General features: G+C 40.0%; 1 protein-coding gene across 13 annotated transcripts; it reads left to right on the forward strand.

Moving 5' to 3' along the window:
• Positions 1-3,875: 3,875 nt before the first annotated feature.
• Prrc2c (proline-rich coiled-coil 2C) lies at positions 3,876-60,330 on the forward strand. Of its 13 annotated transcripts, XM_013015697.1 has the most exons (35): positions 3,876-4,048; positions 4,600-4,777; positions 6,044-6,153; positions 7,851-7,976; positions 8,924-9,138; positions 11,297-11,379; positions 12,773-12,906; positions 12,983-13,070; positions 14,182-14,326; positions 15,805-15,858; positions 16,215-16,812; positions 19,625-19,794; positions 20,066-20,333; positions 21,923-22,133; positions 23,552-25,795; positions 28,327-28,535; positions 31,469-31,623; positions 32,756-33,551; positions 33,789-33,874; positions 37,393-37,578; positions 37,711-37,962; positions 39,896-39,988; positions 43,240-43,341; positions 45,200-45,401; positions 48,169-48,372; positions 50,100-50,212; positions 50,562-50,698; positions 53,419-53,650; positions 53,996-54,118; positions 55,375-55,593; positions 55,937-56,040; positions 56,152-56,296; positions 57,147-57,383; positions 59,035-59,087; positions 59,529-59,703. In XM_013015697.1, exons 1-35 carry the CDS (start codon positions 3,937-3,939, stop codon positions 59,599-59,601), a joined length of 8,457 nt encoding a protein of 2,818 aa, XP_012871151.1. In that variant the 5' UTR covers positions 3,876-3,936; the 3' UTR covers positions 59,602-59,703. The 13 variants fall into 13 exon arrangements, with proteins under 13 accessions (XP_012871151.1, XP_012871143.1, XP_012871147.1 ...); XM_013015689.1 differs by lacking the exon at positions 59,035-59,087 and having other exon boundaries at positions 59,529-60,330; XM_013015693.1 differs by lacking the exon at positions 59,035-59,087 and having other exon boundaries at positions 56,170-56,296; positions 59,529-60,330.
• The last annotated feature ends 11,759 nt before the right edge of the window (positions 60,331-72,089 follow it).

Consider the following 72,089-nt stretch of genomic DNA (forward strand, 5'->3'; position numbering starts at 1 on the left):
ACCCCTACAGTTAAGCAAATTAACCTCTTGTTAGCTACCATGATTGTGACCTGAAATTTACTCAGCAAATTTGAACAATACAGTACTTGGCTATTACCTGTAACCTTCACATGGTGCACTAGATCTCTGAGTCTGTTCATCTTACATAAGTGAGTGAAAAGTTGTCTGTTGCTTTACAGTTCTGCATGCAAGATTGTAGTATTTGTTATGTTCCCTTTGTACATCTGGTTTGTTTCACTTAGCATAATGTCCTATAGGTTCATCCTTGTTGTGCTAATGTTGTTTTCTTAAGGCTGGAAAATTGTGTGCGTGCACACATGCATATATGCATGTGTCATGGCCATATACACATCACAATTTCATTCATCCATGAATGGACAACTTAGATTGTTTCCATGCCCTGACTAATGTGAATAAAGCTACCATGAACATGGAAACATATGTCCATGAGGTAATCATTTACATCCTTTTGGGTCCCCAAAGAGGGATTTAGACAGTCATTTACCTGCTATACTGTTGTTATCTGTAATAGCCATACTAAATTACATTGGGACCAACAGTATACAAAGGTTGCCTTGTCTCCATGCTCTTGGCAGACTTTTTCTTTTATAACAACCTTAATTGCAAGTGTTTTTTGCTTTTTTCCTTTGTAGTTAATTTCATTTCCTTAGCAATTACCTTTTCACATTTATTGGCTATGATTGTATTTTTTGTCTATTCAAGTATCTTTATTTCTGGGCCCTTTGTTTTATTTCATTAGTCTATTTGGATTATACACTACTGGGTTTATAACGATGTTATAATTGGAAAAGAGAGTTTGCTGTCTTAGGCTTTTTCTTTCTTGAAATGAATTTTAGCCTGTCACAGTTGGCAGGCTTGGGTAGGAGACTTTTTTGTGCCCAGGAGTTAAAGCATAGCAACTGGATAACATGCAGATTGCATCATAAACAAAGATGATGACTTTATTTGTATCTTTAATTTCTTTCATCGGTGTTTAATAATGTTCAGTGTACAGATCTTTACAGATCTTTCGTTTCCTTTGTTAAATTTGTTCTTAAGTATTTTGTTAATTTTGCTGCTGTGGGAAATGGAATTGTTTCTTGATTTCAAATAGTACTGGTGAAAAGAAAAGCAGCTGATTTTTTTGGGTGCCTTACTGAATTTTTTTTTTTGAAATCTTTAGTGTTTTTGCATGTTAACTACAAATAGGTAATTTTACTTGCTTTCTTTTTCTTTTTTTTTGTCGGTCCTAGGGCTTGAACTCTGGGCTTGGGCGCTGTCCCTCAGCTTTTCGGCTCAAGGCGAGCACTCCACCACTTGAGCCACAGCACCATTTCTGGTTTTCTGGTGGTTTATTGGAGATGAGAGTCTCACGAACTTTCCTGCCCGGGCTGGCTTTGAACCGTGATCCTCAGATCTCAGCCTTCTAAGTAGCTAGGATTACAGGCGTGAGCCACCGGCGCCCAGCCAATTTTACTTATTTCTTTGGGGCTTGGATTACTCCCCTCTTTTTTATCTTTTATTGTTCTTGCTATAGTAATTACAGTTCTTCATTGAATAGAACTGGTGATACGACATCCTAATTTATGCCACATCTTAGTGGAATTGTTTCGGGTTTTCTATTTGACTCTAATGTTAGCTTTGGTAATTCTCATTCCGTTGACACTATTTTCTTGTGTATCTATTTTGTTGAGCTTTTTTTATTAAAATATGAGAGCTTTTTTTGCATTTACTGAGATGATCAATGTATTTAACTTTCTGATATATAACATTGACTGGTTTTGTTTCTCTGTGATAAATCATACTTCATCTTGGGTGGCATATAATCTAGATGTATTGTTGAATTCAGATTTCTTTTGTTGGAGATTTTTGCAAATGTGTTCATAATGGTCTGTAGGTGCCTTTGTCTGGCTTTGGTATCAAGAGGAAAATATCCTCATAAGTTTGGAAGTATACCTGTCCTTTCAATTTAGGGAAGAATTTAAAGGTTGGTATTAATTGGCTCACATTTAATAAGGGAAGTTAAGGTTCGTTTTATGATTCTCTCCATTCTATGACAGCTAGAGTTAAAGCAGATAATGTGTAATGCTGTTTAAATTGTGTGATGTTGCTAACCTCGTGTAAGGAAATGGACAAACCAAACGTGCTATCTTACTTTGAATTTTGTTAAGGTATGAAATTGACTTATAGTACATTTGCTCACTAGTTTTTGTGGTAAGTTATTTGAGATTTAATGTTTATGATTCTTGAGTGTCGGGCACTGGTAATATATTTACGGGTTTTTATGTTTCATCAACTGTTTACATTACCTGCCAGTGCTTTTAATACCATTTTCTTCTGCTAGTCAGACTTCATTCTTCAACCTTTGATATGAATAGATGTCCATGTTCTAGATAAAGTCAAAACTACTGGGATTGAAACTAGTACTGCTAACCACTGTAGCAGTAGGTGGATGAGAAAAAAGATAGGTATAGATTCAAGTGGTCTTATAGATTTGCTCCTAGGAAGTTGTATTGTGATATTGTTGTCTCTTGGGTAAGAGAGAAGGAAGGATATGCTGCTCAAGATAGTTGGCTTGAGTAGTGGTGTTCTAAGAGTCTGATATTGAATGGTGATTAGTTATGAACCGTCGAGTGAGGGTGAAAGAAAGTGCTCACGTTGACTTTTTCGTGATGCATTAGTTCTTTTTTTTTTCACCTAACAAAATATCTCTTTGAATTTTAGCATATAGTAAATATTTGCTGTCCCTTTTTGTCACTATAATTGTTCTTCCTTTTTCATGCTGTCGTGAGAGCTTTTCCAATGGGTTAGATTTCTAGGAGTTCATCTCTTCAAATCAAATTACCCCTGAAGATATATTTAATTGAACATGACAGTAAATGCACAATGTATTATTGTAGGATTTTGTTGCTGAACTGGAATTTTGAACTAAAGCATGTGCTCACATGTCCTGAGGCTTGAACTCAAGGCCTGGAGTGCTGTCCCTGAGCTTAGCTTTTTTCTTCCCCCAAGGCCACTTGACACAGCTCCACTTCTAGCTTTTTGGTGGTTAAGAGATAAGTCTCACAGACTTTCTTGCTTGGGCTGGCTTCAAACTGCAGTCCTCAGATCTCAGCCTCCTGAGTAGTTAGGGTCAGCACACTGATTTCAAGCCCTAGGACAGGCTTTAAAGGGGGAAAATATATATATCTACTCAACATTTAGCACTTGCCTAGATAGTATGCACAAGTGTCCCTAAGTTTTAGGGCATGAAAAAACCTTGTTCTCTGACATGTGTTTATACTTTATATGATTTTTTAAATGTATATGTGGAATTTACACTAACTTTAATTGTTCTGCTTCTATTGTCAGTGTCTTTCTTGGTAGTTTCTGTGGTTGAATTAGCCACTTAATTCAACTGTAACCTCCAGAACAAATGTTTAGGTTGTAGGAATAGTATAAGCTGTCTTTCTCCTACCTATTAATAGGCTAGTTTTAGGTTGGTATGCATCTCCAAAATTAGGGTACATTTTGGGGAATGATAAAAGTTTAATTATATGGATTCTATATATGTATGTAGGCTGGTGGTGCCAGTCATTTACAAGCCTCATAAGTTGTATTCATCTTTACTAAGTAGACAATCTCTACAAATTCTTTATATTTGAAACATGCAGTATTCTCTGTAATGCCATTAAGTGAATATAAACCATAGATAATACAATCAAGTGTCTATTTTGATTAACTTCAGCACATAGTAAAGAGGTTGGTGAAATATTGATGTTAAATTACTGCAAATAGATACCTTCATTTCTCATTTAAAGAATTCTGTTAACATATGAGTATACTGTTTTTAGTCAGCTAATTCTAAAATATTTCTTCTTTTTTTCATGTACATATTAAAGACTGATTTTAAGGGGTGTGACCAGGAGGTTTTGGACTCGATGAGTTTCCACCGAAATGTCGGAGAAGTCAGGCCAGAGCACAAAAGCAAAGGATGGGAAAAAGTATGCAACACTCAGTTTATTTAATACTTACAAAGGAAAATCATTAGAAACTCAGAAAACTACAGGTGAGTAAAATGAAGTGCCATTTAATGTTTTTCTGTGCTTTTGTTTTTTAAGTTTAATTCAACCTTACATTGGCCTTTTTATGAAGGCATACAGTTTTTAAGATACACGAATTAAATATGCTAAAATTGAAAATTCATACCTCTTAATTTTCCTTAAATGTTTTCGCTTTGAATTATATCACAGGTTTGTAAGCTGAGTCTACAAATCCTTTTCTTAGTATTAAGAATAATCAAGCGGGCACCAGTGGCTCATGCCTGTAATCCTTGCTACTCTGGAGGCTGAGATCTGAGGATCTCGGTTCAAAGCCAGCCCGGGCAAGAAAATCCGTGAGACTCTTTATCTCCAAAAAAACTGGAAGTGGTGCTGTGGCTCAAGCGGTAGAGCGCTCGCCTTGAGCTGAAGAGCACAAGGACAGCCCCCAAGCCCAGAGTTCAACCCCCTTGATGGACCAAAAAAAAAAAATTAAAAGAGTCTGTTAATTCTTATTGTTCTATATGATTGGAAGAATAAAATAGGTCTTCTAAGAAAGTTGATGTTACTGATCTTTTAGTTGCAGCTCGACATGGGTTACAGAGTCTTGGAAAAGTTGGAATTTCACGGCGTATGCCTCCACCAGCTAACCTCCCAAGCCTCAAAGCAGAAAACAAAGGCAATGATCCTAATGTAAACATTGTGCCTAAAGATGGCACCGGATGGGCATCAAAACAAGAGCAACATGAAGAAGAAAAGTAAGTCAGAATTACTAAGGAGTGAAACCCTACTCCTTTCTTTGTGGAGAACTTAGGCTTCCTACTGTGCGCTAAATGATACACTGCTTATCTTACATATTCAAAACCCTTTAAAGTCTTGATTGCATAGTAGCTTTTGGTTAATTTTCCCTTTGGTCTAGTAGTAATATCTATTTGTCATAGTAGAACAGATAATAGAGTTGCTAATGAACTTTGCTTATCATAGCCTATATCAGTCTCTCCTTTCTCATCAAATCAGATGATTTGATGCCTGGTTCTTTTTCTAATATGAAACAATTCTGTTACCCTAATTTCATTGATGCTAAAGATTTTGCCTGCTTAGTTCACTGTGTATCTTTAGCGTTGACATTGTACATGAAGCATTAAAATACTCTTTATTGAATAAAGAGCAAGAAAGCAGAAATCAGTTTTGTAGTGTCTCTCAATCATGATTCATTCAGATATTTGCTCTTTGTCAAGCATTGTGTAGGACTTTTAACTGACCCAGCTAAATAGCAGTAATATTACTTAAAAAGAAGTCAGCTGTTGAATACTTGATTGGGTTTGAGGGCTTATATCTATTATCAAATTCCTGCCCTACTTATATAGAGCTTGAAATAGTGAATTTGATCACTTGTTAGAAATTTGTAGACTATTGTGCTTTGAATTTTAGTTGTAATAAAATTACTTTATAGTAACAAGTCAATTGTAGGTCTAAGTGTACTAGAAATGTATTGACATTTGCATCTCTTAACTACTTTTTTACTTTTAAGCATTACCACAGCACAAGAATTGTGTAAAACAAGATTGTGTAGACCATTTTAAGTGTCTTTTTCTCATGGGAATGGATCAGGCAGGTTGCTGTTACCTGTTTGAATTACAATATAAGTGCAGTGGTGAACCTGTTGACTGCCAAGTGGAGAGCTTGCCTAGCCTTAGCCTGGCTCACTGTACAGATTGTATGTATTTACGTATATATTTAAATTTCTGCTTATCAGTGTTTACTTCAAAACATTGTGTTGCTGTGGCTATTTCTAATAATAATCCAGCATTGGGAAACGAAGCTGTCATTTTTACCATTGTTCAATGATAGAGATAAGTAAGAACAAAAATAGCTACGATTTTAAAGGGATGTTGCAGAGAGAAACCATCTGAGTAGATCTGTAACTCCGATACCTAGCACACAGATTTACCTTACATGTAATATTGATTTTATTTTACTTAAATATGTAATGTCTGAAATAATGGATTCACATTTTTTTAAAGAGCACCAGAAGTGTCACCAGCACAGCCAAAACCTGGGGTAACAGCTCCCCCAGAAGTAGCTCCTGCTCCCAAATCATGGGCCAGTAACAAGCAAGGTGGGCAAGGAGATGGTAAGTGGCCATTAGCTGGGGAATATGGTCAGGTCTGATAGTTACTGAACAGCCATGCAGAAGATTAGGTGTGAAAAGCATTGTCAACAGATCTATTCAGATCTTTTTTTTAAAAAAGTATCTTTAGTTGTATAAAGGGATTTCACTTTAACAATTCAGATTATTAAAATGGACCCTTTAATAACCTGAGGTAATTACATTTTTTATTAAGAGGCATGCATGATCCAGTGATACTGCTTAAAAAGGGAGTCTTTAGGGCTGGGAAGTTGGCTCAGTGGTAGAGCGCTTGCCTTGCATGCCTGAGGCCCTGGGTTCAATTCCTCAGCACCACATAAGCAAAAAGAAAAAAGCCGGAAGTGGCACTGTGGCTCAAGTGGTAGAGTGCTAGCCTTGAGCTGAAGAGCTGAGGGACAGCACTCAGGCCCAGAGTTCAGGCCCCACGACTGGACCCAAAAAAAAAAAAAAAGGGAGTCTTTAAAGGTCTTTCTTATCTTCATCCCTGCACAGCAGGAGAAAGTCTGTACATTGTACTGATACATTGTATATACATTGTACTGATTACTCAAAACTCATTTCTGTTTCAAATACTTTGTATTGAGAGGAAGAGCTAATAAGTGAACACACTTGGCCTCCAAGCAATGGTGGACTTGCAAAACAGAAACTCAGTAAAGTAGAATTTTGTGAAAGAGCAAATCTAAGCCCTAAGCTAGTAAAATTAGCAATATAAAGACGTATAAAAACCAGTACATAAGTGGGGGTGAATAGTTAATAGTGAAGTACAAGTAGTTACTCAGTGGTAGGTTAAAGACATTTCCAACTGCCAGTACAAGGCTATTTTCAGTAGTAACAATTTAATTGTTACTGTTTTCTATTTGTTTCCTTTTGTTGTTTTTTTTCTCAGTCCTGGGACCTATGAACTGTCCCTAGGCTCCTTTTGCTCAAGTCTAGCACTGCCATTTGAGCCATAGCACCACTCCAAGCTTTTTTTTTTTTTTTTTTTTTGGTCGACCGTGGGGCTTGAACTCTGGGCCTGGGCGCTGTCCCTCAGCCCTTCAGCTCAAGGCGAGCGCTCTACCACTTGAGCTACAGCGCCACTTCCAGTTTTCTGGTGGTTTATTGGAGATAGGAGTCTCACGGTCTCTCCTGCCCGGGGTGGCTTTGAACCACCATCCTCAGATCTCAGCCTCCTGAGTAGATAGGATTACAAGCGTGAGCCACCGGCGCCCGGCCACTCCAAGCTTTTCTGTGATTAATTGGAGTCTTAAGAGACTTTCTTGCCTAGGCTGGCTTTGAACAACAATTCTCAGATATTCAGATATCAAGCTCCTGAGTAGCTAGGATTGCAGGCATGAGCCACCGTTACTCAGTTGGTTCAATTTTAATAAAGGAATTGGTTTGGGCTTGTGCTGTATTGTCAGAGTCATAATAAAAGAGGAAAGGGGCAGAATTCTACTTACATGGCAGATCTTCATGAATGAGTCCTTTAGGATATACCTGGCAGGCTCTTTAGGTTTTTATCTCTTCATGGCTGTTCAATAACTTTGCAAAAGATTTGAGGAGATAAATTTTTTATGGATATGAACAGTATTGAAATAAGGAATAATTTATAAGAAAGATGAAAAAAACTATCCTGGGAGGGCTGTTTGAACTACTATTAGTATAAAAGTTATCTTTAATGTGTTTTTTAACAAATCTAGGTATCCAGGTGAATAGCCAGTTTCAGCAGGAATTTCCTAGCCTGCAAGCAGCTGGAGACCAAGAAAAAAAAGAAAAGGAAGCAAATGATGACAACTATGGACCTGGACCCAGTTTACGACCACCAAGTAAGTGTATGCTTTCTACCTACCTATTAAAACTGCACAATAAAATCGTACTGTTTTATCTTGGATGTACTTTCTAAATGTTCTTGGATTATGTGACCTGCCTAGTGTGAAAAGACAGACTACTACTGTACTATTGTTATTTTTTTTGCTGCATGAAACATTTTGTGATACATTTTTCCTATTGCATCTTGGGATTATGAATTCAAGAGCAATTTATGGGTTATGGCTAATGGATTCTTACAGGCCACATAGCTGGGAGCTAAAGCTGTCTTGGATTGGGGTGTACTTCCTGGATCCCTTGCACAGCTTTTGGCTGAGGCTGTTCACAACACAGCTTCCTTAAAATATGTGAAGAGAAACAGGCGTTCCGAACCCCAAAAGAACCCCCCGGGATACACACTGTTACTTCAGCTTGTAATTCTGCAGGTTTGCAGACCGACCCTGGTCTACTGTGAGGAGGCCACACAGAGCGAGTGTGAGGTAGAGGCCGGTTAAGCCATCGAGGAGGAGGCTGGCCACCATATGGGGTCTCTTGGTATAATACCACATAGTGATTGTACTTGGTTAAGCCAGAGGTTACTAAATTTGGGCACCTGGTGAGTAGCAGAACTGAATGAAGTAGCTGAGAGCACTGCCACTACTGGTGGGTGAGAAACCCTCGCCTCTTCCTTTAGAAAGCTCAGGCGACCCCGCAACACAGGCTAGGTGAGAACCGTGATTTTATGATGCCCGGTCAGAGGGAGTGCGGGGTGCACTGAGTTTTAGTCTCTGTTTTGGAAGACACTACTCTAGACTACCTAAATATTAGCATTAGTAGAGTTCATTAAATAGCTAGCCCTCCTCCTTCACTGTACTGCTTTGCTTATTTTCTTGAAATGTGCTTAAGTTGCTTTCAGTGTTCATGTTCAAATATTTCCTTAGTCCTTTTTTTTTTTTTTCCACACCAGATGTTGCTTGTTGGAGAGATGGTGGTAAGTCTGCCGGCCCATCTGACCAGGATGAAAAGCTTCTTAACCAGGATGAAAACCCAGCTATATCATCAGAACAAAATGACATCCTCAAGGTTGTGGAGAAGAGAATAGCTTGCGGTCCTCCCCAGGCCAAACTCAATGGGCAGCAGCCTGCCCTTGCTTCCCAGTACAGAGCTATGATGCCTCCTTATGTAAGTCTGTTAGTCTATGGTATTAGGAGAGAATTGGAATGAGGGCAGGTTTAAGGCTATCTAACTGAAAATTAACATTTAAAAAAATAGTAAGCACAGTAAAAAATTACACGTGTATATCAATTGAAATCACAGGTTGTTTCACTTCATATTACATTGAACACTTCTTCAAAACGTAATTGATCCCACATAGACTATTTTAGGACTTAATAAAAGCAGCATGTAGCACAAATATTTTTGAAAAGTTTTATGGTTAGTAGAGTTTTAGTACAATTATTTTTGAATTACATATTTTAGATAATGAATGAAACATTTCTCTGAGAAGGACTAACATTGCCAAAGGGATGTTTTATGGCACAAAAAAGAGCCAAGAGTATTTGCTTTAATTTGAATGTTGGGTTTTGTTTTGTCGATGTGCATGTGTTTGTTTTCAGTGTATTGCTATATAGCCCAGGGTAGCTAGCCTTGAATTTAGAACCCTTATACCTCAGCTTCCTGAATGCTGTGTGTGTGTGCTGCTATAAATTTTTAAGATCATCGTTAGTTGTACAAAAGGGTTTCAATTCAGCATGCCAGTTTATAAGTACAGTGTGTCTTGATCAATGTCAATCCTTTTAATTGCTTCCCCACCCCTCATACTAGACAAAGTTTAAACAGCTACAAAAAGAGTGAATTTTCCTTCCATCATTTTAGACTACTAAAAAAAAAAAGATGTGTTATTTCATCTGCTAGTAGTTTGCATTGTATTTTTAAAGGTTTTTCAGGACAAATACATAATATTAACACATCTATAAAGAAAATAATTCCTCACCATCAGATTTGAAACTTTTTGTACTGCAAGAGGAAAGACATTAGAACTTACAGGCAAGAACTTGAATAGAGTCCCAGAGGCACACAGATAGGAGAGAGACACAACAGGTTGGATACATTAAAATAAACTGTTCCTGCACAGCTAAGGATGTAGTTCCCAACCAGTTGGGAAAGGATTTTTATCAGCAATGCATCAGACAAAGGCCTAATATCTAATATATACAAGGCGCTCAAGAAATTAACCCCTCCCAGACTTAATAAACCAATCATAAATGGACAAGAGAGCTAAATAGAGACTGCTCAGCAGAAGGTGTAAGAATGGCAAAGAAACACCTGAGCAAATGCTCATCCCTGGCCATAAAGGAAATGCAAATCAGAACAACCCTGAGATACTGTCTCATCCAAGTAAGATTGGACAACATTGTGAATTCAGACAAATGCTGGCAGGGATGTGGGGGGAAGGGAAACCAGGGAACCCTGCTGCTGGTGAGAATGTAAGCTAGTACAACCGCTCTACCCTGAGCATCACGAGCCAGTATATGATAAGGACACCTGCACATCCATGTTAACTGCTGTACTATTCATAACATCCGAGATATGGAAACAGCTCAGCTGCCCCACAAGAGAGTGAATCAGAAAAATGCAGTGCTTGTACATAATGGAATTTTATACAGCCATTAGAAAGAATAATGTCATTTGCAGGGAAATGGATAGAACTAGAACAAATCATGTTTGATGAGGTAAGCCAATACCAAAGAGATACAGCACATAATCTTTTTATGTTTATGTAAAATAATATGTATACTGAAACAGACTCATGGAAACAAAAGATTTTGTTTTTTCTTTTTCTGATGGTTCTGTATTCTTTACCTTATATATGGTGTATTTACATCTATATCTATGGGAGCAGGTGGGGATTAGCATAGAACTCAAAAAAGGGTGAAAAAAGTAGCAATGGAAAGTACTGGACATTGATGAAAGTGAACTATACAGCTCAAGGGAGGAGAAGGGAGAGAATAGGGGAACCGATGACACTGCAAAGGAAATGTACTTTCTACTTGACCCATTCAACCCCTCTGTACATCACCTCTACAATAACAGTAAGTTTTTAAAAGAAAATATGTAAGGACAGATACAATGGCTCAAGCCTAAAACCCTAGTACTTAGGAGGGCCGTGGTCCTGTAAATGGCTTGGTTTGGGGTGGGAGGTTGTCTATACCTAGTAAATAAAATGAAATACGGAATTAGTGATAAAAATAGTATTAATGTTATGATTTTACACCTAGTCAAATTGAAAATATTTTGCAAGTAAGTGATAAAATGTATTTTTTTTCTTTTCTTCATTCAGATGTTTCAGCAATACCCAAGAATGGCATATCCTCCTCTCCATGGTCCCATGCGTTTCCCACCCTCTTTATCTGAAACAAACAAGTAAGACTATTAAAAGTCTAGGCTACCGATACTGCTCAGTGGTAAAGTGCTTGACTTACAAGGGCAGGATCCCACTGAAACAATAACAAAACAGCAGATGTCTAGAAGAGTCACATGTGCTCATTAGACTTTCTGAATGCTGTATGGATTGAGGATTTATTTTGTGTTCTCATGAGTATAGTTGCTGTTCATACCTTACAGTGATAAAGCCTCATTGTTTAAGAAGTGGAATTGTTAAAGAACTTTGTTGTCAGGCACTAGTCGTGGCTTGAGCTTGTAATCCCCAGGTGCTTGAGAGGCTGAGGTTGTTTAGACCAAGTTCCAGACCTCCATAGGCCAGGAGAAGAAAAGCTCATTGGACACCTTCTCAAGGAAGAGCTGCAGTGCAAGAGCCTGCTGTCTTAGCTGCCAAGCCTATCATAGGTGGATTGTGTCCAGAACAGGAAGAGAGGCCCTACTTCAGAAATCACAATTAAAAACTCAGGACATGATAAGAATGCATGTCTAGCAAGTACAAGGACCAGAGTGCAAAACCCCAAGTATTGTAAAAAATAATAATTCTGTCTAAAATTGACAACACATTTTTTTTCTCCCTTTTACTTTCCATGATATCCCTGTTCCCTCTCCCTCTTCCTTCCCTCCCTCCTTCCCTTTCTCCTGAGCTTATTTTGGTGGTGTGGAGGTAGTATTTAACAGGATGTGATTTGAGCTCAGCTGTCACTCATTTGAACCACGCTTCCATCCCTGGTTGTGTCTGGTTATTTTTAGGGATAATAGTCCTACCTAGGCTGGCTTTGAACTTTGATTATCCAGATCTCAGTCTCTTAGAATTACAGGCATGAGCACCAATACCCTCCTTGAACATTTTTTTCTTTTCCTTTTTTTTTTCTCTTGTGCTAGGCCTGGAGCTTTAATTCCGGGCCAGGGCACTGTTCCTGAGCTATTATTCTTTTTGTTCTTGTTTTTGCTTAAGGCTGTGTTGCTCTACCACTTAAGCCACAGTCAGTCCCATTTCTGGCTTTTTGGTGATAAGTTGGAAACAAGATGCCTAGGCTGGCTTTGAACCTCAGTCCTTAGATCTCTCAGTGCTTAGAGTAGATAGGATTACAATTAATTGTGAGCCACCGGTGCCCTGTGTTGAAAATTTCCTTAATATGGTAGTTTTCTTTATTACGGTTTTGTATTTTGAAATTTAGTTTAATGTTAGCCTTTACCATATTTCATATTTGAGTCTATAAGAGTTTTTAAAACTTTCCAGCTATTATAACAATTGTGCATTATTACATTTGTGTGCCAATACTAACTAAACACTAATTTCCTATCTTACACGTGCACCTAATTTTGTATCATTAAAACTTCACCTTTTCCTACCATGCCCTCTCTCGTTCATTAGAGGACCTCGAGGAAGGGGCCCTCCCCCTTCGTGGGCCTCGGAGCCTGAGCGCCCGTCCATCCTCAGTGCGTCAGAACTGAAGGAACTTGATAAGTTTGATAACCTAGATGCTGAAGCTGATGAAGGTTGGGCAGGTAAGGGGCAAAGTTAGTTCAGTGTCTGAGGTTGTGTACTTCGCGCAGTCTGTCTGAGTGTGCCTTGATTTGACAGGTGCCCAGATGGAAGTCGATTACACAGAGCAGCTGAATTTCAGTGATGATGAGGAACAAGGAAGTAGCAGTCCTAAAGAGATCAGCAGGTAACTTGTTGTGATATTTTCCACTAGTACCAATTTGAAGTTCACAGAACAACAACTTCTGAGTTGTTTTTCAAGGAGTTTTTACTGCACTTAGGAAAGTAATAACTCATACTGTGCACTAATGAAATAATAGAGGTGGAATTTTCATAGGAAGGGACAGTTTATGAAGGATATTTGGGTGCTTGACATTTGACTAGAGATGTTTTGATATAAGGTATCAGGGACCATTTTAGATTTTTACTTGGATGACCCCGTATTTGAAAAACTGGAAAAAAATTCCTTGGGTTTACATAGCTGCTTCAAACTTCTTGTTATTTAAACATTCAAACGGACTTTACTGGATAGACACATAACATTGTTACAAAACAATTACAGAGCATAATAGTGCTCTGTAAAAGTCTCTCCTTGATTTTATTAAACTTAGCATTAGGGTGTTAGAGGAACTTTGTATTTTCTGCCTTTTTAAAAAAAATAAAAAGAATAAAATATATGGGTTATGTATCATAAAGGTTGGGAGTTAGATTTTTTGTTTTTTTGTGTTTTGTTTTTATTACCAACCCTGGAGCTTGAATTCTGGGCCTGGGTATTGCCCCCAAGCTTCTTTTTGCTCAAGGCTAATGCTCTACCACTAGAGCTATAGCACTACTTACGGCTTGTTCAGAGTAGTTTATTAGGGATAAGAGTTTCGTGGACTTTACTGCTTGGGGCTGACTTCAAACAGCAATCCTCAGATGTCAGCCTCCTGAATTGCTAGAACTAACAGGAGTGAGCCACTGGCACCCAGCAAGTTGAGCTTTTAAAATATTCAAGGTGTTTATACTGGTATAGTTACTCAGATAACGGCATTGTGATTTGTTAGATTTACAAATACTATAATTTTGTTTATGTTTTCTCATTAGATCAATAAATTGAAATGCAGTTAATATTACTTAAATGATGGGCTTATATTCTTTTGTAGCAGGTGTGAATAATGTCACTAAGCCATACTCATCTCATTCTTTGATATATTTTTGCCCCCAGAGCCATACAGAAACTGTTTTGTTTTTCCTAGAAAAATCATATTTGCTTGTATCATCCTTCACTTTATTTCTTACGTTTTTTCATTTTTCAGTGAAGATCAAACTTCAAAAGTCTCTGAAAATACTGAAAACCAGAAAGAAGCAGAAGAAGTTCGAAATACTAAATCACCTTCCCAGACACCTGCTCAGCCACCAGTGACAAAAGGACCCTATGCGAAAGGACCTGCGTTTAGTCAGGTCTGCTGAGCTCATACAAATCTTTCATCATTACTGATAATGTGGGTGAATTAGTTTTGGGATGGGGACTTAAAAATGGGAACTTCATCTTTTTTGTAAGTGTCCTGGATCTCTGATTTATTACACTAAATAGTGGCTAAAATGACCAAGCAAAAGCTAAAGTTTACCTTTTTTTTTTTTCCCCCTTCTTCTTAGGTATGTCTAAATGGAAGGATAATACTGTTTTTCTAAAGTAAAAGTAAACATTTATCAATTACTGAATATATTTTATTATCTAATTGGGTCTATGTATGAGGTGGTATGCTGTCTTTGTAGATAAATAACACCTACTGACAATGCTTGTCAAAGAAAGAAGTCTGGATCATTGTTGGGGAAGTATGGGGAACAAGTATATTTGATTCTATTTATGTTATTGTAAATGTTAATGGGAGCTAGAAATGAAGGGTACCTTCAAGAGTTCACTTAACTCTCCTTAAAGAATCACAACATAGTTGGTATATATTTGTTGAATTTGTGCAGAACAAGTATCTCTCTTTTTGGGAAGCTAAAAGAAAGTAGCTGACAGTATCAAAGGATAAAGAAAAGCTAATAAGCATGAGTATATTTAATGCACTATGATATATAGTAAGGCTGAGTTCACAGTGTGATGTCTTAAAGATTATAAGTTCAGGCAAAGGCTTTGCAAAGACTTAATACTTGAGCCAGTTCTTAAAACAGTAATTGCCCATTAAACAAAAGTAAGAGTGTGGTTTCAAGTTCTTGGAAAAATAAAGAGGTAAGGAAGTCAAGTTTAAGAAATACTGAGCCGGGCGCCGGTGGCTCACGCCTGTCATCCTAGCTACTCAGGAGGCTGAGATCTGAGGATCACAGTTCAAAGCCAGCCCGGGCAGAAAAGTCTGTGAGACTCTTATCTCCAATAACCCACTAGAAAACCAGAAGTGGCACTGTGGTTCAAGCAGTAGAGCGCTCAAGGTACCTTGAGCTGAATTGCTGAGGGACAGCGCCCAGGCCCAGAGTTCAAGCCCTACGACCAAAAAAAAGAAAAAAAAAAATACTGAGTAGTAAGCTATATAAGAACCATTTGTTGGAGCTGAATTATGTAAATAAATGGTATTCAAAGGCATTAAGTTTGGTTAGTATGTGCAAGGGTCTGAGTTCACTCCCAGCAATGTCAAAGAACAAGAGGATGCTGTAAAAAGAGTTTAGATTTTATTCCAAAGGCATTGGTGATCATTGAAGAACGAACTAAGGAATCCTATCAAAGGAGGATTTTTCACATACTACTAAAGTTTTTGTCTTATATAACATTTAATATAATCAGGAATGAGAGTTTCTTCATGGAAGAATGGAGAACTGCATCTTGAACTTTTTGCAAGTTTAATCAAGTAAATATTCCATATATTATGTCTAGGTCTCATAAAGAGAAAAGGATAGATGTTTTTTACTGTGTTGTCATTGAAATTCTGTCTTTATAATAGGAACGAGGACCATCTTCACACCTACCACCACCTCCAAAATTGCTTGCACAGCAGGTAAGTTTTTTAGAAGTCTCGTTATGTTATTTATATTATGTTTTAGATAATAGTTTTAAATATACTTTTCTTGATATTTCCATCTAAACATAGACCTGTCTCCACCCATGTTGATTTCTTCTTGGTGTTAATAACCCTTCTTTCTCCATCTTTTTAATTTATCTGATTCCTCCGCACTGTTGCATGCTGACCTTCCTAGGCACATGTGCTGCTATCCTGAATATTTTGCACCTACTAAAGTGCTCACACTCCTAAATATCCTCGATCTGTCCATTTTTTCTTCATACTTTTCCATACCTGTGATGCCCAGTAATGGTCTGAATTCCTCATTCTCATGTAAAATCTGAATGTTCTAGCATCCACCTCCAGATCGGCAGCCAGTGTCTGGAAGATCAGGCTCTTTTCCTCCCAAGCAGCAAGTACCTGATGAAGATGAGATATGGAAGCAAAGGCGAAAACAACAGTCGGAAGTTTCTGCAGCAGTGGAGCGTGCTCGTAAACGGCGTGAAGAAGAAGAGCGCAGAATGGAGGAGCAGAGAAAGGCGGCTTGCGCAGAGAAGCTGAAGCGCTTAGATGAGAAGCGTGCCATTGTGCAGAAGCAACCTTCTCCAGAGGAAATGCAGAGGGAAAAAGAACGAGAGCGTGAGAAAGAACTTGAAAAAGAACAAGAACAGGAGCGGGAGCGGGAAAAGGAGAGACAGCAGGAAAAGGAGAAAGAGCTAGAGAAAGAGCAGGAAAAACAGAGAGAAATGGAGAAGGAAAGAAAGCAAGAAAAAGAGAAGGAATTAGAACAACAGAGGGAAAAGGAGAAAGAACTACAAAAGATTAAAGAACAGGAAAAGGAGAGTGAATTGAAGACAGAAAGGGAGACGCTGGAGGAAAAAATTGAACCCAAGGAATCTCCTTTAGAGCCTGTGGCAGAAAAACAAGAAAGTGAAAACAGCTGTAATAAAGGTACTGTTGCTAATTCATTGTTTTTGATTTGTTTGCTAGAATTGAAAAAGGCCTTGTGCAAGCTAGACAGATGCTTTACCATTGATTTGTATCCGCCCTATCTTGTTCATTCTTACATAACCCTTATAAATGTATAATTAGTTCAATCATGGGTATTTGTATCTTGTTAATATAAACAGGTGACAGTTTTGAGGTACCATTTGTAGTACTAAAAATAAAGGACTATAGCCATCTCTTCTAATTTTATATATAAACACCGTGTTTCTTGAAATTATGAAATGAGCTTCAGTTTTATTTTGTCTGCAGATATAATTGGTTTCATAGTCTAATGTGTTTTTTTTTTCTCAGACATTTACCTTACAAAATTTTATTTACTGACTTTGATTCATACCTTTAAAACTGAACTGGAATAGCCCTTCATAAAAATGCTCTCTTCTCAGCTGGACGCCTGTCATCCTAGCGACTCAGGAGGCTGAGATCTGAGGATCACAGTTCAAAACCAATCCGGGCAGGAAAGTCTGTGAGACTCTTTATCTCCAATAAACCACTAGAAAACCAGAAGTGGTGCTGTGGCTCAAGCAGTAGAGCGCTCGCCTTGAGCCAGAGAGATAAGAGACAGTACCCAGGCTCAGAGTTCAAACTCCACGACTGACAAAATGTTGCATTCTCATAATTAAGTGACTATACCAATTTCCTACATTAAATTCACCAGCTTCCAAGCTGTAGCTTATAATGCTATGAAGACTGTAATTTTTAACTTTTGAAAAAATTATTCTTGTTAAAAGTCTTAAGAAAATGAAAATGTAGTAGAAAACCATTACTAATTTGTAATGGAGCTAATTTCTAGTGAGTGGCTTGAGATAGAATAAAAATAAAATTTTATTTCCGTTACTTGATTGCATTTGTATTTGGAGGGAGCAGTACTGGGGTTTGGACTTATGGCTTCAGACTTGCTAAGCATTTACTCTGCCACTAAACTAGAGTCTTGAATTTCCCCTTCATCTCCCTCTCTCCTCATCCTCCAGCCTGGTTTGGATTGAAATCCTATTTCCTACCATAAATACAATGATACCCAGCTTTTTTTGTTTTGTTTTTGAATAATATTGACTCAGACTGGCCTCAAACTATAATCTTCCATTCTCTACTTCCCAAGTATCTGGGATTATAAGCATGGCTGCTAGTGCCCACCCCATAATATTTTTGGAAATACTTGGATATTAATATTAGCGTATATATCATTTATATGATTAAGCCTATAAATGCACAAGAAAATTGTTCACAACATCAAAAAAAGCAAAATGTAATGTAGCACAACAGAAATTAGTAACATTGTTACACTTGAATGTTCATAAATTCTATAATCATCCTTTAGGAATCTGATTTAATAGTGAGAAGACTGAATTAAAAACTAGGAAAGTAATTGTAAAGCTGCCACTGAATACATGTATTAACATTGATGAATTTGACTTTTGAATGGTAACAATATCTAAAATCATTTTAATTGTCTCTTTAATAATCTTTATTCATTAGCATTGTACTATCACTTATCTCTGTACTAGGATTTGAGCATAGCATTTTGGGGGGGGGGTGGGAATGGGTCCGTTGTGGGGCTTGAACTCTGTCTGGGCTTGGGTGCTGTCCCTGAACTCTTCAGCTCAAGGAGAACACTACCACTTGAGCCACAGCACCACTTTGGTTTTCTGGTGGTTTATTGGAGATAAGAGTCTCCCAGACTTTCCTGCCCGGGCTGGCTTTGAACTGTGATCCTCAGATCTCAGCTTCCTGGGTAGTTGGGATTACAGGCAAGGTGCCCAGCTAAGATTAGCACTTTTTAGGCAGTTACACTGTCACTTTAGCTTTGCCTCCAGTGTCTCATTTGCATTTTATGTGTTCTCTCATTGCAGTTTAATTTTAGCTAGCTTTCCATTGAGGGGCACCTATTTAATTTTTAATTATAGCACCTATATTACTATATATTTTATCATTCATGATAGTAAATATAATACAAAAAAGATAAATGTATTTGATTCTTGACAACATTTTCACATTGGCAAAAAAAATTTCCTTTTAACATTCATCACTAGTCATCTGAGAAAATAATTTGTAACATATTTCTGTAATTGTTGATACATGACATTCTCTAGAATTACCACTAATTTTCATTACCATAAAAACCTGTAATGTGGAAGTGGCGCTGTAGCTCAAATGGTAGAGGGCTCACCTTGAGCTGAAATGCTGAAGGACGGTGCTCAGGCCCAGAGTTGAAGCCCCACGACAGACCAAAACAAAAACAAAAACCTGTAATGTGTGTGCATATGCATGTGTCTGTGATTCTTTTGGTACACAGTAATTGACTGAGTGAATACTAATTATGAATAATTCTTTTGTTGGAAAGTAGCTAGCTGGCACTGTTGCCTTCATATTTAAACTCAGTAAGGTGTTTGTTTTTTTTAATAGATAATAGTTATTTAATCCAGTAAGTATGTTAATGAATCAATGTGCTCAATTCTTAAGTATTTATAAGCCAGTTTTCATACAGGTCCTACTAAGATTGGCATTAAATATTTCCTTGATATTTATGGAAATTAATGGAAAATAGAAACAATATTTGTGCAACAAAGTATTTTGCACCATGGTCTCTCACAATCCAGTTTTGGGGAAATCTAAGGTTTTAATAACACTATCTTAGGACTTCCAATTTAGAACATAAAGAGATGTTTTGAAGTGTTGTAGATGTTTCTTATTACATTTCATTGTACTTCAGTCTGGTCATTAATACATTTGACAGTTCTTTTACCTTTTCCTCATACAGAAGGCGAGCCAGTTTTCACTAGACAAGACAGCAATCGCAGTGAAAAGGAGACCACTCAAGTAGCACACGAATCAGAACCAGAATCGGGGTCTCAACCCCGTCCTGCTGTGTTATCTGGTTATTTCAAACAGTTTCAGAAGTCATTACCACCAAGATTCCAAAGGCAGCAGGTAATGATGCAAAAAGGTTTTTAACATGAATATGTGAGATTGTTTCATGGTCTCTGTCTAATTTATAGATACTGTCTTTTGACTTTTCAGAATGATTCTATAGTGTAAGATCAAATTTTGTTACTTGTTCTTTTGGTCTTTCACCTGGCCAACTTTCATCATTGTCTTTTCCCTCGTGGATTCAAAAAAGGCCATTATTTGTGATGTAGTTGATTTTATTGATTCATGACGTGTGACTAGAATCCTAACACGTGAGGTCTTGTTCATTCAGGAACAGATGAAGCAGCAGCAATGGCAGCAGCAGCAGCAGCAGCAGCAACAGCAGCAGCAGGGTGTACTACCACAAACCGTCCCTTCACAGCCGTCGGGTGGTGCTGGTCCTCCGCCACCACACAGACCTCTTTACCAGCCCTTGCAACCTCACCCGCAACATTTGGCCTCCATGGGTTTTGATCCGAGGTGGCTGATGATGCAGTCCTACATGGATCCTCGGATGATGTCTGGAAGACCTGCTATGGACATACCACCCATTCATCCTGGTCAGTCAAAATGGACTGCCAAACCTGCCTTGCGGTTTGCTTCCCTCCCCCCTCATTTAGTCTCGATTTTAGAGTTGTAATCTAATAAGAGTTTAAATAGGAACTCTAGGTTTTCATAATATAAGTCTCAGCCCAGAAAAAAAAAAACACACACACAAACAATCCAGGTACTTACATCAACTGTGTGGCAAAACCAAAATATTTCCTTTTGTTTTATGAATATTATTTATTTTTTTTTTTTTGGTCCAGTCGTGGGGCCTGAACTTTGGGCCTGGGCGTTGTCCCTCAGCTCTTCAGCTCAAGGCTAGCGCTCTACCACTGGGCCACAGCCCCACTTCCAGCTTTTTTCTTATGTGGTGCTGAGGAATTGAACCCAGGGCCTCAGGCATGCAAGGCAAGCGCTCTACCACTGAGCCACCTTCCCAGCCCATTATTTAAATTTTTAAATGACAGTTATTCCATGTCTTCTAAATGCCTGCCATTGTTAAAATGGTTTTATTTTAAATCTCTTTCTTTCTCTCAGTGGTGCTGAGATTTGAGCTCTGAGACATTTCTTTAGTAATTCATTATTTAAATGTTACCTATTTTTACAGAGGAGAGCCATCAGTTCCCAGCTTTATACCATCTTTTTTAATCCTTGTATTGTTTACCATTCTAACACTGAATTTATTCGTGTTAGTCAAAATACTTAGTGCCTTTATGAAATCCATTAGAATAAATCCAAATCATCTATTATCAAAATGATACTGAGGAAAACAAAGTGTCATAACAAGCTGATCAGTAATCACAACTTGAACCAGCACAAGATGACTCACATGTAATCCTAGCACTCTGGGAGATGAAGCAGGAGTTTGTGGCCAGACTAGGTTACATAGCAAGACACTGTTTTTGCTCCCATCCCCACCACAGTCCTCCTAAAAAAGAATTTGCTATAGCAAATAGTTTTCTCTGGAAAATTATCCTGTTGCTATAATTCTGATGTTTTGTATTAACATGCTTAGAATTACAGTGTGTGGATTGTATCTGTTTTTTTGTTTTTGTGGTACGGAGGAATTGAACCCAGGGCTTCATGCATGCTAGGCCAACACTCTACCACTAAGCACATTCCCAGCCCATTAGTATCTGTTTTTATGCCTATTTCCCCCCCTTGGAAGTAGACTGTTATTTTGGTTTCAGTATTTTCAGAGCAATAGCAAAATCAAATTCCCATAACAGTTTGTTGTTTTGTTTTTGGTGTAAGTCCTGGGGCTTGACCTCAGAGTCTAGGCTCTGTCCCTGCGCCTTTTTGCTCAAGACTACCACTTAAGCCACAGCTCCACTTCAAGCTTTTTGCTGGTTGAGACAAGAGTCTCAGGGACTATCCTGCACAAGCTTGCTTTGAACTGTGATCCTCACATCTTGGCCTCCTGAGTCACTCTAGAATTATAGGCATGAGTTTCTGATTCCTAGCCCAGAACAGCTTTTATATAATTTCTCAACAACCTTCAGTATTACTCAAAATAACAACAGCAACAAAAAAATTCCAAGTAATTAATGATGCATGTTTTGTCTTCAATTCTGATTTATCTCTCTGTAAACCTGTGTTACAGGAATGATTCCTACGAAGCCATTAATGAGAAGAGACCAGATAGAAGGATCACCAAACAGTTCTGAGTCATTTGAACATATAGCTCGATCTGCAAGAGATCATGCAATTTCCCTTTCTGAGCCTCGTATGATGTGGGGGTCAGAACCCTATCCTCACACTGAGCCTCAGCCTGCAACTACTCCAAAGGCTCCTGAAGAACCTGAAGAGCCAAGGTTACAAATTATTGAGATTATTAAAGAAAATCATATTAGTGGACTAAATGGAATATTGTGGCTAAAAGGAAACCTGTGCTGTCCTTAAAGATTATTCTGAGCCGTACCATTTAGTTTCTTCATTTTGTCTTTGGGCATATTTTCTTCCTTCCTTCCTCTGTCCTTTTTAAAATTTCAGATTAAACCTTTTTTTATTAATTAGATTGGGAAATTTAGCATTAAATGTTCAGACCAAACTGAAACGTATTGTAGATTATGTATAGAGAAGTTTATTTGTATCTACCATGCTTATTCTACCTGGCTAAAGTGTTGATACAGTTCTTCTGGTAGAAAGAAATGGTAGAAATTTAATGGTCAGTATCTTAAGAAAAATTACTGAAACCACAAGTTAAGAAGATGTACTAGTTTATGAAGTTGTTTTGTACTTGCAGAAACAATTGATGGTAACCTATAGTAAGCTATAACAATATAATTGTTCTTTTGTGGAGTTTTTTTTTAAGTATAATATTTTATAATGAGTTGTAATTAATTGGGAGAGTTAAATTCTAGGTGGAAACTAGTCTTTTTTGGTAAGGTTTACATTTTATCTTTAAATAGTTCCATAAAGGGGTTGTCATTCAGCATGTCAGTTTATGAGTATAATGCATTGTGATTGATAAGTTTTTAAAGACCCACATAATTTTAGGTCTAACTTGTGAGTTTCCAATATAGTATTACAAGTATAAGGCCAGTGTTCTATAACAGAGCTTTATAACATTATCTTTCATTATAACATTGGAATAAAATAAGAAATAGCATCATCACCATTTTCACCTATCTTCAGCCCCTGGTGTATTTTTTTTTCACCTCCTGTGCTATAATTGAATATTCCCTATTATAGCGGGGTCATCTGGTAGTTGTCTTTAGTAGTATATGACAGGGATGTTCTGAGGGCTTGAACTCAAGGCCTGGGTGCCATCTCTGAGCTTTTTAGCTCAAAGCTAACACTCTACCACTTGAGTCATATTTTTGGTTGTTTAATTGGAGACAAGACTCTCAAGGACTTTCCAGTCCTAGCTTACTTCAATCCTTGATCCTCAGATCTCAGCCTCCTGAACAGCTAGGATTATAGGAGTGAACCACCGGCACCCAGCTTGACAGTCATTCCTTTTTATATCCTTGAGTAAATTAACACTCCCATTTTATGTATATACCACATTTTTCTTACTCTTTAATCTGTAGCTAGATGTTTGGACCATATCCACTTGGCTACTGTGAATAATGATGCTCTATTTTTTCCTATCAAAATGCCAAAGATAACTCATCATGATTAAGGTTCATAGTTTTGTATTTTAATTTTAGACTGGTTATTTTTCTATATATTTGCATATGTGAAAGATTGTTATGTCAGTTAAGCTTTTGAATTGCTTCCATCATAGGCCTGAAACTGCATTGGAGCAGGAGCACATTTCTGCTGCTTACCCCGTGGAACACGGTCAGCTGGAAGCACATCCAAAAACAGACTGCGTCAGACCACCAGATGACACGGAAGTGCCTAAGTTTTTAAGCAGATCTGTGGAAGACATCAGACCTCACCATACTGATACAAATAATCAGTCTGGTGGCTTTGAAGTACCTGATCAAAAGACCTTATCTACTCCAGCAGATGAGAGGATCTCCACACTAGAAAGTCAACCTGCTCGGAAAAGAAGTGTTTCCCATGGATCTAGCCATACCCAAAAGTCAGAGGAGCAAAGAAATGAGTCGCCATCTGTAAGCATTCCTAAAGTAACAAGCAGATGTCTTGATTCAAAAGAGGCGTCAGAAAGACCAGAGGAGAAGCCGAGGAAGGAAGGCTTTATAAGATCCTCTGAAGGACCAAAACCAGAAAAAGTATATAAATCTAAATCAGAAACTCGCTGGGGCCCAAGGCCATCCTCCAATAGAAGGGAAGAAGGTAATGATAGACCTGTGAGAAGATCAGGTCCCATTAAAAAACCCGTTCTTAGGGATATGAAGGAGGAGCGCGAACAAAGGAAAGAGAAAGAAGGGGAAAAGCTTGAGAAGTTTCCTGAAAAGGTGGCTAAACCCGAAAAGATCGAAAAAAAAGATCTCCCTTCTCCCCCACCACCTCCCGCGCCAATTCCACCACAGCCAGTTCCACCAGTACAGCCAGAACCAGAAAAAGAGAAAGTACCTTCAACAGAAACGTCAGCTTTGGCTCAAAAGCCTTCTCAAGATACTGAGAAGCCTTTGGAACCTGCGACTAGTGTTCAGGTAGAGCCTACAGTTAAAACTGCAAACCAACAAACTGTTGTAGCACCAACCTCCAAGGAAGAGAAACAGCCTGAGAAAATCATCAGCAAAGATATTGCTACAGATAGACCTCGACAGGACTCAAGACCAGTAGTTTCCAATAGGCCCCCTAGGACCTATTGGAAAGAAGCTAGAGACAGAGATTGGTTTCCAGATCAAGGGTATAGAGGCCGAGGACGAGGTGAATATTATTCAAGAGGGCGAAGCTACAGAGGCTCTTACGGAGGACGTGGCCGGGGTGGTAGAGGGCATGCGCGAGACTATCCTCAATATAGAGACAGTAAGCCCCGAACAGAACATGTGCCCTCAGGCCCTCACAGACAGCGAGAAGAAAGCGAAACGCGAAGTGAAAGTTCTGATTTTGAAGTTGTCCCCAAAAGGAGGAGGCAGCGGGGTTCAGAGACTGACACAGACAGCGAGGTTCATGAAAGTGCAAGTGACAAAGACAGTTCAAGCAAAGGCAAACTGCCCAAAAGAGAGGAGCGATCTGAGAACAAAAAACCCATAAAGCCCCAGTCCTCTTTCAAACCTGAAAGTCACGTCCGAGTAGATAACAGGCCACTAGAAAAGCCTTATTTAAGGGACGATGATAAATCTAAACCAGGCTTCCTACCTAAAGGAGAGCCAACCAGGCGCGGCAGGGGGGGCACCTTCAGACGTGGTGGGAGGGACCCAGGAAGCCGTCCTTCACGCCCTTCTACCCTAAGGAGACCTGCTTATAGGGATAATCAGTGGAATCCAAGGCAAGCAGAGGCTCCTAAAACAGAGGATGGAGAGACACCAAGAAGACATGAGCAGTTTATTCCTGTACCAGCAGATAAACGGCCTCCGAAGTTTGAGCGAAAATTTGACCCAGCTAGAGAAAGGCCTCGAAGGCAACGCCCTACCCGACCACCAAGGCAGGACAAGCCGCCTCGGTTCAGACGGCTTCGAGAGCGGGAGGCAGCCTCAAAGCCAGATGAGGTCCCAGTGCCCACAAGCAGCACCATGAGTAGTGGCGTTCAAGAGCCAGTTAGTGCTTCTGGGGATATTTCTGGGAATAAGACACCAGATTTATCTAATCAGAACTCTTCCGATCAGGCAAATGAAGAATGGGAGACAGCCTCTGAAAGCAGCGATTTCAATGAGAGGCGAGAGAGGGGTGAGAAAAAAAATGCTGATTTGAGTACACAGGCAGTTGTAAAGACTGGGGAGAATGTTGTTCCACCAAAGAGAGACATAGCAAAGAGAAGCTTTTCTAGTCAAAGACCTGGAATCGATCGCCAGAATCGACGTGGAAACACCGGGCCACCCAAATCAGGAAGGAATTTTTCAGGTCCTAGGAATGAAAGAAGAAATGGCCCACCATCAAAAAGTGGGAAGAGAGGGTGAGTATTTTGGATATAAAAATTGTGTACTACTAAATAAGCCAAGAGTAGAACTCTTAGTTGAATTAGGCAAGGAGCCAATGAAGATGAGATATCCTCAAGTGTTTTTCTATTCTCAAAATGTAAGGGTGCTTAACAAAGAGGTTAAATGGGGAATCTTCAGTCTGCAAAGTAAACGCCCTTGAGAGGAGTCCTCATGGGAATTTGTAACTTTGAAAAAGTGCATATGGGGGGAGGGGAGATGCGGTATCTTCATTTTGGTAGGCTGTCTTATTCCTTATGAGCTCCCTTATAAACCTCTGGTGTTGTACCAAGTGTCCTTTGAGACTTAACGTGAAATTATGCTCCATTACTATGTGCTGTTTGTCTCGAGTCAAAATTGAACCTTAAAGATACATTATATTCCCTTCTGGAAATCCAACATGATAAGCCCAAGAAACAAATCCCACCCAACCACCATGACCACCGGTGTCTGTGGTGGTTTTTAATTTTCTTTTTTTGGGGGGGGGGAGGGGGGGTCCAGTCGTGGGGCCTGAACTCTGGGCCTGGGCGCTGTCCCTCAGCTCTTCAGCTCAAGGCCAGTGCTCTACCACTTGAGCCACAGCACCACTTCCAGCTTTTTTTTTTCTTTTTGCTTATGTGGTGCTGAGGAATCAAACCCAGGGCCTCAGGCATGCAAGGCAAGCGCTCTACCACTGAGCCACCTTCCCAGCCCTGTGGTGGTCTTTAAATTGCTAAACTTCAGTATTGGAAAAGGAGAAGGCATTGCAAACTTGACACCTGAGGTTCCTAACGGCTCTGTGACATCTGGACTCGACTACTTGGTAGTTGGTTCCTCATGAGTAAAACAGGGAGAAAATAATAGCGCTCATAAGGATTCGTGAAGAACATCAAGTGATTATTCTTGGTACACCTGTAGTAATACCTGGTATATAGTAAGCAAGTATTATGGTAGGTCCTGTTTTTAGACCAAATTCCTAGATTTACGACCAGAACTGAGGTTTGTTTATGAAATACATTAGTTCAGTTCCTAGTTACACATACTGGTAGTGGAAAGTATTTTTACTTTTCAGAGAATTCAAGAAAGTTCAAAGACATAACAATGGCCAGTTGCATTTCCTGAGTACCTTCTTACCTTAAGAATATGCACATCCCTTTAATAAGTCTGATAGCAGCATAATACCTGTACTGAGCCAAGCACCAATGGCTCACATCTCTTAGCCTACCTACTTGGGAAGCTACAATCTGAAAGTTTGCAGTTTGAGACTACCAGCCCAGACAGAAAAGTTTAGAAGATCCATCTCTAAAATAACCAGCCAAAAGCTAGTCTGGCTGCATAGCTCAAGTAACAGAGCACCACCCTAGTAAGCACAAGATCCTGACTTGAGACCCTAACACCACACACAAAAACAATACTGAGTAAACTGGGTGGGTAGGGCACATTTTTAATCCCTGCAACGTAAAGAATAGATGGAGGAGGCCAGTCTAAGCAAGATAAACCATCTCTACCAACAAGCTGGGTGTAGTGGTACATGCTATATCTAGCTTTGAACCTGCGCAAAACAGTGGCTGATTGTAGTAAAGACAAATCCTATTTACATGATGATGCTAATTCATTTTCAGATCTTTGAAAATGTATATCATCTTTTACTGTAGTGTAATATAAGCTAACATGAAAATTAATAGTAAACCACTCTGTCATTTATTTTTGTCTGGAATTGTTTTTAAAGTATTCCTGAGAAATACTAGTTAAAGAACGAGAACTAGAAATATATTAGGTTTGTGACGTGAAATATTTCTGTAGCTAAAGTATGGAAGGTAGCACTAGGCATTCAACCCCAAGTCTGGAGCATGCTGGGTAAGGCTTCTTCCACTTGAACCATATTCCCATTTATTTTGTTCCTGTGGCGTTTTGATGTAGTGTTTCCCTAATTTTGTTGTACCAGCCTTCATGATCCTACATCTGCTTCCCAAGCAGCATGGGCACAACAGGCTTGTACCACACACCTGACAGTGTTTTTCAGTATGTATATGCACATGTTATGTAAACAGATGCTGGCTGGTTCGGTTCGGTTAGGTTTGGTTTGATTTTTTTTAAGCTTTATTTTCTTACATTGCCCACCTTTAGGGGGAAGGATCCAGTTCTAAATACTTGAAACTTGATAAGATTGCAGAAACTTTCTGCTATGAACAGTGCTAAATGGTTGTTTTATAATGATTTTAAAAATGAATGTAATGAAAAATCTTCTGAAGTAATTTAGAATTCTGGAACTTAGTTGCTGAAAACAACTAAAAAAAAGTAGTGGAGCTGTAGCTCAAGTGGTCTAGCGCGCTCACCTTGAGCTGAAGAGCTGAGGGACAGCGCTCAGGCCCAGAGTTCAAGCCCCATGATGGACAAAAAAGAATTTTAAAAAGTTGCTCTGACTTGTTAATATTAGATTTGGAATCTATTATGGCAGTGCTGTTTTCATCTTGAGGAATCATCAAGAGTGTTTTTGTTTTGTTAGGATTAATGTCTCATTTCTTTGTAGGCCATTTGATGACCCGTCTGCAGGCACTACTGGTAGTGATTCTGTCAATGGCAGTTCTTCACACCACCAGGAAGGAACACCTAATGGTACAGGCCAAAAGAATCTCAAAGATGCCACTGGGAAGAAAAGAGAAGACACCAAACCTGCTCCTAAAAAACCCAAAGAGAAAGTAGATGCTTTATCACAGTTTGATCTCAATAATTATGCAAGTATGTCATAGGTTCCCTTGGTTTGTTTCATTTAGGGGGATACTATAAGAAGTCAGTCATCCAACAAGACGATGCTAGAAGCTGATTAGGAAACACTGTTTTAACACAAGCTAAAATGATATCAGCTCTTAGTGTAGCCTTGAATGCTTAATAATCCCACAAGGTTTTACTGGTTTTTGTTTTTGTTTTTTGATGAAAAATTTTACCCATCCTACCTCGTTAAGAAAAAGCATGAAAAACGTAATTACCTGTATTGTTTTATTCTTGAAAATAGGAAAAAAATGTTAGGCACTGTGGCTCATGTCTGTAGTCCTAGCTACTTGGAAGGTAGAATATCTGCTTGGTATGGTACATGTTTATCCTCCCATCTTGAAAGAAGTTGTAAATAGAATTACAGGCATCCATGCAAAACTGTTTGAAAAATGAAACAAAAATGGGCTGTGGCTTAAGTGGTAGATTGCTTGCTTCATTGTAGGCACACCCAAGGCTCTGAATTCCCAGTACCACTACCTAAAAGGGTAGAAATATAACACAAAAAATTGTGTGCTTGGTAAAATTAATTTCTAAGATAGCCATAGAGAATAAGTGATAGAATGGGAGACAGTGTTACTATTGATAAATAATTTAGGAAAATCATGAAATCAACTGTCAAATTTGAAGAATAACAAGAATATTGGATGAGAAATATCCATGAATAATAGACATTTATACAGTTAAAATGTACAATCTGCCATTATTACAGATGAAATGGAAACTGAAAATACTTTAAAATTGACTTACTGATTTGCTTAAAGTTAAGTCCATATCATAGTAATGGGAAAGTTAAGAGTTAGCATAGTTATTTTGATATTCGTGCTATAGATGGATTTTTCTTCTACTTAGTAATTGTAAATATTAAAAGTAATTTAGTCAGTTCTTTGGACACTATTTCTGGACCACTTTCTCAAAGTGTGATCCTCAGTGTCATCTGGGTCATTTCTACTCCAAACTTTTGAGAATGGATGCTAGGTTATAGGAATAACACTCAACTTGAGTAACTTGTTTTCTTAGGGAGCATATAGTCTCTGAAAGTTTTGGGTTTTTTGTTTTTTTGTTGTTGTTGGGGGGCCTGAACTCTGGGCCTGGGCGTTGTCCCTCAGCTCTTCAGTTCAAGGGTAGTGCTCTACCACTTGAACTACAGCACCACTTCCAGTTTTCTGATGGTTTATTGGAGAAATGAGACTTACGGACTTTACTGCCCTGGCTGACTTTGAACTGGAATCGTCAGATCTCAGCCTCCTGAGCAGCTAAGATTACAGGCATGAGCCACTGGCTCCCAGCTTGTGAAACATTTTCAGTTCTCAGAAGCTGGGGTAAAGTGCTATTGGTATCTTAGGTAGGCTAACAGTTCTGTTAAATGTCCCATGATAGTGATCTTTAAGATGTTAGACGTGTAACATTTACATTGGAATGAGTATGTGTCATAGTTAATTTCTTTAAAGGATTTAAAAGCAGAAGTATATTTTAGACATTAATAATCAGTTGGCTGCTTTTTCTTTTTAAGTCAAGCTTTACTAGAGAAACAGTATGACAGTAATTTTAAAAGGATGGAAACCATTTTCATGCTCCTTTAGTCTACCTGAATGTGAGTGTTCAGTATGTTTACCAAAAAAGCATGGAAATTCTTGAGAAATCATTGCCAGTGGCTTATTGATGTAATCCTAGATACTCAGGAGGCTGAGGTCTGAACTTCCGCAGTTCAAAGCCAGCTCCGGCAGGAAAAACCTGTTGGACTCTTCAGTTAACCATGGCTTAAAGTGATAGAGCACTAGCCTTGAGCTAAAAAAGCTCAGGGACAGTGCCCAGGCCCTGAATCCAAGCCTAAGAGCAGCATAAAACAAAACAAAATAAAAAAAAGGCAAATCTCTTGGATTATATAATTAAATCTATAGTCACAAATCATATCTGTTAGGCTGTGGCTCACACCTGTAATCCTATAATCCTAGCTACTCAGGAGGCTGAGATCTGAGGATCTCGGTTCAAAGCCAAGCCCAGGCAGGAAAGTCCTTGAGACTATTAACCTCCAATAAACCACTAGGAAAGGGGAAGTGGAGCTGTGGCTCCAGCGGTAGAGCGCTGGTCTTGAGCTGAGGGATCGCGCCCAGGCCCAGAGTTCAAGCCCCACAACCAGGAAAAAAAAAAAAAAAATCTGTTAAACTAAGCTGATTTTATTTGAAATACTATTTATCCGGATTCAAATTTTTTTGGTTTTATGTGAAATGTGTGTGTGGGTTACTAAGAGATGAACTCGTCTTCTAGCCTGCTAAGCAGGCAAAGACTCAAACATTTGAGTCACCACCACCACCAATCAGTTTACGGCCATTAAGTTGATTTTAATTCTTGTACATCTGTGCCACTTTATAGTGACATTTTAACAACTACAAATTATATAGGGGTCCTTGTAAATACAAGCATTACGATTTATATGGGTAGCTACACTTAGTCACCTTACCTTTAGTAAATCAGCTTCTTAGAGCTTATTTATCCTTTGTAAAAAGGAATAAGCTACCTCTTAGAATGGTAAATGTAAATGTGGTAAAGCACTAAAAAAAATTTTAGATCTGATGTTTAAGAGTTAAGTCATGTAATAATTTGTGTTTGGGGTGTTTTGTTTAATTTATTTTCCTAGACATTAACTTTTATTGCTTAAGTAAGGAAAAACCAAAATATTATTGAAAGCATATAGTTTTAGGACTTAATGAATTTTTCATAATTCTGAAACTTTCTAAATCTTACTAATGAATTGCCACCCATCTTACAAGGTACAGGGTACATTATTATACCCCAGAATGATGAGAACTAGACCTCTAGCTTTTATTTTAGCTACTGGACAAACATTTCTACTTCATTTAACATGAGTAAAGTATTAATTAAATTGCTTTTCCTACTGGCAGGTGTTGTTATAATTGATGATCATCCTGAAGTCACAGTGGTTGAAGATCCCCAGTCAAATTTAAATGATGATGGTTTTACTGAAGTGGTATCTAAGAAACAACAAAAACGTTTACAGGATGAGGAACGCCGGAAGAAGGAAGAACAAGTCATACAGGTTTACAGCTTTATCAGTTGTTAGTTATGTAGATCATTGTTTAAAGAATAGTATACAAACGATTCCGGTTTTTGTGTTTATTACAAGTTTTGAGTGATTTCTATATTCATAGTTGAAACTCATAAACTAGGTGTATTTTATTTATTTGCTATATGATGAGATAATTTCTGATGATCTTGGAAATCTAAACACAAATGCCATGAGCTACTATTAAAACTATAGATTCTTAGTATATAAAAGTTCCCATTTAATCTAATTTAGCTTATTCAAATACACAGCTTAGCTGGATAGTATTGGCTCATGCCTATAATCCTAGCTAGTGAAGAGGCTGAGATTTGAAAATCAATCAGCCCAGGCATGAAAGTCTTGAGTCTCTTAAAGTGGCACAGTGGCTCAAGTGGTAGAGTGCTAGCCTTGAGCAAAAGGATCTCAGAGACCACTCCCAGGACCAGCAAAAATAATAATAATAAATGCATAGCTATTTAAGTACATATTTGAGTCAATTGAATTCCTAGCCCTTAGATTCAGATACTTTCAGAAGTGAGGGAATTTAAAGTTAAGAATAGTGCACGTACTCTGTAGTAAAACACCAGCCATACTCTGAAGTTTATGTTTTTGTGGCTAAAGTGAGTTGAAGATATTGTAAACTATTTCATCCCAAGTCAAGTTTTAATGCCAAATTTATTACAAACGTCCTTTATCTCAGAATTTAAACACTGAAATATATGGTGTATATTTGTGGATATTATCTTGAATTCTTATTAGCAACCTTAACAATGAGTATCTAATACAAGCTAGTAAAAAGATCTTTTAACTACTATATGCATGGCCAGGCGCTGGTGGCTCACGCCTGTAATCCTAGCTACTCAGGAGGCTGAGATATGAGGATCGCGGTTCAACCCCAGCCAGGGCAGGAGAGACCGTGAGACTCCTATCTCCAATAAACCACCAGAAAACCGAAAGTGGTGCTGTGGCTCAAGTGGTAGAGCGCTAGCCTTGAGCTGAAGAGCTGAGGGACAGCGCCCAGGCCCAGAGTTCAAGCCCCAAGACCAACAAAAAAAAAAATACTATATGCATGAACTGTTACTTTTAGCTATATAGTTGACCTAAATGATTCCCACCAATTTTACAGGTCTGGAACAAAAAGAGTACAAGTGACAAAGGAAGAAATCAGACTTCCAAGCTTCCTCCAAGATTTGCCAAAAAGCAGGCTACAGGGACCCAGCAAATCCAGTCTCCTGTCTCCGCTGCAACCACAGCTCCAGCCCCAATCTCGACTTCAGTTTCCATTGTGACTCCAACCTCAGCTCCTGCCCCAGCCTCAACCCTAGCTCCAGCTCTAGCATCTCCTTCAGTTCTGGTTCCAGCCTCAACCCCAGTTCCGGTTCTAAATTCAACCTCAGCTCCAGCTCCAGTAACCTCCACTTCAACTACATCCACAGCCTCTTCCTCACCTCCAGCTTCAGCCCCTGCCCCAACCCCTGTCCCTTCCCCAGTTCCTGTCCTTGCTTCAGCCCTAGCCCCAACGCCAGCTTCACCTCCAACCTCAGTGCCAACCCCATCTGTACCAACCTCCCCAGCTCCAGCCCCCACCACCTCAGTCCCACTTCCACCAGCCGCGGCCGCATCCCCTTCCCCAGCTCCAGCCCCAGCCCCAGCTCCAGCCCCAGCCCCAGCCCCAACTGCTCCAGCCCCAACTCAGGCACAGACCCACAAACCAATTCAGAGCCCACTACAAGCTTCAACACCATCTGCAAAACAACCACCACCTTCAATTCGGTTACCTTCAGCTCAAACATCCAATGGCACAGATTATGTAGCTCCAGGAAAATCCATTCAGACCCCACAATCACATAGCACTCTTACAGCTGAATTATGGGATAATAAAGTGGCCCCTCCAGCTGTGCTAAATGACATCTCTAAGAAATGTAAGTGCAACCCGGAATTGTGGGGTGGATAACAGCATGGAAGTGCTGAGCTTTTCAGTCCATATAATTAACTTGGCCAAGGAACTTACTTTTGCTTTTAAGAACAACTTTATGTGTGACAGTCTTTTTTTTTTTTAACTGCCTGACTACTATTACCAAAAAGAAGTGTCAAAAGGAATGGAGATTATTCACTTTTAAATTTTAAAGGCCACATTCTTTCTTTTTTTTTTTTTTCAGTAGGTCCAATTAGTCCACTGCAGCCACCTACAGTCAGTGCATGGAATAAACCCTTAACATCATTTGGATCAGCTACTTCATCAGAGGTAGGAATGGACATAATGGCATTTGGAAGAGGTGGGAAGCTATGCTAATTGGTGGCAAAGAAACAAAGTAGTACAGAAGGAATAATCAGTCTGGGAATGGGAATTTGTATAGAGTTGGATAAGACTACCAAAAAACAATGATTATGAAAGTAGTTCAGAAAGAGAATCAAAATGTCAGTGTTGGGGGTTTTCCACCTCAGGTATAGGAGACATAGAACCTCTGTGATTGGGTAAGTATCCTAAAAGCCACGTTTTCTCTTTAAAGAGAAAGATGAGTTTATCTAAGAAGGAATAGATGAAGTATGTCAAATGCTGCTGCTGATAGAAGTCATGTGATAAAGTCACTGGATTGAGTTGGCCATATGGAGTTCACTGGAGACTTAGTAGTACAATCATAAACTACGTAACATTCTGGTAAAGACATCAGTGATGGGCCATGGGTACCACAGTACCCACAGCCTCATGAGTCCCCATGAGACTATTACCTAGAAACATGGGACTTTCATAAACACTATGGTACTTATTTTTAAAAAATCAGTTATCGCCAGGCACCAGTGGCTCACCCCTATAATCCTAGCTACTCAGGAGGCTGAGATCTGAGGCTCACAGTTCAAAGCCAGCCCTGGCAGGAAAGTCCATGAGACTCTTACCTTCAATAAACCACACTAGCCTTGAGCTGTAGAGCTGAGGAACCATGCCCAGGCCCAGAGTTCAAGCCCAAGAACTGACCAAAAACAAAAGTCAGTTATCTTGAGTATGTCTTCTTAAGAACACATTGTCATTATAAGAGTAAAACAGGAGGGGCTGGGAAGATGACTCAATGGTAGAGTGCTTGCCTTGCACCACGTAAGCAAAATAGGCCTGAAGTGGCACTGTGGCTCTAGTGATAGAGCACTAGCCTTGAGCTGAAGAGCTGAGGGACAGCGCCCAGGCCCAGAGTTCAGGTCCCACAACCAACAAAATAAAAGAACGCAGAGCACAGCAGAATAGGCCAGTAGATGAAGGATGAAGAAAGATTTAAGATTTTGTTTCCTCTTTATAGCATTGTTGAGCGAAGTAAGCCAGACCCAGAGAAACATAGGTTACATGGTTTCCCTCATTTTTGATAGCCAGAATGTGCCTAGAAATCAGCAGACACACTGGATGGTTTAAAAACAAAAAACTGCAGCTTGATAAATTAACACACGTCTTGAGACATTCACATACAGTGAGGCTAGAGGAGGTTATTTTCAGGCACAATATCTATGTGTATTTGATCATATAAAATACCATCAAAATGAACTCAAGAAAATGATGAAAAGAGGTTTTTTTTTTTTTCCTCCGTTGCTGTTGTTTTCCTTTTGTCTTATCTGTCTTTGGGGAGTGGAAGGGGGAACAGAAACTGTGGAACACAGGGTGAACAAATGTCAGCAGTGATATTCACTAGACACTTGAAGACGAACTAAAACTTGGGTGGGAGGCATGGGAGGGAAAAACTGGGAGAAGGCGAGGGGAAGTGATTATGTTCAAAAAGAAATGTACTTTTTATCTGACCTGTGTAACAGGAGCTGCTCTGTCCATCACCTTTATAATAACAATAAAAAACGTTTTTCAAATGCATGGGAAAAAATCTTGATGCCACCTCACCTGCCGGTTTTCAGATATAGCTGGTCTAGAGTAGGCCTCTTTCGGTATTAAACTGTTTTAGAGAACTCTGCACAACCAGTATCAAATCACTGGATTCACTGTTGAGGAACTCTCATACGTTTGTTGTTACATTAATCCTAGAGACTGTCCCTTAAACACACCTTCAGCTCATCTGTGCCGTTGGAAGGATATATTGGAGTGTTGTTTTTCCACAGATGTTTCTTGTAGACATCTGCAGCATTAAGGTGCAGGATGTTTCTGCCCTGACCTTTAGTCCATATGGGACCTACATGTTTTGGAAGTTCCTCATTTTTTTCCTCCACACTTTTTTTGTTCATCTTTATGATCAGAAGATGATTTTTTTTTGTCTTTTGTTGTTAATAGAAAAAAGTTGTTGAATTTTCAAATCAGTTGACATTTCACAAGATAGAAAGCATTTTCAACAGTACTCTTAAATGACTAATGAAGTAGAGTCATTATTTGTGTTCTGTATTTTATAGGCATTTTTTATGTCAATGGTTATGGTGCTCTTAAAAATTTCCTTAGGGCTGGGAAGGTGGCTCAGTGGTAGAGCGCTTGCCTTGCATGCCTTAGGCCCTGGGTTCGATTCCCCAGCACCACATAAGCAAAAAGAAAAAAAGCCGGAAGTGGCGCTGTGGTTCAAGTGGTAGAGCGCTAGCCTTGAGCTGAAGAGCTGAGGGACAGCGCCCAGGCCCAGAGTTCAGGCCCCACATCCGGACCAAAAAAAATTGCTTAATCGTTGCTAAACCTTTTTGTGTTTATGAATGAGGTCTTAATTATTTTGTACAGAAGCTTTCACAGTCATGAATATACTATACAGTATGTTACTCCTTTTTTCTTTTTCTTTTTTTTTTTTTTTGCCAGTCCTGGGGCTTGAACTCAGGGCCCGGGCACTTTCCCTGAGATGCTTTTGCTCAAGGCTAGCACTCTACCACTTGAACCCAGGGTTTCATGCATGCTTAGGCAAGAACTCTACCACTAAGCCACATTCCCAGCCCAGCATGTTACTCTTAATACTAATAAGTTTACATTTATCTGATTGTAGGATTTCCACATTGACCAGAAGAAAAGGACATTTTTATTGAAACTTAGATCAACATTTGCCTATATTTGAAAGTGAATGTAAAGTGAAACTGCTAGACTGCAATGTAGCGTCTAATCACATTAAGTTCAAGAATACCAAAGTAGTCATAGGCCAAAACTGTAGTTGAACTTTGTGCCTGGTTTAATCTGTAATGGAGCCCCATGCCATCCATCTCTGCTACTAATGCTGCTGTACTGCATTCTCATGGCCCTTTTTGTATTAGTTTATGGTAGATGTGTTTTTTTTCTGAAACATTTCCTATGGATTTCATTCAGTATCAATATGTTCTCCTCAGGAACTAACAACACTCTTTAGAGATTTTTGTTTTGTCTCTTAATCACTTGAATCCAAATTACATTGCCTAGCACAAAGACTGTACTCAGTAACTTGTTGAATTGATTTTGTTTTCCAAGATCTAAGTGGCACTGGTATTCCTTGATTGCTTTTCTTCACAGTTTTGTCTGTTTCATAGTATCTTTGTGTACTTGTTGCTTTTACAGTTGTTTTTAAGGGATGAAACGATTTGAAGCTATGATTCACTCATGATCACCACACTTACAAGATCTAGGCCTTTACACATTAAATTTTTTTTCCTAGTTTTCATAATTTGTTTTCTATTACAAGCCAAGAGTGCTTCAGGAAACGTTCCCCTAAAATGCCAATTGATGTCAGTTAATATTCAAATTAAACTTCTGCTGTACTGTTTTATATGGTAGTATTACATAAACCATTTTCAATCAAATCTGAACATTGCTTTGGTAACAGATTTTAAATATTCTTACAATAGGGGACAAAGAATAATCAAGAGAGTAGCGTTGAAATTGGAATTGACACGATTCAGTTTGGTGCTCCAGCTTCAAATGGTGGTGAAAATGAAGTAGTCCCTGTGCTTCCTGAAAAATCTGAAAAGATACCTGAGCCTAAAGAGCAGCGGCAGAAACCGCCACGGGCAGGGCCTATCAAAGCCCAGAAGGTAAACATGATCTTAGGATCACTGCAGGAAAACCACTCCACTGCACTTACAGAAAGCAAACCATTTTAAACTCAAATTGGGTTTTTAATAAATGTTTCACATGGTGGTCCGTCTTACAAACATTGATTTTAGCTTCCAGATTTGAATCTCATAGAAAACAAAGAACATAAACCGGGTCCCATTGGAAAGGAAAGGTCACTCAAAAATAGAAAAGTAAAAGACGCCCAACAGGTGGAGCCAGAAGGGCAAGAGAAGCCCAGCTCTCCTACAGTCAGAAGCACAGATCCTGTTTCAACAAAGGAAACCAAAGCAGTCTCTGAGATGTCTACTGAAATCGGAACAATGATCTCTGTGTCATCTGCAGAATACAGTGCTAATGCAAAGGTAAGGTTCATGTGCGGATTACCAGTTCACTTGATGTACAGGCCAGGCTATGTCTAAAATAAACCAGAATAGCAGCAGTGTACTTTTTTTGCTGAGGCAGATAAGCATGGAGCCTCTGAGTTATTCTGCCAAGTAGATGTTCTTCCTTTGGGTGGGGAAGGGGGCTATCGTAGTAGTTACTCTTAAACTCAGGGCCTCGCGCTTTTGCTGGTAGTTAGACATGAGAGTCTGAGATATGTTTGCCTAAACTATCTTTGAACAAGGATCCTCATGTCTTAGCCTGCTGAATAGCATGAGCCACCAGCGCCTGGATACAAAACAGATTTCCATGGTGTCCATCTGTAATATATAATTGTTGGTAGTAAATTTTTGTAGAAATTCTTTTGTACTGAGTTGCTTCAACTGGAAAATGTCTACATGAAATGGGAATCTTTTTTGTTAGGTTTGTAGGCTTTGCTAGAATGGCTCTAAGCTACTTTTTATTTTGCTAAAAGTGAGGAAAATGGCCAGTTTATAGTAACTACCATACAGCCAGTTGTCTGTCTTCTCTCTTTTTTTCCCTTGGTTGTGGTGCTTGGACTCTGGACCAGTTGTCTTTCATGAGTGGAACCATTGCCTTTCTTTGGTTAAACACTAAATGTTGATTGGATTTAAGGGCCAAATTGAATAAAGATAGATGTCCTTCAATATATGGTCTGCCCTCATCTGTGAGCTCACCATCCATGAATTCAACCAGCTGCATATCACAATCACCCCCTCCCCACCCCTGCAAACAAAACTTGGATCTGTATTGAACAAGGACTCAACCACTGAGATAGATCCTCTGCCCTTAACTATGTCCTAAACGAAATAGTGCAACTAAGTGTATTCTGAGTGTGAGGGTGTGTATGTGTATCAGGCATCACCGGTAATCGGTAGAGATTTATTGAAGGTATACTTGAATGTGTGCATATGTTATATCCAAATCCTATCCAATTTTTTTTATTGTAAAGATACCGTACAGAGGGTTACAGTTACATGAGCAAGGTAATGAGTACACTTCCTATTGAACGTTGTTACCCCCCCTCCATTGTTTTCCCCCTACCATCCCTTCCCTCCCTACCTTCCCCGAGGTTCTTTTTTTGTGTGTGTGTGATTGATTACATAATTTCCCGAATTTCACAGTATTGTGGAATAATGATGCTCAGTTAAAGTCACAAGTTCATTCTAACTTTCCTGGAGCAAATTGTCTATCACAGTCTATAACATATAACAGTGTTCACATGTTATACACCGTACATGTGATCAGCAGCATAGGGATATTTAGTAGTGGTTCAACCAGATGAGCAGAAGTTCTTTGTTTCTTAAGTCCTATTAATTTTGTCCTATCACCTAACATTTTGCAAATCCTATCCAATTTTATATAAGCAACTTAAGCTTCCACAAATTTTGATGTCTAAGGGTCCTGAAACTAGTTTGCCATAGATACCAGCAGGACAACTATATTTATTGAGGCAAATTTCTGTTTGCCATCTTGTGTTCACTCCAGTACATACAGTCATGAGAAGGAATATAGATTTGATCTCATATCATTTGAACAATGTTCTCTGTCCTCCAACCTGAATTCATATAATTCAAAATGTATAACCTATAGATAAGTATGGGAAATGAATAAAATATTTAACATGAAAATAAATATTTGGTACTATTAATGACCTCCTAGTACTATGTAGTGCATTTTTTAAATATGAAAAGGCTCAGTAATAAAGTTATTCAGCATGTGAATATATCACCACTGCTATTTGAGAATTTAGTTTTAAACGAAGTCTTAACTATTTGCCCTCCACTGCTTTCTTCCAAAACAATTTTACTGTTAGGGCTATCACTAAAAATGTGTTTTATTTATTCACTTTGTAAAAAAGTTCTTTTTTTTTCTCTTATTCTTCTTCCACAGGAGTCTGTAACAGATTATACTACACCTTCTTCTTCTCTGCCTACTACTGTGGCTACTAATAGTACAAAGATGGAGGATACTTTGGTTAATAATGTAAGTAATCACTTGAGATTTTGACAAGTTTGGCTAGGAATCTTGAAGTTACCTCAGATCTTTTACTACTATTATGACCAATATTTGACTTACCAGGGAAATACTGATAGTAAATTTGTTTCTGTAAGCATTGTATTATAAGTCATAACAATAATCAAAAATAGGCCTTGTTTTGAAGCAGTATTGGTGATTGAACGTAAGGCCTGCTTATGAGAAAATTGCTATACCTCTTGAGCATGTCCCAGCAAAGTAAACTTTTACTTTTCCTTGAAATCGTCAGCTTTCCAAAGATGCTATTATTTCTTTTTCAGTTTATGTCTTTGCCAACATTGCTGCTATGAAAATTGAGCTATAATGTGTACAATTATATATGTGTACGTTATGTTGAGCTATAATGAAGTATCTAAAACCACTTTCAAACTCAAATACTCTCATATCAGGTGGTATTGAATCCCATTGTAAATTGAACCCCAGTCTCCCAGAGTAAACATGCTATAGTTGAAGTTTATGATAAAAGCTATACAGCCAGTCTCATACAGTTGGCTCATAGTAGTTATCCTAGCTACTCAGGAGGTTGGACCCTTACCTCCAATTAACCGCCAAAAAACCAGAAATGGAATTGGGTCTCAAGTGCTAGAGCACTAGCCTTGAGCAGAGAAGCTCAGGGACATTGCTCAGCCCCTTAGTTCAAGCCCCAGGACTAGTACCAAAAGAAGAATAGTTAAGATAATTTATCATTTTGTCCAGCTCACTGATAGAAACGTTGTAAACTGAAAAATGTTAATAACAGTATAACTTAAGAACAGCGCTTTAGAAGTAATTTACGTGCAGCTCTCCTTTAGAAGAAAAATGTTCAGTGATATTGTCAGCTGATCTTTGAAATACAAACCTCTATTCAAAAGCTATGAGACTAAACTTAAAATATTAATTTTCAAAAGTATCTTTTACATGTACATATTGTAAGGTTTTTCACAAAGAACTTTATCATTTTGAATATAATTATCTTAACTTTGGCCTTGCATTTTTCCCCATGCTGTTTCCTCTAATAGCAAGTATACGGAATTTTAGAAAAGTGACGTACATGTAATCCAATTTTGGAGCTCCAGTGGAAAGACTTAGTGGAATGGAGAAGAATGAGTGATACTTTCTCATAGTGTTAAGAGCAAAAGAGCTGTCACATTTCGTCCAGTTTTTGATACTAAATTTTGATGTGTCAAACTAGGCCTTGCAAACATATCTTTTTGTTAACTCCTTGTGTGGTAGGAAACCTAGGAAATAGAAGATGTCCCTTCATTTTAAATACTAATATCAATTCCTAGGTTAGCTAAATACTGAAACAGTAAAAATTAAGTATAATTTTCTCATTTTAAAAATATCAAATACTTAGCCGGGCGCCAGTGGCTCACGCCTATAATCCTAGCTACTCAGGAGGCTGAGATCTGAGGATCACGGTTCAAAACCAGCCCGGGCAGGAAAGACCGTGAGACTCCGATCTCCGATAAAAACCACAAGAAAACTGGAGGTGGCGCTGTAGCTCAAGTGGTAGAGCACTCGCCTTGAACTGAAGAGCTGAGGGACAGCGCCCAAGCCCAGAGTTCAAGCTCCATGACCGACCAAAAAAAAAAAATCAAATACTTGTAGCACATTCAGTTCGCAAAAAAAAAAAAGTATATGATGCTTCTTCTCTCAACCATCTGAAATAATATCTATTAAAATGTGGGGATAGCCAGGCACCAATGTCTCATGCCTATAATCCTAACTATTCTGAGGATCATGGTCTGAAGCCAGCCCCGGCAAGAAATTCCATGGGACTCTTCTCCAGTTTACCACAAAAGGCTCGAAGTAGGGTGATAGAGTGCTTGCTTTGAGCAGAAAAGCTCAGGGATGATGCGTAGGGCCTGAATTCAAGCCCCACAACCAATCCAAAAAAAAAAAATGTGAGTATAGAAGAAAAAAATTTCCAGAACCTTTAAAATTTTGTCTTGAGGATGAACACATGATCATTTTAATAGTTTGTGCATGTTCTGTAAATGCATGGCTTATACATTGAAAACAACCAGAGGAACAAGACCCAGTCTCATGTAAATAGTCTGCAGTTTAATTATTAGCAGCATACTTGGGATATGTTTGGCGATAGAACTGTTAAGTTTGGGTCATGGAACATCATAGAGTTATTTCAGTTTTGCTTTATGCCGTATGTTGCAGGGGTTGTGGACTTACTGTAGTAGTCAAAAGTCTCACATAGGAAAAATTTAAGTCCTTTTGAAGTTTTTTTCTTTTCAACTTTATACATAAATTTTTGTTTTCTTAACTAAGTTATACTTCAGTTTACTTCTGTTACTGATGCTTAATACAGTTTTTTTCGCACTGTCTTAATTGATACTGAATAGTATTACCCCTGTTTTTGTTTTCCTGAAGATTTAAAAGCAAGTGGCATTTTTTATTATAATAAAGCATAATTAAGATACTTAAAAGAACCTACATTAAGTAATCCAGGCTGTGAAAGCTCTCTATGAGCTAGTCCATAGTATCTCAGAATGATAATTTTAAAAAACTCAAGCATTTTTTTTTGAACAGCTGGGTAAACCGAAAACAGATAAACAGAAGCAATAAAATTCCAAGATAATAGAGGGAAAAGGGAGAAAACCTATGTATGGGCAGCGAGTGGGTTTCCCATAATTGTTGTTATTAATTAGTATCCTAGTAGAACAATACTTGTTGTAAAAACATAAGGATGATAATCTATACTCCAAGAATTACTTGTGTTCTTAAATATAGCTCTCAGAAGGTGGCATTTCAACAAAGAGATAAATATCATGTATTTCCAGTGTTAGATTAAGTACTCGTGGTGGAACCTATGAATTCCCCATATATGGTGAAATAGTATTCCTCAGAACCTTGCTGCACACTTGGCACTTGGACGTGCAATAGCATCATCGCCTGGGAGCTTGTTAGACCCACCTGGTTTCAAGTCTTACCCTGACAAGCATAATCAAAAATTTAACATTTTAGCAGCAGTCTTGGGTGAGTCACACACATGTTAAATGTGAGAAGCAACACCCCAGGTGTTTCTCTTTGTACCCTTACCCATTAATTATTAACTGTAGGTCACTCTGTCGTGCCACAGACGGTGTAAATTAGTATCCCTGTTGACTCTGCTGAAAACCACAACCTTGTGGTCGCCCGCTCCTTAGTGGGCGTCCGTGCATAGCACAGCTAGCGTGATACCTGCCTGTCGCCTGCCTTTTCAGGTCCCCTTGCCCAGCACTCTGCCCCTCCCCAAGAGGGAGGCTGCACAACAGAGCTCCAGCCTCACTTCCGTTCCTCCCACTACTTTCAGCCTCACCTTTAAGGTATGTACAACGTACATCTCGAAAGGTCCATTATTAATGATTGCATGCACCAGTACGTAAACTAGAGAGAATTTATACTTTAAAACCTTACTAACTCTTAACACCACTTAACAGTGGTTTGATACCCTCTTCTTTAAAGCAAGCCCTATTGTGCTGTCTTTAAAATACAGGACATTTCTTGTTTGTGATTTATTTTCCAATAAATAATAATGGTAAGAATGTTGGTTTGTTTTGTTTTGATTTTGTCTTTCCTGAGTCATGAATGAATTGGAATAATACAGGGTAGTGACAAATATTAGATGAAAGAGCAGTTAAAACAAGTTGTTTGCCTTGGGGTTAAGAGCTTAAGAAGAACAGGATATGAATTGTGGTGCTTGTTCGTGATCTGAGCAAATGTAACGTGACTTCTGTTACAGTTGGTCTTTCTGATGCATTGGTTGACAATGAATTTAGATAGCTTTCAAGAGAAGGAAAGAAAACCAAGTCTTTAGTCATGTGAACATTGTTGGTTTCTGGACTCTTCTGTTTGAGTCATAAGCCTCATAATAACTTTCAGACTTGGAGATGGGAAATTTTATATAGCTAACTTGTGCTTTGTGTCTTCCTGGTTATAGCCACCAGTCACTTAACAGTTTGCTACTAACTCCTGTTTGCTTTTACTGTTGTTTTTCCAGTTGAATGAATGTCTCAACCTGTGTTCTTTAGTCTTACAATGTATATGATTTTTATCATTAGAATAGAATGCCACATAAGCAGATGTATTATCTTCTGTAATGATTTTTAAACCAGCCAATTCTGTAAAATCCCTATTCAACTTTGCCTTTCACTCATGTGGAGTCATTCAGTTAAGTTGCATTACCTTAAAACTTCCTCTGGTTCCATTTATTTTTATTTTTTATGTCATCTCTCTGAGAAGTGAATAAATTACTAAAAGGTTTTGTTTGGATTTCATTGACTGTATATGCAATTAAATATTGTTAATTAGTTTGCTTGAAGCCAGAAATAGAACATTTTAGTTTGTTGTGAATGATTTAGTTTAATGTTTGGCATGTTAGGGTTGGAACTCTTACCTTGTGCTTGTAGCAAGCACTCTGCGACTTCCTACCCTAGGCTTCTCCTCAGAATGTGTGTAATTATGGCAGTCATTAAGAAAAGGTTAAGTAGTATGTGTATTTTTTTTACAGGAAATAGAATAAAATATGTACTATTTCTCAAATTTTTAAAGTAGGTTAAAACTTCAGAAATGTGTACCTCAAACACCCAGTTTCCTAACAGTGCTATTAAAGGTTGAATGTGCCAGATGGCAGTGCTTGGGCCTGTAATCCTAGCTGCTCAGGAGGCTGAGATCTGAGGATCACAGCTCAAAGTCAGTCTGGGCAGGAAAGTCCACAAGATGCTTAAACTCCAGTTAACCCATCAAAAAGCCCTAAGTGGAGCTGTGGCTCAAGTAGTGGAACACTAAAAGATCAAGAATAGCACTCAGGCCCTCAGCTCAAGCCCCAGAAATGGCAACAACAACAAAAATTGCTTATATAAACCGTTACAACTCAGTCTTAAAGAGATTATCTTCAACCCGATTTTTGCACTGCACTGGTTTTGCTAAAAATCTTCAAAATATGCACTTTTCTTATTAAATATGCTCATATTTGTGATAATTGTCTTGTATGCTCCAGTTGTGTCTCATTAGGTATGTGTAGCTATTGATCACGTGAACTATGTCTAATTTGAGGTATGCTATAAGAACAAAATACTAGAGGGCTGGTAGATTGTCTCAGTTTGAGTAAAGGAGCAAATGAAAAATGTAATCATAGGGTTATATTTTATGTTAACATTGTTATAAATATCTATGTTATTGCAGATGGAATCTGCACGCAAAGCGTGGGAGAATTCTCCGAGCATAAGGGAAAAGGGGTCTCCAGTAACCTCCACAGCTCCCCCACTGGCAGCTGGAGTCAGCAGTAGCACTAGTGGACCCGGCCCTGCTAACTACAGTTCATTCTCTAGTGCGTCTGTGCCTCCGATTCCTGTGGCTTCTGTCACTCCTACAACATCACTGTCTGGTAGAACTGCTTTTATACCCTTCCCTTAAATCTTTTTTTTTTTTTTTTCTTTTTTTGGGGGAGGAGAGGAGGGCCTTGAACTTAAGGGTTTGTAAGTTTTATTGCTCAAGGCTAGCTCTACCACTCTGAGCCCCAGCTCCACTTCCAGCATTTTGGAGATAGGGGTCTTGTGGGCTTTCCTGCCCAGACGTCACACCCCAATCCTCTGATCTTAGCCTCCTGAGTAGCTAGAATTGCAAGCATGAACCACTGGTACCCGTGCTTAAATATCTTTTTGTTGTACTGGAGATTGAACCTAAAGGTCATAAGCAGGGCTGGGAAGGTGGCTCAGTGGTAGAGCCCTTGCCTTGCAGGTATGAGGCCCTGGGTTCCATTCCTCAGCACCAGATAAGCAAAAAGAAAAAAGCAGAAGTGGTGCAGTGGCTCAAGTGGTAGAGCGCCAGCCTTGAGGGACAGTGAGAGTTCAAGCCCCACTACCGTACCCAAAAAAAAAAACTAAGGGTCTTAAGCATTCTAGGTAGGCACTCTACTATTGAGCAACATCCTCAGCTTAAATATCTTTGATTATTTAGAATTTCCTATAATCTTCATGTTTACTAAGGGTCTTAAGCATTCTAGGTAGGCACTCTACTACTGAGCAACATCCTCAGCTTAAATATCTTTGATTATTTAGAATTTCCTATAATCTTCATTAAACATGAAATAGTTATCGTTTCTTTTATAAACTACTCCTTTACCCTCTCAGAATTTGGATTAGTATGAAAAACATTTTATTGGTGGCTTACTAAAATAGATTTTGCTAGATCCTCATGCATACTCCGGATACTAGATCAGGAATTGATGAAAAGAAATAATATCTTCTAAATTTTTCTGTAAATTTACCTTTTAATTTGCATTTTCACATATACACAGCTACTTAGATCACAGAATGGCACGGTGTTTAAATAGTTTACAATCTATCAAATTTAAAGGTACCATTTGCCTAAGCCTGTGGGAGTAATTTATTTTTTCTAATGACGTTTTATATGTAAAGCCAGGTTCAGTGTACATGTACAAGGGAGTGGGAATGAAGACAGAAAGCATTGTTAGGGCCATCTCAAAAAGCTAGACAAACAGAAGTTTTCTGTAATTCCAGCCATGCACGAAGAGTTGATAGGAGGGTCATGGTCCCAAGCCAGCCCTGTGGAGCAAAGGGGTTAAAGAGTTAAGAGTTCCCACCTGAATAAAGGAAAGAAGTATTATAAATGTGGCTCAATTGATGGGGTACCTAGCTAGCTAGCAAGCTTGAGACCCTGCTTTCAAACCTCTAGTAACACTGAAAATAAGAAGTAACTTTTGGTTAGTTGTATTTTGTTTGTGTTTGAGGAGGTGTAGGCTGAAATGCATTATATTTTGGGTTGGTGTGGTTTGATTGGGTTGTTTACTCCAATTTTGAATTTGTTTTGGTTTGTTTACTTTGATTGTCTTATTAGTGCCTGAGGTTAGTGTTTTTCTTCCCTATTTTCTTAAATTTTCACTGATGTAGAATCTTTTCAAACTGTCCATTTGGACCCTCTCTGCCTCTAAAAGAAACAAATTTTCCTAAAATGCTTGACTCTAGAAAAATTGCACCCTTTACTTAATATATAATCATGGTTCTTATAAAATAGCTAAAATAGATATTTTGGCTGAGTACCAGTGATAGCAGTATTATTGTACCAACTAGAATTTTCAGTTTGTTCTGTTTATATTACTGTGATCACATAGCTCATTGATTAACACACTTAATTGCCTCTTTAGGGTCTAAATTCTACAATTTCACCTCATTACTCATCTTTATTTGTATCTTAAGATACATCAGTTTCACAGAAGAGAAAAATCTAATCTTAATGAATGACTTTCTTAGGAGTAATTATGATCTCTCAAGGCCCATTTGCATTTATAATTAGACCTACTATGCAGCACTTGTTCTGGTCATAAATGAGTGGAAATATAAATTATCCTGTTTTTTTTTTTTTTTTTTTTTTGGTCAGTTGTCGGGCTTGAACTCAGAGCCTGGGCCTCTTTTGTTCAAGAGTCACAGTTGCATTTCTTAACTACCCTTTTACTCAGTCTTTTTTTTTTTTTTTTTTTGTCCGTTGTGGGGCTTGAACTCTTAGCTCTTCATATCAAGGCGAGCACTCTACCACTTGAGCCACAGCCCCACTTCTGGCTTTTTCTGCTTATGTGGTGCTGCAGAATCCAACCCAGGGCCTCATGCATGCAAGGCAAGCGCTCTACCACTAAGCCACCAGCCTTTTTTTTTTTTTTTTTTAAACTGTCTTATATTTACTTCTGGCTTAAGGCAATTTGAGAATGGTTTCAGGTCCCATCCCTGATCATAACTGAAATCTGAATCCTCAAATCATTTCCATAAAATGCCATATTTGCATATGTCCTACATATACCCTCTAGTATACATTGAATTGCTTCTAGATTGCTTAAAATAACACAGAGCAGTGATACTAGATACTACATTAAAAATGAACTATACAGCTTGTGGGTGGGGATGGGAGGAACAACTGAGATAGAACAAGGGAAGGGGCGACATTGTCTAAAAAGAAATGGACTCTTTATCTGACTTTTTCTCAGAATTTTTCAGTACTACAGTACTTGAATACTCCAGTGTAGAGCCCATCCATATGAAGAGCATACTTTATATATTGGGTATAAACATTAATTTTCTCAGTTCCTGGTTGGTTTTTTTTAAATATGCTGTATTTTCCTCTTGTCCCTTCACCAAATACAGGAGCTGGTACATACACTACCTCTTCTTTGAGTACAAAATCTACGACCACATCAGACCCTCCTAATATTTGTAAAGTGAAACCGCAACAGTTACAGACAAGCAACCTGCCTTCTGCAAGTCATTTTTCACAGCTAAGCTGTATGCCTTCTCTTATTGCCCAGCAGCAACAGAGTCCACAGGTTTACGTTTCTCAGTCTGCAGCAGGTAATATTGTAAAGAGTGGCAAGAATGAAGATTTTTTAACATCCTTTTTTTTCTCTTTGCTAATGCTTTCCAGATTAGATATTTTTTTATATGCTTTATAAATATGTCCCTCTACAGAGTTTAATTCTATCCCTCCTTAACAAGAATTTTAGGACTCTCGGACACTGTGGATCTGTACCAATATTTCTCGTACATTTCTGACACATGACGATCTGATAGCTTGCAAACTAATATATAATATAAGTATGCCATATTTATATGCCATATTTTCATACAAATAAATAATGAAGGTTACAGACTGAGAGTAGAGTATCTGAAACTTTTGAATATGACAGTGTTCATCTGTAATATTTGAAGTACCTAAACTCAGTAATCATTTAAATTTAAAATAGGTGCATTTTTTTTATCTTGTATAAGGTTAGTAAGTACCGTCTGTTAATAATCATTACCTATCAGTTATTATCTGCCTATACGAGGCAGTATTAATACTATATATTGACATAATTATTTTTGAAAAATGTCTTAGAAGATTTATGAGTATATAATATCACTGTAGTTAACAGATGTAAGAGTCCTATCTGACAACTATGATAGTGACAAATTAAAAGTTGTGAGTTTCCTAGAGTATACTGCTGTATAAAAACAATCACAAGCCGGGCGCTGGTGGCTCACGCCTGTAATCCTAGCTACTCAGGAGGCTGAGATCTGAGGATCACGGTTCAAAGCCAGCCCGGGCAGGAAAGACTGTGAGACTCCTATCTCCAATAAACCACCAGAAAACCAGAAGTGGCGCTGTAGCTCAAGTGGTAGAGTGCTCGCCTTGAGCTAAAGAGCTGAAGGACAGAGCCCAGGCCCAGAGTTCAAGCCCCACGACTGACAAAAACAAAAAAATAAAAATAAAAAAAAAAACAATCATAAAAGCTGTGTGCCAAGTGGCTCACGCCTGTAATCCTAGCCACTTAGGAGACTGAGATCTGAGGATCACAGTTTAAAGCCAGCCCGGGCAGGAAAGTCCGTGAGACTCTTTATCTCCATAAAAGCACTAGAAAACCAGAAGTGGCGCTGTGGCTCAAGCGGTAGAGTGCTCTCCTTGAGCTGAAGAGCACAAGGACAGTGCCCAAGCCCAGAGTTCAAGCCCCATGACCAACCCAAAAAAAAATCACAGAGTAGTCAGATATGTTGTGTTAAATACACTATATACTAGTTAAGTTTCTGCTAAATTGTAATGAGAATATTTCAGATGGAGTACATTGCTTGTTGGGTGTGTGGGTTTGTTTATGAAGCGTTACTACCATAGTCTCTTCACGATAACCTTTTTTTTTTTTGCTGGTTGTGGGATTTGAAATCAAGCCCTGTGCTTTCCCTGCTTACTTGCTTGGTTGGTACTCTGCCACTTAATACTTGCTTTCAACCTGGCTTTTTGCTGTTCATTTGGAGGTGGAATCTCATGGACTTTTGGCACAGGCTGGCATTGAGCTGCCCGTCTCCTGAGTAGCTGAGGTTACAGATGTGACCCACTGGCGCCAGCTTATATTTTACATCTCCTTCTCTCTCAAAAATTTTACATCTTTTTGAATTGGCATGTTCTTACATTTCTAATTTTTCAAATGTAACTGTTTTCATATGATTCATTTGAAATCTCTATAAAACTATTTGCTATTTGGAAAACGTTGAAATTTAGACAGTTACTATTGTTTGTTATGTTTTGTTTTCCTGATGGTCTACAGCTCAAATCCCAGCTTTCTATATGGACACAAGTCACTTATTCAATACTCAGCATGCACGGTTAGCTCCACCACCCCTCGCTCAGCAACAGGGCTTTCAGCCAGGTCTCTCCCAGGTAAACATCAAAGACTACTTTGTCCTATATTCGTTTCTTGACATTTTTATGGTTTTAATATTTTTGTTGAACTTCCATAATAAGCTCCTTGGTGTTCTATACTTAACTTACATAGTTATGTTCTTACCTTGCATAAGGGACTAGCAGAATTTTTAAACTTCTACAAATTTGCCAGTGCTGAATTCAGCTAGCTAATAATGTTAAATTAATTGAAGGGGAAATGTGTGTAAAATAAATTAATATTCTATTCTCGTGTCTTGTTTTTTTCTGAATCTTCTAATTTGTATTACGTGTTCATATGTTGCATATATACCATTTACGTATGCATGTACTTTTCACTGTGTTGCAGCCAACTTCAGTCCAGCAGATTCCAATCCCTATTTACGCACCATTGCAAGGGCAGCATCAGGCCCAACTGAGTTTAGGGGCTGGACCTGCTGTTTCCCAGGCTCAGGACTTATTCAGTTCTTCACTTCAACCATATAGGTAATTTCTTTCAAAGTTGTTTGCATTTAATCAAAGTAGTATAGTTCTTGGTTTTCCTTACCATAATCCCAACAACTCCCCCCAAAAGCTGGGGTGACCTTGTGGTAAATCATACTAAATAATTCAAGCATCTTAGTTACATGTTGTGAGCTTCAGTCTCTGATAATTCAACCTCAGATTATCTTGATAAAGTAGGCAACAGCTCCCACACATTGAAAATAGCTGCTGAGAACCATAAAAGTTTACTTCATAAATCTGTTTAAGCTGAGGCATGGCAAATAACTACCATATGTTAGGAACGGAGAACTGAAAAGAAAGGAGTAAATATAATGTCAGGTAAAGAACAGAAGCAGTATGATAGTGGTGACCAAATAAGCTATATTGTACAAAAGAAAAACGAAAGTTAGATGCCCTTATTTACCATTACAATTAGAATAATAAAAACATTTTATTAACTGTTCCTTACATGTGATAACTGTCCAACCTTTCACATGTAGTAAATTGTATGCTTTCCAACCAATATCAATGGAAATTGGGCATCAAGATATAGCATTTTTACCCCAGATTACAATGTAAGAGACAGCCTGGGTTGAACCCCAGGATCTCTGTTCTTCTCTATTTGACTTAACAGTAGGAATTGTGTTGGGAGAGTCAAGTGGTAGGAAGGACGCACCATGACATAGGTTGCTGTTACATGTGTTGAAAGGTAACTTGTATTTAGTTAGATGATAGACACAACTGCAGGGCTATCTATTTGCCTTTGGATATTTGTTTTCTTTTTTTTTTTTATACATGGTTTACAACTTCTATAACTTCTAAGTTTGGCTTCAATTGGTAAGCTTATTTCTTTTAGATAATACCTTTTACTTTTTTGTTTTGATTAAAAGTTTTCGGTAGAATCTAGTATGTCTGTATTGTTACAGGTATAATACTTCCTTTTTATTCTGGTCTTACTGTTTTATTTAACTGGGCTATTTCTTTTTTTGGAGGGGGGGTTCAGTCATGGGGCCTGAACTCTGGGCCTGGGCGCTGTCCCTCAGCTCTTCAGCTCAAGGCTAGTGCTCTACCACTTGAGCCACAGCGCCACTTCCGGCTTTTTTCTTTTTTGCTTATGTGGTGCTGAGGAATCGAACCCTGGGCCTCAGGCATGCAAGGCAAGCGCTCTACCACTGAGCCACCTTCCCAGCCCCTGGGATATTTCTTTTACATTCTTCTGTAGAATTGTTTACCCTTATAGAAGATGGAAATAATTTCTTTTTTTGTTTGTTTGTTTGGGTTTTTTTAAACTGTATTTTTTTTTTCTTGTCTTTTCTTTTTTGGTACTGGGGATTGAACCCAGGACATTGCACTTGCTAGGCAAATGCTTTGCCACTGAGCTACATCCAGCCCGGAAGTAATTTCTTTCATTCTCAAAAGCCAGGGTTGTTTTTGCTGTTGCTGGAGATCAGATCCCATTAATTGATGCTGGCTGCTTGAAACAAAGTTTCCATTGTGTGTTTTGTCAAAAAATACAATGATAAATTAGTATTGTCCACCATAGCCAGGGAAAATATAGTAGCAGTGCACTACATATGTAATTGTAGCAAATATATACTGTATTGGAAAGCACAGGTTTAGATTTTTCAGAATATTATGTCCCTAAGTACAGTTTGTTTTGGTTTCTAATGTTTGGGAGTTTTTGATTGGTTTTGTTTTTATGGCACCACTGAGCACCCCCATTGTTTTTTGCCTGAGCTAGTCTAGGTCTCAGTCCTACTGAGGCTTCCTGTATACCCAGGTTTGAGGTGTGAGCAACACGCAGCTACTGTTTGCTTTCTTTATAACCTCATCGGCATAGTCCTTATTTAGGACATTGCTGACTTAATTTCATCAAGGACAGGATAGGATATAGGATATATTAAACAGTATGTTCATTTTTTTTCCCCATATTTAAAACAAATTATAAAGCAGACAGTATGAAGATTTACTTATCTAACTATCACACTTGCTTAAATTACTGGCTTTTTCTTTTTTTTTTTTTTTGTCGGTCGTGGGGCTTGAACTCTGGGCCTGGGCGCTGTCCCTCAGTTCTTCAGCTCAAGGAGAGCGCTCTACCACTTGAGCTACAGTGCCACTTTCGGTTTTCTTGGTGGTTTATTGGAGATAGGAGTCTCACAGTCTCTCCTGCCCCGGCTGGCAGTTCTTAGAAACTTAGAAGTATAGTTTTGAGGCATCTTTCCCAAAGATGACAAGGAAGCCTTGGGTTAAAGTCCAGTATTAAGTTTTTAGAAAGGAAGTAAACCTTGTGCGAATCCTGATTAAAGCTACATTGCTGTAATTTATAGAGGACTTAGAGCTATATGTATAGGAAAATAATAAGACACAAATAATGAAAGGGTTGTTCAGTACTATAAGTTGGAATTTAATTCCCAAAGATAAAAATAAATTTAGTTGTCAGCTTCACAGTAAACATAAAAAGAGAATCATTTTCATAATTCAAGAAGTAACGACAATCGGTTTCTTGGCAATAGTAAGCTTTTTGCAGAATTTCTATATGTGGAATTTTGTTAGATGCAGATCTCTAAATCTTGAAACAGTAGGAACAATTTGTATTCTCTGCCACTTTTCTTCAGTTGTGTGCTAATTGCAGTGCTTGGTCATCTTAAAATAGTCATTCTTAAGAATTTTAGATCCCAAATAAAATGAATTTGTAACACAAGCTTTTCCTATTGTGTACGTAGGTCTCAGCCGGCCTTTATGCAAAGCAGTCTTTCCCAGCCATCTGTGGTGCTTTCTGGAACTGCTATCCACAACTTCCCAGCTGTACAACACCAAGAGCTTGCCAAGGCACAGTCGGGTCTTGCCTTCCAGCAGACTTCAAATACTCAGCCTATCCCTATATTGTATGAGCATCAGCTGGGGCAGGCATCAGGACTGGGAAGCTCCCAGTTGATTGATACACACCTTCTCCAGGTAAGGCAAAGGCCAGAACAACGTACAATCATTGTATTCCGATTTCAAAATACATCCAGAAAGAAAAAAATAATTTCCTGACACTGGTGGCATATACCTATAATCGTAGGCACTCAAGAAACTGAAATCTGAGGATCTCAGTTCAGAGTCAGCTGAGCAGAAACTAGTTCATTAACTAGCAAAAAGCTGGATCTGGAGATGTAGCTCAAATGGAAGATTAAAGTCTTTTTATCTACTGCTAGTATTGTTAACAGTTTGCTTTGAAATACTAGTCTCCATAGATGAATTAGCAATTTTTCATTAATTTACTGCTGCTTTTAATTTTTTTTTTTTTTTCTTTCCTAGGCTAGAGCAAATCTTACCCAGGCTTCAAATCTTTATTCTGGACAAGTACAGCAGCCTGGTCAAACAAATTTTTATAACACTGCCCAATCACCAAGTGCTCTCCAGCAGGTAAACTATGGCATGGTAAATTTCCTCACTTTTCTTTTTATTATTATTATTATTAAAATTTGAATATTTATGGAGTGGAGGTAAAAAAGCTTGGTTTTCAAACTTCACTGCAGAAGCCTGGGAACGCCTTTGTGTCCACTAGGAGGAAGTGAGGGCTTCATTCAGTCTCTTCGCACCAGTCTCCGCACTCCTCCCCAGAACCTTACTTCAGGCAGTTCTGGTTATGCCTCCTATATTCAAAATATGTTTCCATATCATAGTTTATTTGGACCAAAAAAAAATCCATGAACATGGAAGTTTGAAAACCATCTTTTAAGTATAATTAAGATAGATGATTTACCCATTTAGTGTTAGAAGTAAAGGAAGACTAAAGAATTTCAGGCCAGGTTGCTGGTGGCTCGCGCCTATAATCCTAACTAATACTTGAGGTGGGGGTGGCAGAGGATGACAGAGAACAAATGACAAATGCCTAAAATACGGATTCAGTAATACTTTAGAGTATTTTTCACATTTAGAGTGAAAAATTGGTTGAATTTTTTAAAATGTTAATGAGCTTTAAAAGCTGATGAGATGCTGACAAAAGGCAAACTAACATGTATATGAGAATCTGATGCGTGTCCATTCTCATTCAAGTTTACTCAAGTATTTTGTAGTTATTTAATGTATACTGTGGACAGTTTAGTCATAATTATTTCAGAACTCCAGCCATACGCTACCTGATATTTCTACTAACAGACTGGTTGATATTTTTAAGATAATATGTAAAGTGTGTACACCCATGTACTGGAGGTCGAGGTAGGAGAATGTGACTTGAGCCCAAGATCTTTAAGGCCAGCCTGGGCAGTACTGCATGCCCTGGTCATCTCAAAAAGAAGTCACCTTAGTTTGTGGAGGTAGCCTCTCATTCTGTACCTGGTGAAGTTGCCCAAGCCGCGAGACGTTTGCCACCACTAAGTCCTACCTGACTGTTTGTTGTTTTATGAGTACAATGCATCTCTTAATTTTGTACATTAAGTAGTGGTACAAAGGAAGTGCCTATAACAAAGTAGCTTATGAATACACTGCACTTGGTCAGTGCCACCCCTTAACATTCTCACCCCCTTCCACCCATTTCTTCCCTTACTTTTTGTTGTACATTAAACAAAAGAATGAAGGCAGTAACTTACTAAAGCTTAAGATTTGTGTCTGAGACATATCAGTTACACCTATTGTGTATATATACACAATAATCATAAGCAAATTGCTGCAGTTTTTGTTTGATTGCTTTCTAGGTTACAGTACCTTTGCCAGCATCCCAGCTTTCCTTGACTAATTTTGGATCTACAGGACAGCCTCTGATTGCTTTGCCTCAGACTCTTCAGCCCCCATTACAACATAGCACCCCACAAGCACAGGCTCCAAGCCTGAGCCGTCCTCCACAAGTAGGCCAGGCTTTCCGAGGGTTAATCCCTGCTGGGACTCAGCATAGCATGATGGCCACCACAGGAAAGGTAAGTAAACAGAGACTTGGACAGCCTCTTTCAGAGTTTAAAGCTGGATGTTTGTATCATCTACATAGTCTATCAAAATAAATCTGTTTTTTAACACCCTGCAAAAAAGAAACCCTCAGATAACGCAGATGTAAGACACGTTGTGGAGAAGTTATGTTTACAGAGTCCCTTACTTAGTGTAAGTCTTAACTGCCTTGTTGATTCCATGGAATTTGAAGCCTAAAAGTTTTCCCTAAGGTCTTTACCTCTTTTCTGGATTGAGCCTTTGTATTTAAAGATTAAGTGCTGTACTTAGCTTATGAAACTGAAAGAATGTTAAGTTTTATTTTATACTTTTTCTCAGATGTCTGAAATGGAACTGAAAGCCTTTGGAAGTGGCATTGATATAAAGCCTGGCACACCTCCAATCAGTGGTAGAAGCACCACACCAACATCTAGTCCCTTCCGGTAAGATAGACACTTAAGTACTTCAAAGTAACGGATCACCATGTGTTAAATACTTAAAGACTCATTATAAATCTAACGGTGTTTCTCATTTGGTGCTACTGTACTGACCAGTGATGGATTCCTTCCAAGGGCTACTTCAACAAGTCCGAACAGCCAGTCCAGCAAAATGAGCAGCATTGTCTATCAGAAGCAGTTCCAGTCAGCCCCTGCGGCTGTGAGAATGACACAGCCATTTCCTACACAGTTTGCTCCCCAGGTAGGTAGATAGAAGAATGAGTGTGGTTTACTCAGATTCGATCGTTAGTCTGAGTAAATGTCCAGTTTTACGATCTTACATGTTAGTCAGTTTACCAAGAACTTTTGAATGGAAAATCTCCAGATTCATATATGTTTATGGTATTCAGGTGCATTCCTTGAAGTATGTAGCTCAACACAGGCAGTAATTGTTTAGTTGGAAAGCAGACGAGAAATTCTTAGAAGAGTCCCCACACAGCTCTGGTCATTTGAAGCCTGTTCTTTTATCTTTTTTTGAGGAAGCTGATTTTTCAACGAAGGGTCCCAATGCTTGCTGTTTTCTAGGCCCCAAGTGGTTTTTATATGTTAAGAGTTTTTGTGCAGCTTAAGTAAAATTTTCAGGAAGATGTTTTCAGTAAATATGTAAAAAATGGCTTTTCTTCCCTTCATTGGTCATATTGAAAGACTTAACAAAAAATTGATAAAAATGTTTCACAAACTTGAAACACACAATTGTTAGACTAGGTCTGTTTATCATCAAATTGCATTTGTTTTAGATGTGGATCTCTTCTGCATTCATACCTTTCTTAAAGATACCCTAATTAATAGCCTTTCTACTCAGTTACTCGATTTAGGGTCTAGCTGAGAAGCTAGAACCAACTGAAGTGCCAGAGAGTACTTTGCCTAATTTTTCTGTTCAACTTTCCAATCACAGCCTGCCTGTCCTTTGTCCTCATTAATGAAATAACATAACCCATAAACTGCCTTTCGTTGGCACAGTGGGCAGGTTTACTCTGGGATAAGCAGACCCGGTCTGATGGGCAATTTTTTTTTTAACAGTTGAATGTTGTATGTTTTGTCTTTTCACTCAGATTCTCTCCCAGCCTAACCTGGTCCCTCCATTGGTAAGAGCCCCACATACTAACACCTTCCCAGCGCCTGTACAGAGGCCGCCAGTGGCTCTGGCCAGCCAGATGCCTCCTCCGCTGACCACAGGCCTCATGAGCCACGCTCGTGTGCCACACGTAGCCAGGGGCCCTTGTGGATCACTGTCTGGAGTCAGAGGTAATCAGGCCCAGGCTGTGCTGAAGGCTGAACAAGATCTGAAGGTTAGTACAGCGTTAACAGCCAACAGATCAAGAGTCTGTCTCTGAACGTCTTAAAATGCCTCGGGACCCACGGTCACAAATCCGGGCATTCATTGTGTTAGCATACTAAACCACGCTAACGACTTTGATTCCTTCCTTTTTTTTTTTTTCTTTTTTTTTTTAACTTTGATTTTTTGTTGTTGTTGTTGTTTTTTCCTCCCACCTACCCTCACCTTTTTCCCCTTTTTTTTTTCTTTTTTGTTTTTTGGTTTGTTGGAGTTGGGATTTGGGGTGTTTTGTTAATTGGTTTTGGGGGTTGGGTTTTTTGGGTTTTTTTCTCTTTGGGGGATTTTTTTTGTTTTGTTTTTGTTTTTGCAACTATAGTCAGCAAATTAACATTTTAAACTCTGCGGCCAAATGAATTGCTTGTAAAACAAGTGTTTGAAGGAGATCTGAGTTCATGTATTACATTTTTTTGAAATAGCAAAGAAGTAATATGGTTGGGTGGTTTATAAGCTTCCTCATTTTCTTTTTCTTTTTTTTTATTCCTTGTTTTTCTTCCTTACCTCTCCCTATCCTGCCCCCACTGCAAAATGTAGCTTAATATGTAATCATGGTTCTTTGAAAGCTCTGAAATGGGTAAGACTTGTTACTATCTTGACCTTTCTTCCTTTATAAGTCACTTGAAATTTCCGCAAGCAGTGTTCACATAGTGTTTTGCCTGCCACTTAAGGAAGCCATTTTCCACAACGTGCAGTTGTACATGACAAACTTAAAAGCACCTTGGGATCCTTCATGATGAAAGGCACAAATAAACATGAGGTTTACTAAAGCAGGTGCCTTTAGGAGTCTGTGTGGGGACAGTTCTTGGAGCATAAGCCTATCTGTCTGCCTGTCCAGCCAGTTGCAGTGTTTCACTGAAGATTAGCTTCAGAGCTCTTAGTAGGCATTTTGCCTGTTTTGCCACTATGTAGACCAAGAGATTGACTTTAGAGATCTTAGTAGGCATTTTACCTGTTTGCCACTATGTAAACCAGGCTACAACAAAGAACATACTACTTACAAACAGGGGAGTGTACACAGCATGGCTTTATACTAAACTAGAAACATATGTGATGATGCTCTTAAAGAATTCAAATGGCAGAATTTCTTTTTGGAGTTGACATCCTTTGTGTTTCTGATTATGAATAATAATCAGATTATAGACTACCAGAGGCCTTAATATCTTTTATTAGGCCATGTGCCTTGGATTTTTTGTTTTTCACTAAAAAATACTAGTGTGCTAAAAAGCTTTGGAGGTAATTTGGCCTTGGTTCCAACTCTGCTCCTAGCTATTTACCACTTGGTTTTCACACATTCCTATTAGAATTGACATTAGAACTTTTCATGGGGTGGGAGAGGATACAAAATTTCTTAAATTGCTCTAAATCTTTGGTTAGTATAGGTTACCTTGAGAACATGAAGTTTTTTTTGTTATATGGAACTTAAGATTTTATATATATATAATATATATATACATATTACACTGTATATAGTAACGTAAGTATAATCTTTGGGGCACATAGTGAAACTATGAAACTATTTTACCAGCTCAGAATTGTGGTAGGAGCTATCAGAACTTAGTGATCAAGTGAAGTTGTAGTTACTAATTTCTGATGCTCTTCCCCTGCAGAAGAGAGCTGTGGGAAGAGGACTCAGCCACAAGACATTTGGTCCTAGGTGTTGGTAATGCCACAATATAAGTGCTTCCTTTTCATTTTATTGTAGACCACATATTGATAACTAGAAGTTTTTTAAGTGTTACATGTATGTTTTCAGACTTGCAAGCAGCCTCCTTGAATAAAATATATCAATAAGCTATCCCAGAAAAGATACAGTCCAGCAGCAATTTGTATTTTATTGCTAAGAGGGCAGACTCTGGAAAAATGGTGGGAGGTGGTTCTTGTTTCAAATGTAAAAATAAAAATATAATGGAATATTTCCAGAGATAAGAAGAAGTCTATACATTGAAAGTTGAAAGATCAATGAGGTACTTTTGGCTTGGGCCAAACCAAGATAGAGAAAAATGATTTGTGATTGGTAAAAGAACTTGGACTGAGATTGATTTGACAGGATTAGATAATGCTGAAACATTTTAAATTATTGTTTCTCATTTTTTTTTTTAAGGCAAAGCAGAGAGCAGAGGTTCTTCAGTCCACGCAGCGGTTCTTCTCTGAACAACAACAGAGCAAACAGATAGGAGGCAAAGCTCAGAAAGTGGACAGCGATTCAAGTAAACCTCCTGAAACACGGACCGACCCTCCTGGTGTTTGTCAGGAAAAAGTAGAAGAAAAGCCGCCCCCTGCACCCGCCATAGCTACCAAGCCCGTTAGAACTGGACCAATCAAACCTCAGGCAATCAAAACTGAAGAAACAAAATCGTAAAGGCTGTAGTTTCCTGCAGGGTATGGAGGGAGAATAGGGAGAATGAAGTCTGATAATGCCAGCAGCCACAGAGGAAAATTGGTCTGTGACGTTACCTTGTGTAGAGCTTGGAGAGATGCACATGGGGCACAGGAGCAGTTACATTGACACACAGCTGCTGTGCCCGTTCAAATGAACCTTCGCAAGCTAACATCTATACAACTTTCACTCAATTGATGGACATGCATCTTAAGTCAGAATGTATATACAGATGCATGCACATAGTCCTTGAGTGCATACACCTTAGATCTAAAAATCTCTTAATGGTTAGGTGAACACCAAAAATAGGAAGAAAGTAATACCACAGAGGATAAACAGTTCAACCTGAACAATGTGCTGGTCCCAGCTAATCCATCAGAACGCTGGGTCTTTACCTCCCTTCCTTGCATTCTTTGGAGATGGTTATGATGTGGATGGTTTGGAAGTAAACTAAAGATAACTGGTGCTGGGTAGAGGAGCCTTATTTTCTATTATGGCAGCTTGCTATTTTTATAACATGGTAATTGGATTGCACACAATCAAAGTACCGTAGTAACTGATCTCCCCTTCCTGGATGAGTGAGCAAATGGTGAACTATTAATGACAGCATCCAAACATGCAGGGCCTGGCTACTCTGTCATCTGGCTCTGTGAGGTTCTCGCCATTCAAACATACAACAGACAGGTTGAGTCTTGCCTGCCTTCACTCGGTCATCTTGGTATGAGTCCAGTGGTTGTGGGGTATGGTTTTTGTTTTGTTGTTTGGGTTTCCCCCCCCCCCTTCCTGCTCCCGCACCTCCATTTTCAAACGGTTTGTAGCTGATGTTCACTAAGAGACTGAGTACTTGGAACTGTCCCACTGATGGAAGGAACTCCTAGCTAAGAAATGCATTTCTTCACAGAGCTGTGTCATACCATCCTTTGGCCCTCTGCTGGAAACGTAGAATCAAGTCTAATAATGCCTTTTTAATTGTATCCTCTAGTATTATAGACGTAGGACAGTACTGTATCATCCCTCTGTGAGTATAAATACCTTGTACCTGCTTTATGATACGTAGTAGTGACTGTGCTTTATCAGAGCTGTTTTTAATGATGTTACTCAAGAATGTTTTCTTTCCAGATGATGATTGAGAAGTTAATAAAAAAAAAATGGTGCCAGGTACCACAACAGTAACAGAACTTCGCATTTTTCTGGGGTTTTGTTTTTTATCTTTTTTTTTTCTTTTTATTAATGGATGTGCTGGATGTCTAATTTTGTTCAGATGACTGCAGAACCTGGAAAAGCTGTTGCTGCTATTGATGCATAACATACTGCTATTATTGGTCTTTTTATATAAATATAAATATATATATACATATATATAATTTGAATTTTTGGAAACTTTAGCTGTGCTGTCAACTTTGGAAAAAGTATCCCAGTTTACCGTGTTGAGTTGGCATTGTACAGAAATTAATAGCCATATTGGTCTAGAAATGTTAAACTTAATTTTTTTCCATTTGTACAGGGGTAAACGCACTGTATTAAATATGTAAGGTCTTATCTACGTGGGTTTGATTACAGAAACTAATAAAGTATTCTCTAAATAATGAATTTTGGTGCTTTCAATCCATTCCTGAAATCTAAAGTTTGTATGTACCAGAAATAATAAATCTTCCAAAGACTTGACTTCTGCCTTTCCATGGCTATGAAGCTTTCTCAGAGTCAGTATTTGCAGGAGATAATAGTTATAGCTTCTTTTCTCAAAGTGGTCAAACTTAGAAATAAAAATAATTTGTCAGGGAGGAATAAATGTAGCAGTTTCCCCATTTTTCTTCAAGAAAAGTTGAAAGACCAAAAAATAGGAAATATGTATTGTACATTTATATTTTGCATATTTCTCTACAGAGTATTTAGCTTACTAAAGAAGACCTAGGACATTAGTTTTTCATTTACTGAGTTCATGTAATGCTGTCAGATTGTGATTGCTTATTCTAAAACTCATACCCAGAACATAACCTTGTAGGCAGAGCTTTAGCAGAACTGATGGTACAGCCACCAGTGTTATATGTGCTTCCTTACTTATGGATAGTATTATTAAGCACTAAAAATATTCCAACCTTGATCTATGCTTTTTTTTCTCAAGATATGCTCTACATTAGTGGAAATGGTATGATAAGGTTGGCACTCTTAACTGTACCAGAGAGCCATGGCCTCTTCACATATTTACCTTTTACCATGCCACTTCTGTTGCCTCTGTTTTTCTTTAAGTAAATTACTTCCAAGTTTTAGGATCTAAAAGGTGACCCACTGTATTACTTGTATTATCTTCACGTATCACCAGGTATGTGTACTCAATTGTATTAACTTAAAATACCACTGTTACCTTGGCCTCGGAGTTGAAAGACTAAATCTAAATGCATTGAGTCCATCTTTTGCAGTGGGGCACCGGTGAGGTGGTTTGGTGGTTCATGCTGGCACCACAAATCAGTGCTTATAAATAGTTCCTTCATTTGGCAAGCCTGAGGGTTACTGTTCGGGGAAGGTAGAACAGTGGTCTAGCTCTGCCATATCATTTGTAAGCTTTGTTTTGAAGTTGGTCCTGCTGCCTTAGCCTCCTGAGTGCTTGCATTTACCTTGTACTTTTGTTGTATCTTGGTTTTGTGCTGGTACTGAGGCTTCAGCTAAGGGAGGGTTCTGGCTCATAGGCTTTACAGCTCACTTTAACTTTTCTGTGTTAAGTTAGAAAACTTGTGTGCTGGTCTTCATGCCTTCAGTGTAGGAATCTCTGGACTTCACTAAAAACAGGGGCTATAGATGGTTTCCCTGAAAGGCTATGCTATTTCTTTGAGATGTTGGCGAGCTTTTTACATACATAGCTGTAGTTTTCAGTTTTGTCTGTAAAGTGGCATGGTTGATTATAAAGAAGCCTGAACATAGGCTTTGTTTTTGTTTTTTGGCACTATTGAGATTTGAAGTCAGGCCATTGTGATTTGAGTCACACTCCAGCCTTTATCAGTTCTGGCTTTTTTTCTTTTTTTCAGAAGTGGGCTAATGTATTTGTCTCCACTAGGCTGGGACCATTTTCCTCTTACCTGTGCCTCCTGCACAGGTGAGCAATAGTTGGAGTTACAGGCATGCATTACCATGGCTGTCTTGCTGAAATGGAGTATCATTAACTTCCTGGCTTCTGTCTGCACTTCCAGCAGTGGGCTGGGAATCACAGAGATACCCAGAGTCACAAGGTGGGCACACAGGATCTCTTCACTCTTCCCACCCCGCCTCCTTTCAGACTGTTGCAGATGAACTACTTGTAGCATTCGACCCCAGAGATGTTGGATGGAAATGCATTTCCCACATCTGCGTCCACACTGACGGGCTGCCTGTGATGTAGAGGAGCATGGGGTGGGTGGTCCACAGACTCCAAGCAGGTCCTGATGGCAGAAAACATTGCAGGACTTGTCCCGCACCTGTCATGGTAGAGCACCGTGTGACTGCAGGAAAGACGTGCTGCTTGGCCTTCAGATCTGACCTGACACATTCGACTAACTCCCTGGCCTCCCAGCAAGTAAACAAGCCTAGGAAAAAGCAGCATCTCCATCTTCATAGCAAGGAAGAATCAGCATCGTCTTCATCCCGTTCCTAAGTCTCTGCTCATAACTGCATCCTGTACACTTCTCAGCACCGTCTTCATCCTGTTCCTAAGTCTCTGCCCGTAACTGCATCCTATACACTTCTCAGCACCGTCTTCATCCCGTTCCTAAGTCTCTGCTCATAACTGCATCCTATACTCTTCTCAGCACCGTCTTCATCCCGTTCCTAAGTCTCTGCCCATAACTGCATCCTGTACACTTCTCAGCACCGTCTTCATCACGTTCCTAAATCTCTGCCCGTAACTGCATCCTATACACTTCTCAGCATCGTCTTCATCCTGTTCCTAAGTCTCTGCTCATAACTGCATCCTATACACTTCTCAGCACTGTCTTCATCCTGTTCCTAAGTCTCTGCTCGTAACTGCATCCTATACACTTCTCAGCACTGTCTTCATCCTGTTCCTAAGTCTCTGCTCGTAACTGCATCCTATACACTTCTCAGCACTGTCTTCATCCTGTTCCTAAGTCTCTGCTCGTAACTGCATCCTATACACTTCTCAGCACCGTCTTCATCCCGTTCCTAAGTCTCTGCTCATAACTGCATCCTGTACACTTCTCAGCACTGTCTTCATCCCGTTCCTAAGTCTCTGCTCGTAACTGCATCCTATACACTTCTCCCCTCTTGGAGGTCTTGATTTTTCTTTTTTCCCTTTTTAAGTTCTATGAAGTTGTAACTCCTTTTCTGTCCTTATTGAAATATCTGGTTTGTTTTTGTGTTGAAGACCTCAAGTGAAGGTTTTTCACTAAAAAGGTCCCCATTTAAAACAGGTATCCTTCCAAAGACATAAATGGATGGCAGTATTGAAACACGATATGGAGCTATGGCTCAAGAGGTAGAGTGCTAGCACAAAAGCTCAGGGACAGCAAACCAGGCCCTGAGTTCAAGCCCCAGGATCACCACCAAAAAAAAAAAAAAAAGGAATATGGGGGAGGGGTCAAAATAGGACATCTCCAAAAGTTTGTAAATTTTTTTGAGTCCAAAGAAATACAAAAGAATTCCAAATGGAGAAAGGTTGTTTCAAGACTTCAATAAGAGTAGTAAAAAGGACATTGATAAAGATGTGTTGTACTCAACCTGATGTTGAATCAAATGGAGAAAGGTTGTTTCAAGACTTCAATAAGAGTAGTAAAAAGGACATTGATAAAGATGTGTTGTACTCAACCTGATGAATCGCAGCTCCCATTGTACGGCTAAAGATAATTATATGTATGTGTGCGTATATGTACATGCATACAGAAAAGTACTTGTATAATAAATTCACCAAGAGGTTTGGGGAAGACAACCTGAAATCTTGGGAAGTGAAAAGCTTTAAGAAGTCAATTTTTTTAAAAAAAAAAAAAAATAAGACTACATGAAATAGAGGAGAAAATATAAGGGTTTGAAGGGAAAGGTTGCATTCAGATAAGCAAGTCAGAGTTCTGAAACATGGTTAAGAGACCACATACCCAAAGATTCAGTGTGGGGGAAGGAATTGAGATACAAATGAAAATCACAGAAAACCCATTCAATAAGATTGAAAATTGTCCAAATCTCAGGGAATAAGGAATTTGGAATCCAGTAACATGGCTAAAATGCCAACTGTACAGAACACAAAAGTGCTCAGCTTCTTTTACCTAGGAAACATCGAAGTTACATCAGACCTTTTCAGCAGAAACCCTAAAACACCAACAATGTATAGAATGATACTCAGCATTTGCAGTAAATATCTGCAAACGAAGATCCCAATATCCAGCAGTTATCTTTAAAACCTGCTGAAATATTTGCCCTCCCTCCACTGTGCCAGAAGCTACTTAGAGAAATCCAGCACATGGATGAAGTCACCATCCTGACTGCTCAATAAGAGTTTTGTGTGAAGCATCAGCTCGGTGTACTAGCAAACTGCTAAGATAACTAAAACAAGGTTTGAATTGGAAAAACAATTACAGGCATAAGCCTGTACCTGTCACTAATAGGCATAAAGTGATCTTTAAAGAGGTAGACTGTCCTGGTTGGATTTTACAACTGAGATTGAGCTGCTTACTCTCCAAGAGATGCTGGCAAAAAAAAAAAAAAAAGAAGAAAGAATGGAAATCAACATTCTTCCAAGTAAATGGAGTCCAAAAGAACTGGAGTAGTGTTACTGTCCGACATCAGCATCAAACCCAAGTTAGAAAAGCTAGAAACCGTGCACGAATAGAGGAAACAGTTCATCAAGAAGACACACATACCCAGGGAGCCAATCACCAGCTCCAGACTGCAGAGGGGAAGAAGGGAGGACAGGAGGCACTACAAGTAGTGCAGACCATAGAAATGGGAGAAGCAGTTGGGACTGGAAGAGGCTGTCCCAGGAGCCTGGAAGCCGTGCTAGGGAGTGGGGCCCAGCAGTTGGCTGGACAACTATCTCCCGACCACAGGCCGGGTGAAGGAAGGTTTCCCTAAAACAGAAACACACTTAGGAAGCTATGTCATCTAAAACGATCAGAACAGGAGCCTGACGCCCTTAGACCTTAATATAAGCCCAAGATGGTGCTTTACCATCTACAATAACCTTTGAAACCAAGCTTGCTCACCTGGAAATAATTATAAATATTAGCGGGCATAAAAGGTACAGTAGTAGTGGGAGATTTCCATACCCCACTTTCACATCGAGACAAAAAAAAAAACAAGTTTAACTGTCTTAACAAGTGAACCCGAACCATACATAGGTCAAGTGGACTTAGGCATCTACAGAATATTCCATACCGTTGCAGGGGAAAAATTCTCAGCAGCTCACAGAACTTTCTCCAAGATAGTTCACACGGTAGGCCATATAACAAGTCTTAAAAACGTACCAAAAAGTTATTCCTTGTATCTTAACAGATCCTTGAAGTCAATACCAATACCAAGAGAAACTAAGAAATGGAGATTGAGCACTGCAGCAGAGCCTTGGGAGTATGATTCCGTGCCATTGAAGAGGAGCAGTGAAGGTTCCGGACAGTTGATGGTAACGAGACCAACTGAACGCTTCTCTGCCTCAGCTCACCCGGTGATGGTGGCTCACACCTGTCGCCCTAGCTACTCAGGAGGCTGAGATCTGAGGACCATGGTTCAAAACCAGCCCAGGCACAAAGGTGCATGAGAAAACCAGAAGTGGCTCTGTGGCTCAAGTGGTAGAGTGCTAGCCTTGAGACAAGAAGATCAGGGACAGAGCCCAGACCCAGAGGTTTGAGCCCTCAGACTGGCAAAAAGAAGGAGGAAGAGGGAAAAAGGAAGGAGAGAAGGGAGGAAGGGAGGGAAGCGGAAGAAGGAGCAGGATAATGTTGACCATGTTTTGTCAAGACGGAAGCAGACTTCCCATATGCTTTTGAATGGTTGAAGAAATCAGGAGAAATGTGAAGGTTCCTAGTCAAATGAAAAATACTGCTTACCACAGCCTGTCGGATACTGCACAGACAGTTCAAAAAAGAAAGGTTTTGGGTATGAGACCTTATCTAAAAATTCAGATCTCAACCTATTGGTGCACCTGATGATGTGGACAAATGAAGGAAGCCAGCATGGTGCTCACACCTAAGTGGATAATCCTATCCCCTTAGGAAGTAGCAGTCTGCGGTTCATGTTCAAGAAGAGCTGGAACATAAAAGTTTATGAGGCTCGTGCTGGGAAGGTGGCTCAGTGGTAGAGTACCTGCCTCACATGCATGAGGCCCTGGGTTCGATTCCTCAGCACCACATAAGCAAAAAGAAAAAAAGCCGGAAGTGGCACTGTGGCTCAAGTGGTAGAGCGATAGCCTTGAGCTGAAGAGCTGAGGGACAGCGCCCAGGCCCAGAGTTCAGGCCCCACAACTGACCAAAAAAATAAACCTTGTGAGACTCCGTCTTCAGGAATGGCTGGCGCTGGAGGCATTTCCTGCTGCCATGCACCGCAGCAATGACCTGTTCCTCTGGAGGGAAGCAGAGCCGCACAACTAGAACCCCAGCCCAGCGCGGCCCGGCCCGGCCCAGCCCAGCCCAGCCCGGCCCAGCCCAGCGCGGCCCAGCCCAATGTGGCCTAGAACCTAACCAATGAGCCTTCCAGAAAGGAAGAATGGAGATTAGAGGTGAAACTGTGGAACAAACCAAAATTAAAAGAACGAAATAAAAAGAGGGCTTTCTGAAAAGATGAACAAGACGGACAAGTCCTTAACCACAGCAGCCAAAAGCAAGCATGAAACCGCATGAAACAGATCGCCACAACAGATATTCCTGAAATTCAGTCCTTAACCACAGCAGCCAAAAGCAAGCATAAAACCAGCAAAATAGAATGTCACAGCTGATATTCCTGAAATTCAGGGAATCATTAAGGAATCATTTCAGAACTATACTCCCACAAGTTGGAAAATCTGGAAGAGATGGATACATTTCTACACTCATACCCTATAGATCAATTTCTACACACACGTCCTATCAAAATTGAACCAGATCTCCAATGAGACTGAATCATCATAGCCTCCCAACCAGGAAAACCCGAAGCTCCATGCAGAATTCTACCAGACCTGTAAAGAACTAACCCTAGTGCTTCCCAAAGTATTCCAACAAATAGAAAAAAGGAGGGACATTTCTAAACTTACAAAGCCAGTATTACTCTCTATTAACACTGCATAAGAATATTATAAGAAAACTGAGACTAATTTCCCTGATGAACAGGGACTCAAAATCACAATGAAAATCTTACCAACTAAACTGAACAACACATTAAAAAGATCCTACACCACAATCGTGTTGGTTTCATACCATAGATCCAGGGATGGTTTGACCTTCACAAGTCAACAAATGCACTGCAGCACATGCACAGAGTGAAGGCAGACAACAGCTTGTGACAGTGCCGTTGCTTGCCAGCCAAGAGCTATCGATTCTTAACACTAAGGAGAGGATTCTCTGTACCTGGTTTTCCAGTGTTTAAAAAGAAAGCAAGAAACGAAAAACAAAAATCTCTTTGAGAATCCATTTCCTTAAGCCTCTGCTAGCACCAGTTGTGTTCCATCAAGTCTGCCGGAACATCAACACTGAGGTAAGGATTGGGGCAGAATGCGTGTGAAGCGGGTGGAGCGGAGGGGCCCTCGGCCCGGGGAACCTGTGGGAGAAGGGAGGAGGACTGGACGGAGAGCTGAGCATGGTGCGGTGACAGCGGAGGCCAGCTGCCATGACAGGCAGCCGTGGAGTTGAGAGAACGCAGACCTGGCAGCAGGTTCACAGGCGCCAGTCGCTGGCTATTATGTCTCAAGGGGAAGGGCATAACCCTGGTTAAGACAGCTGTCAGCTGAGAGCAACGCCAGCCAAGCTCTGCTAAGAACCGGCAGCAACATGACCGACCCACGGGACCACCAGCTAGGGAAAGAAAGGAGAGCTGGGCGGCTGCAGCGGTCCCTGCACTGCAGAGCTGGCTGCACACAGCGCCCATCGAAGGTAGCAGACAAAAGCCACGCATCTCTACACTTTCCATGGAGAGCTCAGAAAGGCATCACTGCGCGGACTGTATTGAGGGTAGACTCGAAGAGAGGGATCGTGCACCTATTTGGAGAAAGAATATTCCAGGCAGAGGCGACAGCAAACACAAAAACCTGGCTTCAAGGGGCATTGTCCCCAGCTGGTTGAGCCACAGTCACGGGGACAGAGTTGAACAGGGGAAGCCGTCAGAGACGGGTGGGAAAGAAGGCAGACGCGTCCCGTTTCCTCGGAGTGAGACGGATGTCCTTAGAGCAGAGAAGGCAGTGTTACTTGACACTTTAAAAAACAAAACAAAACACAGTTGTGGCTGAAGGAGGGACACATCGAATACAGGCCAGACAGGAAGTCTTCGATGCTCCCGGCCAAGAATAGTGAGCTGGACCAGGAGCTAAGGACGGAGCTGGTGAGAAGAGACTGGGTCCAGATAGCTGAACACCTCCCTGTGGATGGACTTAATGTGGGGTTGAGGGGAGAGGGAGGGAGGGAGGGAGGGAAAGAGAGGAAGAGGGCGAGAAAGGGAACTTCTCAAATGGAGGCTTGAACAGGAGGAACCATTAGCAGAAATGGGAATGGCAGCTGGCGGGAAAGGTCAGCCCCCACGCCAGTAGCGTACAGATTGGTCTTGGCATTACACACACACACACACACACACACACACACACACACACGCATTAATACACACACAAATGTTGACAGATGGGCGTCAGTACCAAGATGTCGTTTTGTTTCGCCAAGTCCTAGCTTTCTGTATGTGTTATGCTTCTTTTTTTCTTCCAAGTAGCAAAGGACTTTATTTCCCCTGTGTCCAGCATGATGCTGCGCCGCAGCAGGCTGTCTCACGCTCCGCTCACCACCGCCTTGTTCTGCTGTGAACTGACAACACTTGCGGTTGATATGCCTTCCAAGGTGTGTTCAATAAGAAGGATAGGGAAAACAACTTGAAGCTACACAGCCATCGCTGTCTCGTAGCATCAAAGCCACAGCGCCCGCCACCTCCGCTGAGTGCTGTTGGAGCGAGGATGGCGCCATTCGGAACACGTGGCCCGTGGACACAGGTGAGGACGTATGCGCAGCGCTGAGGCTTCCGTGGCCTGCAGCCCAGAAGGCGCTCTGCGCTCTGCGCGGGATTGCTTTCTGCCCCGCACACCTGTGGGGCTTCTCAAGGCGATGTCATCAGGGATCATTTGTGTCAGCTGCGTCCATCGACGGGCGCAAATGGATCCTGTTCATTGAGCTCCTCAGAGAGCCTGCCGCCATCAGATAAATGCTGAAGGAAAGAGGGCGATCCGGGTGTTCTCGTGGACTTCACCCTTGCCGGATAGGTGGGTACCGGGGACAATGACAGCATTTCGTCGCCAAACCACAAGCCAGAGAGTGGACGCGCCCAGACACTAAGCAGACCCGATTCCAAGGTGAGTGCCAAGGGCAAGGAGGCGCGCGCTGGGGATGCAGGCCTGCTCAGGTCGCCTCACGCGGTGCCACTGCGGGTGTGACCCAGGGAACAGGAAGGGACACTCGGCCCGTTTCTTCAGAGAAGGTGTAGCACTGAAGCACAACTGGAGGTTATAGAGAAGGGGTTCTGTGGTTCCTGGTAAAGCCCCCAGTGTCTCCCCCGCCCCCTCCGCCCCCCCAGGTCTCCCATTTGTCTCATAGGAGTTGGGGGGGGCGGGGTCCTGCAGGTCACAATATCATAGCCACGGCGTCCACTTTGAATTAGGTGGCTGCCATGGCTTCCACAGTGGAGGTCCAGCCTTAACACTGCCGCCCGCTGCCTGCCTGGGAGGCGGCCTGGCCCCCAGCCCACTTTGCTTATTCCTTCCCATCCTTTCGGAAGGAAGGGGTCTGGGAAGAAGTCCCCGGAGGGAAGGACCCCTGTCAGGAGAGGCGGCACCGGCCAGAGCCGGCTGGCCCTGCTGGGGAGAATCACGTGACCTCTGTGGGCACCTGGGGCTGACACTGCCCTGTGTCCTGGGCTTCGTTCCCGTGGCTGGGGTGGCCGTGTGTGGCTCCTGCAGACAGCTCTGGGCCGCGCCCTCTCCTTCCCCCTCCCCAAGCAGCTGAGGAAGGAAGGGTGGCCTCTTGACCAGAGTGGGAGGACAGCTCCCCCATGGAGCCCAGCATCCCCAACACCTGCAGAGCCTGTGTGATCACCCAGCTTTCCTTCCCAGCTGCCACGCATCCCAGGCCCTCCCGAGCTCTGAGGGCAGCCATGGCCCAGGAGAGTTCCGTGGACACCGCGCTCAACCTGCTCTGCAGAGACCTGGAGACAGAGGTGTCCAGACGCAGACTTAACATGGCCACGAGGTACCCCACAGCTCGCGAGCTCGCTTACGGGTTTGGGATGGAGAACCCCACTGGGTGTGCAGGAGACATGTGTTTATGTAACTTTATTCCTCTGCTTAAACCAGAGCGGAGGAATACATCTGCTTGTGCAAGAGGGAGATGTGAGAGAATTTTCTCCCAGGGTCCCTCAGGAGGCAATGAGTGTTACTTATTCGAGTCTCTCGTAGGAGCAATGGATGAACTTCGGATCAGTAGCTCTTCTCTTCTGTGCTGTGTGCATGCATGTGTGCCAAGCCTGGGGCTTGAACTTGGGACCTGGGTGCTCTCCCTGCGCTTTTTTGGCTAGTGCACTATCTACCCCTTGTGCCACAGCTCTACTCCTGGCTTTTGGGTGGTCAATGGAGATGAGAGTCTCACAGACTTTCCTGTCCGGGCTGGCTTTGAACCGTGACCCTCAGATCTCAGCCTCCAGCGTAGCTAGGATGGCAGCGTGAGCTGCCAGAGTCCAGCCATGTCAGTAGCTCTTCGTGAAATGTGCGATCCCTTTGATGCTTTGCTACCATGTGGAAATAATGATATAGCCTCTTAGGAAGAAAACGCACACTTTTACAAAGGCTGGGGACAACCTTGGTTTTCTGAAAGCTCACTCTCATTCCCAACACAGCTGTGTGGGGGATTGCGTGTGTCTCCTCTACTGCTCGATGCCTAGCACCAGGTACTGGGCCTGAGGAGCCTTAGAAGAGACCTTGGCCAGCTTGCTTGGCTGGTCCAAAGGGGAGGGATTTCCTGAGGACCGTGTATGGTGCCACCTGGACTGTGCCCTTCAGTCCTAAGATGCCTGGCACCTTCTTAAAGCGAGTGGTAGTCTTGGCACAGAAAATAGGGGCTGGGAAGGTGGCTCAGTGGTAGAGCGCTTGCCTTGCATGCCTGA

The sequence above is a fragment of the Dipodomys ordii genome, unplaced genomic scaffold (assembly GCF_000151885.1).
Source record: "Dipodomys ordii isolate 6190 unplaced genomic scaffold, Dord_2.0 Scaffold27, whole genome shotgun sequence".
NCBI classification, from domain to species: Eukaryota; Metazoa; Chordata; class Mammalia; order Rodentia; family Heteromyidae; genus Dipodomys; species Dipodomys ordii.

Excerpts from the sequence above, each read along its gene's own strand:
- Prrc2c (XM_013015689.1), top strand. The coding sequence starts at position 3,937 with ATGTCGGAGAAGTCAGGCCAGAGCACAAAAGCAAAGGATGGGAAAAAG. Across the intron at positions 19,795-20,065 it reads CAAGATTCCAAAGGCAGCAG|GAACAGATGAAGCAGCAGCA; the intron begins GTAATGATGCAA and ends TTGTTCATTCAG. Across the intron at positions 56,297-57,146 it reads CTACACAGTTTGCTCCCCAG|ATTCTCTCCCAGCCTAACCT; the intron begins GTAGGTAGATAG and ends CTTTTCACTCAG.